General features: G+C 37.5%; 1 long non-coding RNA gene across 1 annotated transcript; it reads left to right on the top strand.

Annotated features, from left to right (window-relative positions):
- The first annotated feature begins 47,851 nt into the window (after positions 1-47,851).
- On the top strand, positions 47,852-59,234 carry LOC123334441. The gene is made up of 2 exons (XR_006552295.1): positions 47,852-48,255; positions 58,776-59,234. It is a non-coding gene; the product is annotated as an uncharacterized LOC123334441 (long non-coding RNA).
- The last annotated feature ends 12,855 nt before the right edge of the window (positions 59,235-72,089 follow it).

Raw genomic sequence — 72,089 nt, 5'->3', positions numbered from 1 at the left:
TCACTTCATGGGAAATAGATGGGGAAACAGTGTCAGACTTTATTTTTCTAGGCTCCAAAATCACTGCAGATGGTGATTGCAGCCATGAAATTAAAAGACACTTACTCCTTGGAAGGGAAGTTATGACCAACCTAGATAGCATATTCAAAAGCAGAGACATTAGTTTGCTAACAAAGGTCCGTCTAGTCAGGGCTATGGTTTTTCCAGTGGTCATGTATGGATGTGACAGTTGGACTGTGAAGAAAGCTGAGCACCGAAGAATTGATGCTTTTGAACTGTGGTGTTGGAGAAGACTCTTGAGAGTCCCTTGGACTGCAAGGAGATCCAACCAGTCCATTGTAAAGGATATCAGTCCTGGATGTTCATTGGAAGAAATGATGCTGAAGCTGAAACTCCAATACTTTGGTCACCTGATGGGAAGAGCTGACTCATTGGAAAAGACCCTGATGCTGGGAAAGACTGAGGGCAAGAGAAGGGGATGACAGATGATGAGATGGTTGGATGGCATCACTGACTCAATGGACATGGGTTTGGGTGGACTCCGGGAGTTGGTGATGGACAGGGAGGCCTGGCATGCTGCAGTTCATGGGGTCGCAAAGAGTTGGACACAACTGAGCAACTGAACTGAACTGTGCTTTCTGGGGAAGCTGAAACTATACAAACTAATCTACAGACCAGGTTTGCCATATATTTGGCAGCACTCCTACAAACAGGCTGCTTTTATGATAACTGTTACCATCTCAGATATTGACAAATAAATACACATATTTCTGTCACTTAAGCAAAACTGTATAATCAGGTCTTTCAAATAGTATCTTCAGTTTGTATTCTGATATAAATTAGTTATGCTTGATCATGATCAAAACATTTTCTAAAAATGAAAAGTTGGTTGGGTTACTGGGTTGCAAATTTAATGCTGATGCTGAATGGCTGTGATTGTGAGCATGTTCCTTGATCTCCTTGTGCCTCAGCATCCTCATCTATAAAATGGCAATGTTTGTAGTAACTGTCTGATATGACTGTAAAACATTAAAGATTTAGATCTTTCATACAACAAATGCTTGTGCATTGCATATACCTTTTTGTATGGCTTATTCTAAAACTTTAAGAAAGATATTTTAGTTTGAGTTCTCCAAGAAAAAAAAAAAAGCATAATTAGGATTACAGTGCAAGGAGTTTCTTCGACAGTTAATTCCAAGTTAACTGAGACAGGGAAGAAATGGAAGTCAGAGTGACTCTGTTAATGAGTATGTTACCAATGTGGGCACCTGGGACTCAGCCTAGCTGGGGACGACCTGTACAAAAAGGAGAAAGAAATGTTATTATTAAATGATTTACAGAAAAATAATCTTATTTACATTAGCTACCATTATTCAATGGAGACAAATCTAGACAAAATCTAGAAAAATTTTAACAGTATCTTATAAATTTCATCAGATGAAGAGTACATGATGAGCTAGATAAGTCACTGAATATACCAATGAGTTTATACCAGCATCAAAATATAATTTCAGTATTGAATCTTTTTACACTCCTCTTACCTTAAAAGTGACCTTAGATTCTGAACTGAATTCTCAAAAAATTTGATATGGGGAAGAACTTTTCCAGGGTTAAAATTTTATTTATATATGGTCTCTCATTTTTGGGGCCTCCAAAATCACTGCAGATGGTGACTGCAGCCATGAAATTAAAAGAAGCTTACTCCTTGGAAGGAAAGTTATGACCAACCTAGATAGCATATTCAAAAGCAGAGACATTACTTTGCCAACAAAGGTCCGTCTAGTCACGGCTATGGTTTTTCCAGTGGCCATGTATGGATGTGAAAGTTGGACTGTGAAGAAATCTGAGCACTGAAGAATTGATGCTTTTGAACTGTGGTGTTGGAGAAGACTCTTGAGAGTCCCTTGGACTTCGAGGGACTCCAACAAGTCCAACTGTGACCAGTCCATTCTAAAGTATATCAGTCCTGGGTGTTTTTGGAAGGAATGATGCTAAAGCTGAAACTCTGATACTTTGACCACCTCGTGCGAAGAGTTGATTCATTGGAAAAGACCCTGATGCTGGGAGGGATTGGGGGCAGGAGGAGAAGGGGATGACAGAGGATGAGATGGCTGGATGACATCATCGACTCGATGGACATGAGTCTGGGTGAACTCCAGGAGTTGATGATGGACAGGGAGGCCTGGCGTGCTGCAATTCATGGTGTCGCAAAGAGTCGGACACGACTGAGTGACTGAACTGAACTGAACTGAACTGATAGTCTCTCAGTGTCCCTTCCATCTTTCACCCCTTTAATAACAGCACCCCTAGAGATGGGCACATTTCCCAATGCTCTGTGCAGTGGATACTGCCACATTACTAAGTTTGGGCTAAAAGGATGTGAAGATAAATGATGTACATAACATCTCCTTAAAGAGGGAGCACTCTGGACTGGAATCTCCTTTTCTCTTTCTCTCTGGCTCAGAGGTCATGATGGTATGCACAGGTGCCTTATAACCAGATATAGAAGCAATATGATGAGAAGTGCAGAATCACCCAGCAGAGAGCATCTATGGATTTCCAGCCTGAACTGAACCACCTGCCCTTCTGGAAATAAACATAGATTCTGTCTAAGACACTGAATTTTTTAGGTCTCTATTGGAACATTTTAGCCTATTCCTTATTAATACAGCATGATGCCTATAATTTCTTATAGAAGAGAAAATCATTAATTAGCACCTATAAGAAATATCATCCCTTCTATAATAAAGAAAGCAATAATTGATATACCTATCCTATGCCTGGCCCCAAGGGAGATGATGGAGCTGGTATAGGAATAAAAAGATAAGCATGATTCTTGCTCTCATGGAGCTTTAATTCTGCACTAAAACAGGCATTTTTAAAATCTGAATAATTAAATAACTATAAGATCCATTGTTATAAAATGAAAGCAAAAATTATCATGGTAGTAAACAATTAGGGAATAAATCTTAATCCTCTTTCACATTCTTCAGGTTTCCACTAAATTATCAGTTTATCAGAGGTTTATATGTATCACATCCCACTAGGCTTCATTTTACTTAACTCATTACTTCGATAAAAATATCCTTGTTTTCTTCCACTAAAATTCTCTTTTACATAAACAGTTCAAGTGAGTTTGTTTGGGGAACCAAATGGTCCGTAAGTAAATGAGGAAGATAAACTTTGAAAATGCATATAAGTGTTGTATTTGATTCAAATAATAGCTTTCATTTTTATATAGCATCTATTTCTTCACAAAACATATGAATTTATTTTTATTTTAAAATGAGATTCTGGAATACCATTTCAAGCTTGAACAATTCCAGTGGAAAGAATCCAAAGTGGCATTCCAGCATATTTCTTCACAAAAATACAATTGTTCAGCACATTGTGACTTCTAAAGCTCTTTCATGTACTCTAGAGGAAAAAGGAAAATTGCATCATACTGTAGAAAATAGAACTCTTTCCCAAGTATTTATGTTCAAGAGTATATGCACAGTCACAGCTCATACATTTTCCAGTTAATTGCTCAGGTGCTCACTTGGCCAATCACAGAAGTCCAAAATTTTCCAGCTGTATTATAAAGCCAAAAATTTCATGTGCCGTCCCGACATCTTTGGACATCACAGGGTCCCAACGGCCTCACTGTGTGTTCTGCTGCTCTGAACAGATATGTCATCCACCCAGAAGGAAAGCCCAGTTCCTTTATCATTTGGACCAGCTGTACCTCACTTGGTCCTCAACACAACAGTGACTCTTCTGCCAGCCTCAGAATTTATTCAAATGAGCCAATTGCCTCTTTCTGCACACACTGAGGGGCACCTCATCTCCTTGTTACTACAAAACCTGCCTCACGCAGCTGCTCTTTGTTCACTCTAGTCTTATGTGGCCCTGCAGGGCATGCAGCATTCTCCCCTGGGTTAAGAATTGTTGTTGTTGTTCAGTCATGTTCAGTCATGACTTTTTGCATCCCCATGGACTATAGCACACCAGGCCTCCCTGTCCCTCACCATCTCCTGGAGTTTGCCCAAGTTCATGTCCATTGCATCAGTGATGTCATCCAGCCATCTCATCCTCTGACGCCCTCTTTTCCTTCTGCCCTCAATCTTTCCCAGCATCAGGTACTTTTCCAACAAGTTGGCTGTTTGCATCTGTCTCCTGAAGCTTTAGCTTCAGTATTTTGGGTTGAGAGCACATGAGTCTAATAAATTGCTCTCTATTCCATCTGTCCAGTGTCAGGTACTATGTGTTTGTCATCGTGTGTAATTTAAGGTGCAGGGTCCCTCCCTCATCAACAGGGTGAACAGGAGGTGATTAGAACACCCACTGAGACCTCCCTTGCAAAAATAACCAGAAGCCTCAGGGACTGAGTCCAAAACCCCAGCAGACAGAGGACTCAAGTCTGATCAGTTCACTAGTACCCTTGTTTCATCTTGTCACACCCTCCCACTGCTATTGAGGAACAGATGCAAATCTTTGGTATCTTGAATGAAGCATTTCTCCTCCCTGCTGATATTGTAGTGGTCCCCACCTTGGGGAGCAAAATGGCAGCTTTGTTTATTCTTGATCACTTTCTTATACATTGTCTCCCAGAGCCTTTTAAAGTTAGCTACATTTTAAAGCATCTTTAGCTTTAGCAATAGCCTATTCCATAAACAGTTTTACACAATATCTGAGTTCTTTTCATGAGTTTAGTCTTCCCCATTCCTCAAGGTCATTTAATTTCAGGACTTTATCCTCCCTACTACAGTTCATAATCTTTACTATTTTATGTTATCCCAAATAACTCTCTAATTTAGACTTTAATAGTTTTGAAGTTGGGATATTGGAACTTTCCTTCCCCAAATGCCCTGAATTCATTATGAAAATTTATTAACTCTCTATTTAGTGGCTTAGTAAAGAATCCACCTGCCAAGCAGGAGATGTAGGTCTGCTCCTTGGTTGGGAAGATCCCCTGGAGAAGGAAATGGTGAGCCACTCCAGTATTCTTGCCTGGGAAATCCCATTGACATAGGAGCCTGGTGTGGTACCAAAAGAGTAGCACAGCTTAGAAACTAAACAAAAACAACTATTTACTGGCTAACTTCATATCTCAATCAAGAAGTTTTGCTAAACTTTCACTTTTAGGAAATCTCTGACTCAAAGAGGTCTCAGTTACATTACATTTGTGTAGCTAAAAGTTTGCACCATCTCACTTCCACCAAGACATGGAACCAACTTAAGTGTTCATCAGAGATGAATGGATGAAGAAGATATGGTATGTATATATACAAAGGAATATTACTAAACTAAGGAAACAGTGCCATTTGCAGCAACATGGATGGACAGAGGAAACAAACATAGTTATTAAAGGGGAAGAGGGGCAGATAAATTGGGAAGATCACATGAATAGATATATATTACCATATATATTAAAAATAAACAACAAGGATTTACTGTATAGCACAAGTAACTATATTTAATATCTTATAATAAACTATAATGGAAGAGAACTTTAAAAAAGAATATAGATATATACACATATATTTATAACAAATCACTTTGCTCTACACCTGAAACTAGCACAATGTTGTAAGCCAAATATATTCAATTAAAAAAAGAATCTGGAATTTCATTCACTGGACTAAAGCAACAAGAGAAACAGATCTACCTCATTACACACAGATAGAAGGAAGGAGTCCTGTGTGGTGATAAAGACATCAGTCTCTAGAAGATTTATGACTGTTACTAATAAGTGCATCATCAACTCAATGGACATGAGTTTGAGCAAACTTCAGGAGATGGTGAAGGACAAGGATGCCTGGTGTGCTGCAGTTCATGGGGTCGCACGACTGACCACCTGAACAACAACAACAAATTAATAAGTGCCGAACAAAGTCCAGAATACCAGTATCATTTGTTTTCTTTCTAATCTAAGTTGTCTTTTTTTTTTTCCATTTTCAGTTAGAAATGGAAAAGTTGTAGATAACAGGGGAACTTTCCTATTGATGGGTTGAACTTCTCTAACTAATCATATTTTAATTAAAAACTTGATTAGGTCCCTCTCAGTTGTTCCCTTCTGTTTCTCCATACTTATTTCCTTCATAGCTCAGTCAGTACAGAATCTGCCAGCAATGCAGGAGACCCAGGTTCGATACCTGTGTCAGGACCTCTGACTTTCTTATGATGTCTCTCTTACCTATTATCTTGTATTACTCTCTATTTGTACTCTATCATTTAACTATGTGACTTTGGTCAAGTTACTTGATATCTCTGAAACTCAATTCCTTCATCCATGTGATGGGGATTAGGAAAAACCTTTCTCTTATGTTTTCTCTGGCTTTCAGAGATGCAACACAGTAAGTACCCATATAGTACTGGCCCTTAATGAGGGGATTTAAATTTAAATGTTTATCTCCAGTAGTATATTCTTTCTTTTCATTTACAGCCCCTTAGCATACAATTGGAAAAGGCAATGGCAACCCACTCCAATACTCTTGCCTGGAAAATCCCATGGGCAGAAGAGCCTGGTAGGCTGCAGTCCATGGGGTCGCTAAGAGTCAGACATGACTGAGCGACTTCACTTTCACTTTTCACTTTCATGCATTGGAGAAGGAAATGGCAACCCACTCCAGTGTTCTTACCTGGAGAATCCCAGGGACGGGGGAGCCTGGTGGGCTGCTGTCTATGAGGTCACACAGAGTCGGACACGACTGAAGCGATTTAGCAGCAGCAGCATATGATTATAATAAATACTTACATAGAAACAAGAACAACAAGAACAATTTTGAGGACATTATAATTGCATTGAGGACATTTGATTGCATTATAATCATGGATTTTATTGTGTCTCCTTATGTATGTAAATGTAGACACGCAGACATACACACAAAGTCTGACATGCATGCAAGCCTAAAAACGGAGTATTGTGTTGAGATACCTTTAATTTGAGAAGTGAAGAGACTGCCCAAGATTTTCATTTTAAGACCTCTAACTTCTTTGGCAGATGGGGTAGGATAATTCTAAGGAGGTTGCCCATTTCCAAGGTCACATTGTTATAACTGATACAGTATAAAGCAGAAAACTGACCTTCTGATAGCCAGGCCATATTCTATTTTGTTTACTACCTGTTACATGGCCTTGGGCAGAGAGTTGGGCACCGCTTAGCAACTAAACAGCAACAGCAACAGGATGGCCATAATCAAAAAGACACAAAATAACAGGAAAAGGTGGGTGTGAAAATAAGCTGGAATCTTTATACATTGCTTGCTGGCAGTTTAGTCGTTCAGTCATGTCCAAGTCTTGCGACACCATGGACTGTAGACCGCCAGGCTCCTCTGTCCATGGGATTTCTCAGGCAAGAATACTGGAGTGGGTTGCTATTTCCTTCTCCAGGGATCTTCTCAACCCAGGGAGCGAATTCTTTACCAACTCAGCCACCACATGTAATATTGTGCAGACACTTTGGAAAACAGTTTGGCATTTCCTACAAAACACAAAGACAGAGTTACTACGTGACTCAACAACTCTACTTTGAAGTACATATGCAAGAGAAAATCATTTTAATGCAAAAACCTTGTGCACAAATGTTCAAAGCAGCATTTCTCACAAAGGCAAAAAGTAAAACCAACTGAAGTGTCCATCAGCTTATGAATGAGTAAACAAAATATTATCTGCCATGAAAGAAATGATGTACTGATAAATGCTACAACATTGATGAAACTTGGAAGACTGTGCTAAATGAAACAGGACAGTCATATATGGTATGTTTGCAATTATATTAAATGTCTATAATAGGCAAATCTGTAGGAGTAGAATGTAGATTAATGATTGTTTATGGCTAGAGAAGAAGGAAGGAGGAGAGGGTGGCAACAGAGAGTGACAGCTAATGAGTGTGGGGTTTCTTTTGTGAGTGATGAAAATGCTTTAAACTTAGATTATACTGATGATTGCACAACTCTGAATATACTAAAATCCATTAAATTGTACACTTTGGTGAATTTTATGGCATGTAAATTGTATTTCAGTAAACATGTCTGAAAATAGAATAAAATGTAATATGAGGAGAAGAAAAGCCTTAGGGTAAACAAGTTTTTTTTTTTTTTTCCAAAAGTGAAGTCTTTTTACACTAATGATGCAAAGAAACAAATTAATCAGAAACAAAAACATATGTATCTTTGGCAAAGAAAATAATTATTGGTCTGCCACCTTACAAGAAATGTTAAGTGTTAGCCCAAATGAAGTCCATTTTTATAAAAAATCTCTATAGATTTTTCCAGGCTAACAGCAACTTTGAGGGGTCAACCTCATGAAAGGGGAAATATTCTGAAGAGATTGGATTTTAGAGCATAAAATTGAATCCAGAGAATCCTAAACCTTTTTGAAGCATTTGAATCTGTGGAGACTTACCCCAAAGCACAGCAGTCTTCTCATTACATTATGTGCAGGTATTAGAAATGGTCTATTTTTACAACCAAAAAAAAAAATGCCTTGCAAAATTCAAGGTGATTTTTTTCTTTCATCCTGTGATGAGCCACCTTACCTGCAGGTTATAATTATTTCTATCGTGTTCCAGTGCCTAATTATTTATATAGTATATTAGTAGTAGTACACATAGTCAGAAACAAGCCTTGTTAAAGCAGCACTTTTTAAGAAGCTTTCAATCTATATGTCTATCTACATATCTGCATTACTTTGAGGAGAGATAGTAGTTTAGCAGAAGAGAACACTCCACCAATTAAGAATTGCTGGCTTATAACACCATTTTCTCTTACTTTTTCCTGCAATTTTCAACTTTAATCCATCACAAGTCACTTAAAAATCCTGATCCATATTTTCCTCAGGCAAAACAAAACAACAACAAAGCTCAGAAATTTGAGGACTAAACCTGTAACCGCTTATGTTCTTAGTTTTTCTTTAATGTAGGTAGCAAACTACAACTTTTTCATTGACCTTAGTTATACTTCGTTGTCAATTCCTGTGCCTTCACGTATTTGTTGTAGCACTGGATATGTTGGCGGTACAGATCTCTGGTATCTTGAGTACAATCTTCTTTTCAGTGCTATAATTAACCTCTGTGAACACAAAATATTAATATAAGTCTGTTACACATAACAGCCTTGGATGTGTGGCATTTTAGGGGAGGAAGATTTAAAGGCTTTCATGCATTAAACAATGTAGGGCAAGAGGACAGCAACCAAGGGCTAGGAATTAAGAGTGAGGAATAAGAATGGAATCTGCATGAGGAATCTGGAGCTTGGGGTGATAGAAAAGCCTTCTCCTAGAAAATATTTGGAAATATGTGCACTATAGTATATGAGTATCTAATGAATCACCCAGAAGGCTGGATAATTTGGAAACATTTTGGCAAATTCCACATCAAATTATTAGCATTGTTATATATTTGAAGTGGGAATTAGGTGGGGTGGGGATGGGGATAGAGGACAAGAGATAATATTTTTCTAAATATTATGTATAATATTTCTATATGTTTTACCTTTTTACAAGCTTTGTGCGTTTTGAAATCATCTCCTCTAGCAAGTGTTCCCAGCTTGTTCTATCAAAGGTAGAATCAGTCTCTTCTCCATGACCTTTTCAAAGGCAGGGACCGTGTTTAGCAAGCACTGTACACATGTAAGTCACTTAATACATATTTGTTGAATGGCCATTTTCTTTAACACCATTATTTCATAGATTTGATAGATGAGGAGTAAGAACTTAAATGATTGATGCAGGATGACTTTCTCAAACTGTGACCTCTGGACCATTAATATCAATATATACTTGAAACTTGTCAGAAATGCTATTCTTGAGCCCTACTCCGCACCTGAGGGCTTCCCTTGTGGCTTAGCTGGTAAAGAATGTGCCTAAAATGCGGGAGACCTGAGCTCGATCCCTGGGTTGGGAAGATCCCCTGGAGAAGGGAACCCACTCCAGTATTCTGGCCTGGAGAATTCCATGGACTGCATAAACCATGGGGTCTCAAACAGCTGGAGACAACTGAGTGACTTTCACTTTCACTTTTCGCTCCACACCTGGAGATCCCAAAACTCTGGAAGTGGGCCCCAGAGATCCATGTTTTAATAAGCCCTTCCGTTGATTCTGATGTGCTTTCAATGTGAGAACCACTGCCCAAAGGTAACATGGCTGGTATGAAACAGTCAAAAAACAGATCCTCAAATTATTTAAATAAGCTTATATTGAATTATAATGTAAGTAAAAATACATTCAATGTTAAAATAAATCTTTCTAACTTATTTTTCTCTATGGAACAAAACAAATCTATTTTTGTACTTGTATTATTTAATTTTACCTCTCTGGATACATAAATTCTTTCTTTGTCATAATGCTAAATATAAAATGAAATGACCAACTCGAAAATACGAAGTTTGCTCATTGACAAATAAGGCTTCTCATTTTCATAAGCAAATCGCTTCACACTAAACATATATAATTTTACTGAATCTGTCACTGGTGAATTTGAAGTTCTTTCTCTGTCATGAAAGAATTCAAAGACAGGTTAAGAAAGTAAAGTCAAAGTTAGGGTTAGGGTTAGGGTTAAGCAAGGATACATTCTCAGAGGGAGAGTGGGCAGGCAGTTTGGGAACTGCCTAGCTGGGTCTCTTTGGCAAGGCAGTTAAGAGGGGCATACAAACGAAGGGGGAAGGAGGAGTTTGGGGGTCGATTTCTATGGTTTTCATCTCAGCAGCTTTTTCCTGAGGGTAGGAGGGATTTCTGTCCCCAGCTAGCTTAGATCAGAAGTGTCTTGGATTTGGTGCATGATTAGTACTTATCTGTAAGGCTGACCTCAAGGATTGCCTGCCGGGTTCCTCTGTCTGTGGGATTTTCCAGACAAGAATACTGGAGTGGGTTGCCATTTCCTTCTCCATGGGATCTTCCCAACCCAAGGATCAAACCTGTCTCCTGCATTGACAGGCGGATTCTTTACCCCTGAGCCAGCAAGGAAGCCCAATCTTACTATAATGAGAGCACAATGAGCAAAAGGTTACGTTTGGACACAGGAGATTCCTGCCTTTCCTCACCTTTCTTTGTCTGCTACTCAGTTATCCAAAATGCATGGTCTCCTGTTAATGTGAAGGTTCCTGCTTTCCTTTGTCTGCCTATGGGCCCCGCTGTTTACAACATGTATGATTTCCGGCCACCTGGTCCCTGCCCCCATATCTCTGCTCATACCTAGCTACCTGCCTGCTATAACAAATCCAGTTATATTTTAATTATGTTAGCATGAAAATAGATGTTGTAATCATTTCAGGAAAATCAATATTTTATTTTCTATGCTTTAAGTTTTTGGGGTCACAAATGAAAATTTTGAATATTGGGGAGAGAGATCTTTTCTACAATTATGATCCCTACTACAGAGTAATATCACTGGCTCAATGGACATGAGTTTGAGCAAACTTTGGGAGACAGTGAAGGACAGGGAAGCCTGGAGTGCTGCAGTCCATGGAGTGGACTTGACTGAAAGAGTCGGACATGATTTAGTGACTGAACACACAACAGTGTAAAGAGAATATTCAACCATAGTTTCTTGTCATACACAATGCCTTCAGTATTTGCAAACTGAAATGCTTGTTTATATGGTTTCAAAAGTTTTTCTTAACTCAAGGGAGAAGTCGCTGTATTACGAATAACAATCTCATGCCGCATCAGTAGGAAAGAAGTCATGGGTGACGGTCCTGTGTAGAGAAGGTATATAAGAAATGATATCCCAGAGGTTGCCATGGCTGTGAACAGTTTTAAGAAAAGCAACTGAGTCTGTATCAGCTAACTCCCCGATACAAAGGAAAACTCAAGCTCATAAATTCAGGTTTAGAACATAAATGAAGTGAAAGTGAAAGTGTTAGTCACTCAGTCATGTATGACTCTTTGCAACCCCATGGACTGTAAGCCTGCCAGGCTCCTCTGTCCATGGAATTCTCCAGATAAGAATACTGGAATGGGTTGCCATTCCCTTCTCCCGGGGAACTTCCTGATCCAGGGATTGAACCTGGGTCTCCTGGATTGCAGGCAGATTCTTACCATCTGAGCCACCACAGAAGCGCATAAACAGTGTATGATAAATAGGTCTCCAGCCATTTTACCTCACTCTTTACTCCTTGACTCACATTTTTTAAGGATTTATTTACTTCTTATATTATTTAATATAAAAGAATTTAATTTGACATAACATATGAAACACCAGGAGAAAGGAAGAAATAGATTGGCATTAAAATATTCCTAACTGCAAGTCTTTCCAAATCTAGAACAATGAGATTTGATTAAAAATTCACCTGCAGTAGACACTCCAAAGTTCTTTCCCAAATGAAGGAGCAAATCTCACAATTTTCATGGTTTTAACTCTGATATTCACCAAGGGAAACCACAGGCATCAGCTATGATACATCCCCTACTTTCTTTGTACTTGTCATTCTACTGGAATCATACTTCTGCCTTATCAAAGAGACTTTCCCTTTACTTTGAGCTTTCCCTTAGCAGTACTAAATTATTACTGAGAAATACATGATGCTTATTGCACAAATGAAGAAAACAAGCTTTGTAAACATAGTCATACACCTGGCCTCACAACATTGATTTCAGATCCAGAAATAAGAGCTAGTTTTTTTTTCTTTGTTGTTGGTTGGATTTTTGTTGTTGTTTTATCTTCACTTTTCCCCTTCATTCTAATTCTACTTCCTTGAATAAGTTTGCCTATTGCCTCCTGGCTGAAAGCTAAAATTTCCTGTTTGGCTAAAGCCTAATAGTATTTATTCAATATCTCCCCTTCACCTTGATTTTTAACTTTAGGAAACATGTGCTATAATATACATTTTAATTTATATAGATGATTTAAATTTTTTCGGAACATTATTCTCACATTCAATGTCACCAGGGTATACAGAAAAAGTATATGATATTTATTGTACTTTAATTTCAAGAAATAATGAGTGATCATGTGGAAAGAGCCTTGACATTGAAATCAGGTGACCTGCAATTTATTTTCTTGGACTGAGATTTCATTTCTTCATTTGTAAAGATGGAAATGATATTAACTACTGGGCAGAACTGAAATGTGTTGACTCTCCAATAGCTACCATGTAGGAGAAATTCAAGAAAGAGCATTAGAATGTGAAGCACACAGAATATACCGCTGCTGCTGCTGCTAAGTCGCTTCAGTCGTGTCCGACTCTGTGCGACCCCATAGACAGCAGCCCACCAGGCTCTGCCGTCCCTGGGATTCTCCATGCAAAAACACTGGAGTGGGTTGCCATTGCCTTCTCCATTGTGTGAAAGTGAAAAGTGAAAGTGAAGTCACTCAGTCGCGTCCGACTCCTAGCGACCCCATGGACTGCAGCCTACCAGGCTCCTCCGTCCATGAGATTTTCCAGGCAAGAGTACTGGAGTGGGGTGCCATTGCCTTCTCCGACAGAATATACTAAATGTACTCAAAGTTCAAATCAAGAGACTGTAAATTTTGGTTCTATTCCACTGCCACTTATAGTAGTCAAACAATGTTTATTCCAACAATATATAAAGACTTAAATACAGTTTCTTATATTTAACTGAGAAATCTTAATAATTTCATTCAGAAACTAAACTTACTAAAAAGAAGCACAGTGATGTTATAGCATGCAAACCATGTACTATCAGGATAGTTATCTCTTTGGTAATGGGGGGATTATATTTATTTTTTAACAGATATTTATTTAATACAAACAGTATAAGGAGTAATGAGTGTAATAGACAGAAGTTCTATAGAAAACCTATGTTAGAGTAGTAGGAAATGAGCAATAAACAAGTGTGAATGGATCAGATAGTTCACCCAGGCATTAAGTGAAACAAGCAAAGGAAGGATTGCTGAAGAGGTAACATTTTAAACTGAGACTAATTAACATAAGGATCAAGCCATGTGAAAAATCTCAAGCAGACTTTCCAAACAGGACAACAACTTGTTCAAAGCCCAAAGGCAGGAATTTAGCACTTAGATGAATACAAAGAAGTCCAAGTTTTGACTTGAACAACCCTTGGACTGCAAGAATATCCAACCAATCTGTCCTAAAGGAAATCAGTTCTGAATATTCATTGGAAGGACTGATGTTGAAGCTGAAACTCCAATACTTTGGCTACCTCATGCGAAGAGCTGACTTATTTGAAAAGACCCTGATGCTGGGAAAGATTGAAGGTGGGAGGAGAAGGGGATGATAGAGGATGAGATGATCGGATGTCGTCACTGACTCAATGGAAATGAGATTGAGTAAACTCCAGGAGTTGGTGATGGACAGGGAGGCCTGGTGTGCTGCAGTCCATGGAGTAGCAAAGAGTAGGACACGACTGAGCCAACTAAACCGAACTGAAGGGAGAGAGGACTATGAGGACTGAATAGGAGCCTAGTGGAAAGCACACAGTGGAGTGGAAAGCCTCCTGTGGTGGCAAGTTCTATCAAAGGTAAAGCAGGAAGTCATTCCAGGGTATTGGGCAAAAATGAGATGACCTACTGCAATCAATTTTATCTGCTTTGACAGTAAAAGGTGGTGGAATCATGCATTTTCTCTTTTTCCTCCTGAAGACCTTTACTGGGTCAGCTGTTACAGGTATTCAAAGGTCTTCCAAATTTTCTGCTTTATTTCAGAACATTAAATAGCTCCTATAACGATTGAAACTTTTCCTAGATGTTTGTAATGGGTACTTGTTTTCTCATGCTTGTTAATTCTGGAATACTAAGTCCAGGCAACTTAAAATTTTTTTTTTTGGAATGAGTTTTCACACTAAGTTGATTTTTACTGCAACTTGTTCTTAGCAAAACATTAGTGAAATCCCCATATAGCATTAGAATTAGACAGAATCACAGTTTTGTGATTTTGTGTTAATGTATACTGAATATAAGTTCTATTGAAGAAAAATAAGTTAAGATTTTAGTTGACAGAAGAGCACATACTTAAAAGACTGTAAGCAGGCAAAATGACAAAATACATATTCTTTGAATTTAGGTTAGTTATATTTTACTCATCAGTATATATTTTAATCAGAAAAAAAATAGAGCAAAGCAAATAAATTTAGTAAATTGAATTTTATCATTGTTATAGAATATTTAATAACCAATTTTAAATAATGAAAGCCTTCTAAAAGACGCTAGTGGACAGACAAGATCAGACAGCATTTGTTTTAGACTCATGGCTAAACTAGTAAATAAATGAAGTGAAAGTGTGGAAATCTTGTTACATTGCTTTAGCGTACAACCACCTGGCTTCCGGGAGAGGGAGAAAGTGGTATCATACATCTTGCATAATATTCCCTCTCGGGTAAGATTAGTTGATAACACAAGAGAATTTTCCCTGGCTTTACCTGACAGATACTTGATTCATCTTCCAGCAAGAGCAATTTTTCTACCATATTCAGCAATAGTAGCTTCTGAAGGGCTTTCTTATCTCATTTCTTACTCATCAATCTCAAAGACATGTTAGAAACAGCAAAATGTAAATCTCTTTATAACTAAATTAATCCAATTCTTTTCATTTGTCTTTCACCAGAGACAGCCTTATTGTCAGCTGAGCATATGTAACAAATGCTTGTCACTTCTGAGTGCTCAACAAGCAACATCTAAAAGAGATCATTTCTTTTGACATATGTACGTTCACACAAGAAACTACCTTTTTCTCTAATGATTTACTTGTTATGTATTTTTTTAAAGTTACATCTACTCATAATTTATGGAGGAGGACTATCATAGCCACTTTATGTAATTATGGTTCTGATAAGGCACGTCTTCTTGAGTTTTTTAATTTAGCATTTTGTCAAAATGATGAAAAGAAAGCATAACTCTATTCTCACTGGTTTTCCATAAATTATTCTTGTTAACATGCAAATTTTAACCTATCTTCTATACTAACCTAAGTCCTGCACAGCAAAGTTTAATTGAAGAGACATGCTTCATTAAAAAAGACTAATTTTTCCAACATAGTGTTTTATCCTATATATTTTTACCATTTGGTATGTAGAATTTTTTTTACCAAACAATCATCTATAGAAGAATTTCCAGTGTATGGTAACAATTTATAATATATGCTTTGAAGAAACCAAGTTTTATGAAAGAAAAACCCAAACATTACTAGTACATAGATTTTGTTCTTTCATTTTATTTCAAAGCAGTTTAAGATGTTTTATATGAATAAATTTTTAACATTTATAATTATTTAACATTTGATAAACAAAAAAATTAGCCTCACTCACTGTTTTATCATAGAGCCTATAAATGAGAGCTCATCTTTCCTCAACATACCTTAAATTTTCTCAGCTTGTCATTTAAATATTTCTGTTAATTATCAGTTTTTTTTATGATGCACACATCATGAAGTTTGAAGGATCTATAAAGATATGAAGAGAACTTACAATTTCCTCTAGAAATGATAGTTTTAAATTACTAGCCCACTCTGTTCCATAAACAATTTCAGGTGTCTTTAAAAGAAACAATACAGTTAAAGAAGATAAATTTAATTAAGTGAGAACAATGAGCAGATGTAAGACAAAGTAAAAGATAAAAATCAACCTATAAATGAGACTAATCAAAATTACATACTGTGAAGTTCTATACATTTGTCATACGCTAGCCACAATTGTGCCTCTAAGGCTGTTTAACAGAAAACATAAGGAGGAAAATCTAGTAAATTATATCAATATATTTCAATCTCTCCTTAAGATAAACACACCAAGCCAACTGTACATGAAAATCACTCTTATTCCTGATACTAATCTCAAAAAAAAAGAATGTCTCTTAAGGTTCTCAAAATGGAAAGCCTGTGTAATGAAGTGAACAAGACCTTCAAAGCTTCAGGCAACACTTCCTTCCAATTGTTTAACTTTGAAAATCTTTGGAAAAATAGAATATGGCAGGGAGTTTGATTCTGTATCCACTCATGAGTCTTTACACCATAGCTCTTCTATGTTAGTGGTTAAGTGCAAAATCTTAACTAATGATGGAGACAACTGGATGAAAACTGAGAATGGGAAGGACCTGAGGAGCCCAGGGTATGTCCTGAATAGAAAGCTATCCTAAGTAGACTTTTCTGTTCTATTCCCGTTAAAGTGAAACCAGGTTAATAATTCCTGAAGCTAGTGGTTTCTTACAAAATATCTTTGAACCCACTCTAACAGATAATGGGGCTATTTTTAAGAAAGCTTTCACTCTCTTGATTTTAGGAACTAGTATCTTTATAATAATAACAATAGTAATAATAATATATTAAATAATGTTTATAATAATCATTTTCACTGTAAAACTTATAATGACTATTTAGTGTGGGCTTACTGAATGTTACCAAGGTCTTAAGCTCTTAAAGAACACTGAATCATGGATTGATATAATCATTATGCAATTTTACAGGTAAGAAATGAAGTTAGGAAACTAGCCTAAGGTCAAGTGGTTAGCATAGAGTAGAACCAACAACTGAGCCCAGGATTTCTGGCTCTAATGTCTAGACTCCTTACTGCTACAAAGTTTGCTTAATGAATTGCTTCATGATTGCTTCATGAATCAAAAGGGGTTGGGGTAGAATGTTCTTTGTAACAATTTGTATATTTTATAGCATTGGTATAACTTTTTATACCTTTTATAAAGGTCTATATAGTCAAAGCTGTGGCTTTTCCAGTAGTCATGTATGACTATGAGAGCTGGACCATAAGGAAGGTTGAGCACAGAAGAATTGATGCTTTCAAATTGTGGTTCTGGAGAAGACTCTTGAGAGTCCCTTGGACTGCAAGGAGATCAAACCAGTCAATCCTAAAGGAAATCAACTCTGACTATTCATTGGAATCACTGATGTGGAAGCTGAAGCTCCAATTCTTTGGCCACCTGATGCAAAGAAATGGAATCATTGGAAAAGACACTAATGCTGGGAAAGATTGACTGCAAAAGAGAAAAGGGTGACAGATGATGAGATTGTTAGATAGCATTGCTGACTAAATGGACATGACTGTAACCAAATTCCAAGAGAGAGTGGAGGACAGAGGAGCCTGGCGTACTGCAGTCCATGTGGTCACAGTGTCGGACATGACTTAGCAACTGAACAATGAACAACACAACTTTTTAAAAAGACTTCAAAGATACTTGACTCTGGAGCAGGAAATAATATGGAATTATTTTTATATGTCTGAGAAAAGCTACTCTACAGAGTAGACTACTTTGGAAAAAATATCAAATATTATTGGTAATCATGCTAAGGAAACAGAACTTATCTAACAAACTCTGAAAAAAGTGACCTTGTCTGTTATACATTTATGAAATAGACAAGAGAATATATTAGCTGTTTATATTAGCTATTTACACATATATATAAAATGTTATCATTAAATTCAAATTATAATACCTAGAATTTTTCAGAAAGAATGATATAAAGCTAAAATTGGCATTATACCCATGCAAATTTGAATATAGTATTGAAATATAATAGAACAATGTCAAAGTCCAGTGTATTTAAGGTTAGCACCTATAGTGTGTTGAATAGAAGCCCCCCCCAAAGATATGTCCACCTGGAATCTGTGATTATGACCCTTATTTAGGAAAAGGGTCTTTGCAGATGTGGTTTAAGTATCTTGAAATGAGATCATCCTTGATTATCCAGGTGGGTCTTTAATCCAATGACAAGAATCCTTATAAAAAGAGAAAATAGACTGAGGGAGATAGAAATCCACATCAGATGGAAACAAAGACTAGAGCTGTGTGCCACCAAACCAGGGAATGTCAGGAGCCATCAAAAATCACAGGAGACAAGGAAGGATCATCTCCTAGATTCTTCAAAGGGAGTCAAACCTTTCTGAACCTTGACTTAGTGTTTCTGTCTTCTCAAACTATGAGAGAATAACCTTCTGCTGTTTTAAGCCGTCAAGTTTATGGTCTTTTGTTATGGTAGCCCTGTAGCAAGGTATTAGTTTACCTGTCTACATAGATATTTTAATATGCAGATAAAAGTGTAATTTCAAAAGGCAGTTGAACCTCAATGAAGTTAAATAACATCCATCATAAATATACAGTGCTTTCTAAATAGCAGTATTAAAATAGTAAAAATAATAATTTGTGTTCACATAAACACAGACTGACAGAAATATTCATCACTTCATTTAATAGAAACTTTAAAACTGAAAGTAACAAAGATACTATGAAGTCCACTTGCAAGTTCACTTACAAGGAATAAAAATTTTGAAAAGTAATAGCTTAATAATGTGTATATTCTTATCTGTCTGAAAACTCTAAATACTGTTCTGATGGATGCAAGGAGATAGCAGAAATCCTTAGAAATGGAGAAGGTGATTCTGTACAGAAAATTTCCTCACCTTTGCTGAAATATAATTAAGAAGCCCTAATTTACTGGATCACAGACAGACAGTTTCTAAATAGCTCAGTTCTTTCATACTACTTTTCCATCTTGCCTTTGAGTTTTGTTTTGTTTTGTTTTTTTCTTCCTGTTAATTTTGCTGCCACCATCACATTGATCCTCAAGTGAATATTGTTTTTAAGATTTCTTTTTTCACCCTCTGGTCCAAAGGCAGGCAGCAGCTTTTCCCTTTGCAGGAAAAGCATTTTTAGACTTAAAAAATATGTGTAAATATATATGCATATATATATATATATACACACACACACACACACACACACATATAGATAGTGTATATAGAGATGCATATAGATTGGGCTTTCAGAAACGTATGCAATATATAATATATACATACACTAGATGTGTATAGAGTCATAAAAAGGAAATAGAAAAAGGGTAGACACAGAAAAAACAGCTGTTCATTCTGTACAGTGGCCTAGTTCTACCATTAATTGGCATTCTCTCCTGAGTGACCCTGACAAATTCCACATGATAATTCAGGAGCCGTCAACTGCCCACTTGTACAGCACTGATGGATTGGTTCCCAGTCTTACCACCATATGTGAAATGGCATTCTGATTCACACTCAAACCCCAGTTTCCCACACACTAGACACACTCATAAGTATCAAATATAAGAGTTCTCGAGCCTGGATGCTATCCTAATGCTTCCTCATCAGTTTCATGTGAGGTCTGAGGCTTTTTCCAAGCTGAATGACATAATGAATGTTCCTACCTTTCAAACAGCCTCAACCTTTTGAGTAGACTAATGGCCTTGCCCCTCAACCTCTGAGAACAACTAATTCTGGTCCCCAAATATTTCTCACGTAGCATTCCCTGCTCCTTTTGTTTTGGGTGAAGACAATAGACAAGCTCTGCCAGGTAAATTGTGAGTGGAAGTCTCTTGATCAGCACTGCCCAAGGAAGAATGGCCCAAAGTGAAGACTGCTCAGAATACAGCACCTAGCAAACCTCTGATGGATGTTTATTGTGAATGAGAAATAAATCTTTACTCTTTTATACCCCTAAGATTTTGAGTTTAGTTCTTGCCTTAGTGGATGCCTTGCTCATCCACCTTACAGATTCAGTTTCCATCAAAGGTCCTTCAAGTTTTATAGAGAAATGTATGTACTTATCCATTCATTATGAATCACACAAAATTTGGTAAAATACGTAGATCAATAATTTGTAAAATACATTCCATGAAAATAAAATTCTGTTCAAATATTCATTAACTCATTAGGGCTCTATGAATTCCCAAATTCTACCATACAATCGGACCTACCCATTGAGTTTCCCAACCGTGTTTTACCATGGAACCTTTTTTCCACGGACACTTAGAAACACTAGAGAGCACAATGATGAGAAGCTTATGTCACCTCTGGCAGGGAGAGAATTATTCCATCACATACAAAATCTTCAAATGCACCAGGATTTTCTTTCTTACATTGGAAACTGTGCATAACAGTGTTTCTATCACTATTCTTTAGACCATAAATACAATTATATATATCCTATGGAATGTGTATGTATTTCACAACTTTAAAATGTTAAGTAAACTCATTAGTGGAATTAGGGAAATCTCAAACCCAAGAAAGAAATTTGAGAGCTACATTTCTCTCTTCACAGGAAAAAAGACTTAATGATGGGTATAAAATATCTCCTAAATAAACTAACAGGAGTGAAAGTGCTTTTAAAATTATAAATGATAGGATGGATTATTATCTCATAATTTAAAGAAAAAACGTGTTAAATGTGTCAATGATTCCAAAGCATCTAAAGTAGCCTATGAGTAGAATTTATAGGTTACGTATAATTATTAAATTATTTACAATTTTAGAATATGTGATTTAAAATTTCTGTGATTCTTCTGAAACTGTCAGTTGTGATATTCAGTGTTTTCAGAAAAGGTTGTGGTTTTTACTTGAAAGCTATTTTTGCAGAGGCAAAAAGTGTTAGTCTCATGCCCTCAGGACATTTCACTTCTGTCAGATACAACTTAAGCCTTAAGTCATGAAAAATGCACTTGGATTTATAGAAAATATGCTACTTCTTCATTGTTAAATATGTTATATAAAATATTCCATTCAGTGAGTTCTTTATTGATATCTTCATAATCATGATTTCCCCATCTTTATATGGTCTTAAGTGTGCCCCTACTTTATCAACATAAATGCACCTGTTTTTTTACTATAAATGTTTCAGACATATTTTCTGATTTGTCCTGCACACTGTCATCCTAGCCTATATAATTTCATAAAATCTATAGCAGAACCACACTGATTCCACATCATTTCTCATCTGCCCATATTTCTCAAAATGCACAGCTCTTAAGAGATCAGAAAAACCATCTCAAAGCTTGTTTAGTTCCTAAATCTGTCCACTGATATTTCCAAAGGGCATGCTTCTTCACGCTGTATATTTAGTTCCTCTCTCAGTAAAAAAGGAGATTCTAGGGTTGCCGGACAGGATGCACATCAGGTAAATCTCTGTGTACAGGTAGTCAGAACTGCATGGGGAGTATGTTTTCTCCTTCTGACCTTAGCTCTTTCCTTTGGAAGACATGGAGTTTTCTCTAAAACTCATGATTTACCTAGCATACTAAAATCATCCTGAAACTTTGGCATTGTCTATCCTCTTCTACCATACTTTATGCAAGTAATATGCATTATAAGGAATAAAGATAAAATAGAATTATAGTCCAAAAGTGTGTATGTAATGTCTTTTAAAGGAACAAAATTTAAGTTTGTACTTGTAAAGACTTGAAACTTGTTAATGCACACATAATATGCTAGATATGAATGTATTTGTAGTTTAATGAGGTGTTACTGAACAAGTACTTTTGTTCAATTGTCAGCATCAGATTTTAAGGGATAGAAAAGCATTTTTCAGTAAACAATCTCTCTGCAGGCTTCTTTTACTAATATTAAACTATTTTGAGCACAGGACTTCTTATAAAATAAAATTTGCTCAAGATACTATCACTGTAGAAGAAAATAGGAAATGCTGGAGAATATTGTTCTCATTTATAGATCTCTTGCTTCAGCAAGTGTGTTGTGAACTTTATATTTATCACAAAGAGAAAACAAAAATATATATAACTCTCAAACAAATCATATTTGGATAAGGTAACCTATTCAAAGCCAATTAGTTAACACCCAACCTGCTGTGTGCAAAGAAGTTTGGTAAGATAAAGTTTAAGATCTCTCTACTACAATCAGGAGTAAGGCAAGGATGCCCACTTTTTTCACTGCCATTTAACACTGTTTCGGAGTCATTAGTCAAATGGAATTAGACAAAGAAATCAAAGCATAAGAATTAAGTAAATTTATTTCTATTACCTGATAATTTGACATTAGTTATCATAAGAATCAATAATGAAAAAGTGAAGTAATAGAATATAATATTAATTTTCAAAAATAAATAGCCTCTTTTTGAAACTGTAATTTGGAAGATATAAGAGAAAATTGTATATAAAATAGCAAATAAAGAGAAAATGTCTACATATAAAATTTAACAAGAACTGCTTAACACAAACCAGTCCATCCTAAAGGAAATCAGCCCTAATCCAACCAGTTCATCCTAAAGGAAATCAGTCCTGAATATTCATTGGAAGGACTGATGTTGAAGCTGAAACTCCAATATTTTGGCTACCTGATGCAAAGAGCTGACTCATTTGAAAAGACCCTGATGCTGGGAAAGATTGAAGGTGGGAGGAGAAGGGGACAACAGAGGATTAGATGGTTGGATGGCATCACCGACTCAATGGGCATGAGTTTGAGTAAACTCCGGGAGTTGGTGATGGACAGGGAGGCCTGGCATGCTGCAGGTCCATGTGCTTGTAAAGAGTCAGACATGACTGAGCAACTGAACTGAACCAAACTGAACTTAACACAAATGTGAGGCAGTTTTTGAAAACTTCTGAAAGATACTAATATGGATTTGAACAAATGAAAGCTATTTCTTTTACTTGGATAGGACAACTCAAGTTAATAAGATGTTCTTTCCCCTAGATAATACATAGGTTTAGTGTGAATCCAAAACAAATACCAAATACAAACAAGTAATTGTTGGTATTTTTGAGCTAAAAATATTTACTCTAAAGTTATTATGGAAAAGTAAATATGAAAAGAAACATAGGAAAACACTTGGAAAAATCAATGAGGAGAATGACCAGATATAAAACATACTATAAAAACTCTTATCTTAAAAGTGTAATACTAGTCCGTGACCAATGAAGCAGATTAGAAAGACCAGAGTAAGACCCCTAAATTTATGAGAACTTAGAATTTTATAAAGGTAGCTTCTAAATCACTTAGTAATATAAAAAAAGCTGCTCAGTCATGTCTGCATCTTTGTGACCCCACGGACTATAGCCCACCAAGCTCCTCTGTCCATGGAATTCTCTCAAACAAGAGGACTAGAGTGGTAGCCATTCCTTTCTCCAGGTGATCTTCCCAACCAAGGAATGAGCCCAGGTACCCTGATTTGAAGGCAGACTCTTTACAGATCTGAGCCACCAGGGAAGCCCAGATCATTTAAGAAATGTCTGTGTTAGTCGATCAATCATGTTCGACAATGTATGGCCCCATGGACGATAGCCTGCCAGGCTCCTCTCTCCATGGGATTTCCCAGGCAATAATACTTTAGTGGGTTGCCATTTCCTTCTCCAGGAGATCTTCCTGACCCAGGGATCAAATCCAGGTCTCCTACACTCTAGGCTGATACTTAACCATCTGAGCCACCAGCTTGAGAAATGTTTATATTTAACTAAATGTGGTGGAACCATTTCTGAAGTAAGCTTATTTAGAAAGAAGGATAAGAAATTGTTACAACTAGATCTTTTCCCAGGAAATTTTTTACTAAAATAAGTGGTAGAGTGTGAGAAAAAAGTTGAATTTTGATGTGGTTTCAAAATTTTTTAGCATGCTTGAACACTGATTAGAATAATAGACAGGAAGAAACATATCAGTAAGAAAAGAGAAGGAAGAATTTTAGGAATGGGATTTTGGGTAGGTGAGAAACATGTAAATCTGGATTTTGAAGGTTATATTATAGGAAGGCAGGTAGCATATATGGATTTAGATGAAGTATGTTAGTATATTTTGGTGGTGGAATTTTTTTTAAAATCTATTACAGATTATATCAGGAAAAGCTAGCAGAAAAATTAATGGAATATTAGCTAGCCCAAGATGTAATATAATTATCTAAGACAATAACTGGTAAACAACACCAATTCTCATAACAAAAAAGTTATAAGAAAAAATAGACATGAAAGAACCTGTACCTGTTGAAATGGTAAATTATTCCACTTGTGCACAGAGAAAAAAAAATTGAGAATGAGAATAGTTATGTTAAAACATTAATTAAGATAAAACAGATTTCTTACCAGAAGGGAAATTAATCTGTTAAGTGAAAATAAGTATCAAATACCATCCACTGACACCACTAATATAACTTCAAGATTTTACTAGTGGTCCTAATTGGTACAAAAAATAAGGAAAAGAAATCAAGGATGATAAAAAGAAGAATCACAGTTGCCCATCCTCACAGTTTATCTGATTACCTACACACACACACACACACAAATTCATAAAATTCTATAAATTATTAAAGCAAATAAACAAATTAGATGATTGTTATTATAATATCAAAATAAGAAATTCAATAGTATTTTTATACAATAACAAGAACCAAAAAATATTTTTAAAGTAAAATATTCCATTCACTATGTAGCAAAATTTATTTCCCCTTATGTAGAAAAGATGTCAAAATAAATGCCGGAGAACTTTATGAAGAAAATTATATAAATGTTTTTAAAAGTATGGTTGACAAGTTTCTTTGCTTAACTAAAATGTAATTCTATACTTATTCCTATTTAACTAAATTTTTTCAGAGTTTCCTGAAAGTCTGGGGAGTTTCTTTGAAAGATTTTCCTGTTATAATTAGGAAGGCCATGGTACAAAAGGAAAGTGCTCTATTCCACGCCACTCCTGGCTTCCTGCCTTCTAATGCATCAGATGTGCTGTGTTACACTTTAGACTAATCTTTTGACATGAAAGGAAAGTTAAGAGAATCACAGAGATGCTAAACTAGAGATATGATATCGAGTTCCAAAATACATGTCAACAATGACCTGCATCCAGATTTCTTATTATGTAAGAAAAATTATTTCCTCTTTCTTAAGTCATGACTACTTGGATACTCTATTGACTGAGATCTGAAATCATTCCTTGATGTGAAGGGTATTAAAGGATGCTTAGGTAAATGATGAATACCATGTTCATAGAAAAATCCCTATAAGGTTAGCAAAATTAAATGTCTGATAACATCCAGGGCATTGAGCAATCTGTTGCTATATAGCAAATTATCCCCAAGCTCAGTGGCTTAAAACAACAATCATTAGTTACCCATAATACTGGATGAGCAATTTGGGCTAGCCTCATCTTGGCAGTTCTTCTGTTGGTCTTCCTTGGAATGACTCATGCGGTTATAGTCATCTGATGGCTTCAAGGGGCTGGATGATTGAAGGTGGCCTTACTCAGAGGTCTGGCTCTTGTGTATAGTTATCTCTTTTCTTCTTCACACATTCTTTCTCTAGTAAGATAGAGTAGGATTCTTCACATAATACTACATATACTCCAAAGAAGGGACAACAGAGTCTGCAAAGTCCCTCAAAGTCCTTCAAAGTCTAGGCTTTGGAATTCATGTAATGTAATTTCCACCATATATTATTTTGGCCAAAACCTATGACAGGGCAAGCCCAAATTCAGTGAGTGGGAAGTAGACTCTACTTCTTGAAGGGAATAGCTACAAATTACTGTGGTCATGTTTTTAATCTCTATCCAAATCATGGCAAGAATATGTGTAAATAGGTAGAGAGTACTGGTGATGGTGTAAAAGTCTGATAGACTTCAAGCAGACTTTGTCAATATCAATCAGAATTAAATATGCACATATCATCCAAACTAGCGCTTTTGCTTCTATACATGTAAAGAAAATCTTGCATATGTATACAGGAAAGCAAGTGTAAGGGTCTAGATGACAGAATTGTCTATATGTGGAAAAATTGGAAACAGTTTAATGTTCAACTGAACACACTGAGTATATTCAGTAACCTGGAGAGGGAAATGGCAAGTCACGCCAGCATTCTTGCCTGAAGAATCCCATGGACAGAGGAACCTGCCAGGCTACAGTCCGTGGGCTTACAAAGAGTCAGATGTGACTGAGTGACTAACAACAAGTGCTAGTTGAAATGAATGAGCTACAGCTACATATGTATTAATTTTGAAATTATGATGTCAAATTAAAAAGCAAGTTACAAAAGGCTATTGTAGTATGGTAAGAAACAGATTTAAGAAGCAATATGATGCTATGTTTTTTTGTTATGGAGGTATATGTAATTAAGGGTACATGAAAAATCATTAGGAAAGATGCAAATCAACCTCAGGATAGTGTTTATCTCTGGGACCAGGAGGGTAATTGTGGTTTCAATTGTATCTGTAATATTTTATTTTGTAACATTTATCAAAAGCAATTTGGGCAAATATTAATATTCATAAAATCTGCTTTGCTTGTACACTGGTGTCTGTTCTATTACCTATAGTTCTTGCCTGCTTGAAATCTTTCATGGTTAAGAGAATTTTAAATAAAATTAATCCATATTGTTTTCATAGAATATCTTAGAAATATATAAACATAATTAGTAAAAGCAGGTACTTTTGAGGATGGGAATCAGAGAGCTAAGAGATATGTAAGGTAAAGAAGACCTGGAGCTTTTATACCTTTGATGACCTTTAAATGTTTATAAAATGCCATGTGTTACCTTTAAAAATATATTATTCCTCCATAATGATCATGTCATGCTTGAAAATGTGAGATAAATCATACAACCTCTTGGTTATTCTTCAGTTTGAATAAGTTGAATGATCCTCATTACATATTCTTTGAGAGACCTCTGTCTGTCACCCTCATTTGATGAAAAACTTTCACTTGATTCCTCTTTCCATTTAAGGGACACTTTTTTGACCTTCTCTGAAGCTGCTGGAAATTTTCTATTCTCATAAGAGCCCGACAAGGCCACATTCATTCTGCCCTTTTGCTCTCATTGTCATTTAAAGGTCAGGTTGTGTCAAACCCATGCTCATTTGTTCTACCATATGTTATTTGAAATCATGCAAGCCTGAAAATCCCAAAGCCCAGAATATAAAGTGACAGTTAAAAGTGTGAAGAAAAAAAATTATAATTTTTATGAAACTCATTTTTGAAAATATATTCAATTCAGCATCAAATTAAAAATGAAAATTTGATATGCTTATTATCAGATTGTTAATTTTGGTACATTTCAAGGCAGATAGACTCATTCATTTATGCATTTAGCAAATACTGTAGAGAGTCTCCTCTATGACAAGCAGTGTTCTAGGTATCAGGGATATAATAATGGATGAAACTAAGTCCTTTCCCTCATGTATCTTACACTGTTGGGGAGAAACAGACAACAGTCAAACCATATACATGTCAGACTGTGACAGAAATGTGGAGTAAAACAAATCAGGATGAGGAAGATAAGAAGAGTGGAGAGATGGAAGATGCTACTCTTTGATAGAATGTCAATTTTATTGTCACAGAATGTCTACTTTATTTACTGATATTTAAACGGGGATCTAGGAAAGTGACAAGAGCTTTCTGTGGAGTGTTTCAGGCAGAAGGAACAGCCTGTACAAAGGCCTAGGGTAGAAATATGCTTGTGTACCTAAGGAATCACCTGACTGCCATGTAGAGAGTGAAGGAAAAATGTAGAGGAAAGATCAAAGAGTAGTACAAGTTCACAAAGGGACTCATAAGATATTTTTAAAAGGCCATTGTAAATACTTAGCTATTATATTGAATAAGGATTTCTGAGCATAGGAATAGAATCTAGAGAAGAAAGGGTAGAAGCAGGAAGACTAGTGAGGAAGCAATTGATGATTGATGATGTGAAGGAAAGAGAGAATTCATATCTTTAAGAAACTGGATGAATGTTAGTGTCCTTGAATTTGATAAGGAAAAAAAGGAAAAGTTTGGGAGGAAAGATGGTGCCATCTCTTGGACATGTTGAGTTAGAGGTGCCCGTGAACTGTGCTTGGCAGTGCTCAGGAAGGAGCTCAATGTTCATGAAATTTCTGGTGGCGTCAAACTTTTCTATCACTATTTTCAGTATCAGATTCAGCATCTAGGTGCACATGAGGAGTAATCAGATAAATGCAACCATGTTTTGTGTTTTCCAGTCCAGTAAAACAGTTTAATAGGGCAAGAATCTTAAGGGCACTGAAAAATGAAGGATATAAATGAAACTACATAGAATATATGATCTACTGAAAAGGAAACCAAGACTGGTGATTGCAGGTAGATAGGGATAAACAAGAGACTTATGTGTAAACATGTCAATGAGGCTGATGAGTTGATGCTGGAAATAATTGGGAAGGAGGGTATGAAGGAGACTATCATCTGAAACTATGCTTATAATTCCTGCTAAATGCATGCTTAAGTATTAAAGTCCTACAAGCAGGTAGCCATTATAAAGTGGAAAGATAAGATCATTTTAAGTAAGGAGATTAAAGAATAAGAGACTAGGATACTGGATATATCTTATCCCGGATGATAGTAGACTTGGCAGGAAAAGAAGGACTATAAGCCAGAAACATATTTTCAGTGAGTAAAGAATGAGCAGCCAATTAATGGATGGAAACTTGGAAAGAAGTTAAGGCTGATGCCAAAAGAACAAATTATTTACTTGAAAGTGAGGAAGCAAAGATTTAGATTAACTGTGGACAGCTATAAAGACAGCAGCTACAACTCAAGATGGTCTCCAGAAGAATAATCTTTTCAGCAGAAAGTCACATGTAGCGTTATCTTCAGAGGAGAGTCAAGTTCCAAAGGGCGCAACAGAAAGATGGTACTAAAGAGGAACAATGAAAGCTTAAGAAAAAATATTATTTTCAGGTAAAAGGGGACAGGAGAAAGAGTAGACAGTCTGAGACAATCTGTTTTGATTTTGAACAAGGATAACAGAGATTTGGCATATTATATTCAATTTACTTCAAGGTTGTAAGGGAAAATCTTAGAACTTGAGAGCTTTCTATAAGACTGGTATCTTTAGGCAAAATCAGAGAATACATTTTGGAGAAAAAACAAGAAGCAATACAAAATTCCCTGAGATAAGACTCCTTTCTCTATGATTTTCTTAGCTGTGTCTTTATCCTAGGGCCCCACGAAACGGCCATTGGTCTCTTCCCCTCTCCTGTCCATTTAGGAAGTAGGGAATCCTCTGTCATTGCTTATATCTTGTCCTTAACTAGCTCAAATAGTCATTGTCTCCCCAGGGACTAGAATAGTGAACCTTTACATGTCCTAGTTAGGCTGTTCACAATTAGGCCAGAGTTTTCCAGCTGCCATGAATTGGGGAAAAGCAAGGGCACAGAAAAGTAAAGTGTCACTTGGGCATCCTCTGAGCAGGATGGAATGGATGAGCTGAATCATTTAGTTGTAGAGCAGCAGTAATTACAGACATTTGTAACTGTGTATAACGATGAGGGTTTCCATCATGTCATATCAACAGTCAGCTCTTGAAAAAGAGAGCAAATTACTGCATGATCATTGGCATCTTGTTGATATGCAGCAGGGGGTTAATGTTCAGGCTCCCTTTCGTATGTTGAGAACATCTGTAGAAAAGGCAGCTGGAAGAACGGCAGACCACAGAGGAGCGCAATAAAGTTTTAGTTTCAACCCAAGCAGAATTAGAGATGTCAACCAAATGTTTGCTATTAATCTATATTGCCTGATTTGCATCTTACTATACCACATGTCAGTGTTTCTCCTGATTGGTGCTGTCTTATCATGATATTTACAGTACATAGCAGGAAACTCAGCAACAGGCAGAAGATAACAATGGAGACATTTCGTGGACAGAGACTTTAGAAAGGGCTGAAAGGTAAGCAAAAAAGTGGAGACAAATGTTGACACAAGGCATTTAACTAGGAAGGATTCCAGCTTATTATCCTGCACTAAATTTGAAGAACTAATATTAAAATGTGGGAAATAAGTGGTTTGATGAAGAATTTAAATACTAACAACAACAAAAAAGAACAATGAGGTTCTCATTCTATTCAGAGAGAAGACATTGTGCTGGAGCAGACACAAAGGACCACAGTGTTAAGCATGACTGTGATTCTGCTCATTAAGCACATGCGAATTAAAACACAGATGCATTTAAAGAATTGATTTGGTTTCCTCTGTGAGAACTCTTCTTCTTCATGCAAATTGGAAACTTCAGAAGGATAAGGAGTAAATATTACATCAAAATGTCCATTCAAGTCAGTCTCACTGTCTCCAGTAAACATGGGGTGAATGGCATGAAACTAAGATGATCTTCATGTTCCTGAAAGTGCTCACATCTCAAAGGTGGTGAATAAATGATGTATTTCTTCAAAATGACCTTGGATCCTATGCTAATTATTCTTCACTGATACAGTGTTGTCAGATCATGAGGTGGACCCTAAAATTGATTTTCTCAGATCTGAAATGCATTACATATATTTGGAGAAGGCAATGGCAACCCACTCCAGTACTCTTGCCTGGAAAATCCCATGGGCGGAGGAGCCTGGTAGGCTGCAGTCCATGGGGTCACTAAGAGTCAGACACGACTGGGCGACTCCACTTTCACCTTTCACTTTCATGCATTGGAGAAGGAAATGGCAACCCACTCCAGTGTTGCAGGGGAGCCTGGTGGGCTGCCGTCTATGGGGTCGCACCGAGTTGGACACGACTGAAGCGACTTAGCAGCAGCAGCAGCAGTAGCATAATAAAACCATTTATGAAACAGGTAATACACTCCAGAAACAATGGTGTGTACTTTATAGAGTTCACTATAACAGGTTGGATTTTATGAGTCTTACATCAGAGAAGAAAAAAGAACGACAATAATAAGTTAAGGGACATTAGGTAAGTAAAAGGGAGAGAAGAAAGTTTGAATTCAGTTCTGCTAGGACCAAATGCATATACTTTTTATTAAACAATCATCCTCTACTGAATATCAAAAATATAAAGCAAAATGTTTTCAAAGTATTTGGTCTACTTAGCACAGCTTTGTCATTATGGGAGGTGAGAGCACTGTCATATGTGTATAATTATTTATAGATTTTCACAGTACAATGTGTATATAGACTGGTTTATCACTAAATAACATGTGTTAAAAAATTTTTATCTCTAAGTAAAGTAGGAATATAATTACAAAACCATGGCAAATTTGGATTTCCTCTAATGCTAGGGAACATTAACTTCAAGCTAATCATTAAATGGAATCTGTGTGGAAAGGCAATTTCCCTGTCATCTGTAAGCTACTGATATTCTCACCAGCATCACTGTATTTAAAACAAGTCAAGGCAGAATTTGCTAATCTCTTCAATAATGAGGCCAATTATAAGATTCACTTACCAATTACATACTCCATCCATGAGGTGGGGCATATTGGGGATAATTTCATGGTCAGAAATAATTATTAAATGGAAAATACCCTTTTTTTGGCTATTCCATTCTGGGAGTCTTTGGGGGTTTTACATTTACATGAGGTATATTTTTAAAAGTACGTGACATAGGAATATTTTTAACCATTTAGTATAAAGAAGGAAAACAGCTATTGACAAGTGAGGCTAAGCACCCACCATATGGATTCTAACATTTTAATTATTCTGTTCTTTTTCATTTTAAAGCAACTCTTAGTGGTAATAATTTTTCAACTAATTAAAGACCAGATGCTACTTAACAAGCTAGACACCCAAATAGGAATCTGAAACCTGCTAAACAACCTTTACTGCCAGCCAGCTAGCTGAATCACCTCCTGTCACTGGCATGAAATTGATTATTTTTTGTTTTGTTAAATGCATGTTGTTGTCACACAAACTGGATCTCCAGCATGTTTTTCTTTCAGAAGAGTTGAACAATCTGACAGCCCTTTCAATCTCATTTTTTGGATGAGGTTGAGACCTGTAAAAAGGTCCTTCATCTATCTTTGTAAATATAATTATGGCAAAGCTGTGGGGAATTGTATTTTGCTAAAAGAAGAAAACTTGAAATGCAGAATGTAACTACACACAACAGCTCGATATTACTTAGTGAATGACAATGAGACAATGGTGCTATGTAAAATCATTTTCATATGCTCAGGAAAAATATTATCCCCCCAGATAGTTACATTTCTACATAGAATATGAAGGTTAATTTTAACATTAATGATTTTTTTGCTTAAGAATATTTAAATAATGAAATGATGGTGCCAAGATACATTTTCTTTTTATATTTTCATAGAGAAATAAACTTTCAAAATGTAGTTCTTTAAATATTCACCATGGTTTTCCCTCTATGAGAGTTCACAATGGGTTATCTTACAAAGCAAACAAAATCTCCCAAACTGCTGGAGGAAATAACATATTTAGTATTGATGCATTCAAAATTTTCTAGATGGAATATAATACTCAAAATGTGTTTTTTGACTATTTTAAACAGTTTCTGGTCAAAACTGAGTAAATAAATCAAATTGAAATCCAGAGATGATTAATCATGCATGACAAGTTGACTTTTCCTTGATTCATAAAAAGAATTCAGAACAATCTCTCAGAATTGTCCAATGGCTGGCAAATCCCCACCTGTCAGACACCTTAGAAATTGGCAGAGGGGAAGTCTACATGTCACATTTCTAGTTGAACTGAATAATTCTTAATAGCCTAGAAGAGCTTATACCATTGACAGAAGTGTCAGATGCTACTACGGAAGAGATATAACCATTTCCCACTGCTTTCTTTGCTGTGGTGGTTTTCTGTAGCCATATTCCTGTGCTCCAAGCACAGTGGGTACTCAATAAACACTGTTTACTGACTGCCATTGCATCTGCTTTGAATGACAGTGAGTGCCTCCAGAGATCCCCTGGCAGCTCTACAAAAGGTAAGGACATCTACTAGGTAACCTGGGGATGAAGTGTTAAAGCCCTCAGCAAGAGACTGGCTCTGACTCTACAAGCTTGGAGTTGGGTTGGAAAAGATATGAGAGGATGGCAATGTAGAACATATTCTGACTCTTTCTTGTGTGCAGGATGTAAGCAGTGTTTAGGATGTAAATTATGGCTGAGTCTTCACCAGGGTGCCTCCCAGGACAGATGCTGTGGCCGGAAGGCAATTTCTTGAGCTGAAAATTTATCTTCTCAATGCTGACTATTGCTTACACTAGAAACCGAAATTGCCTTTGTCAGGTGTGCCAGTAGGGAAAGCAACAGTAACTGAAAGTCTTTTATTCCACAATTCTTCATGTCTCTATAATGCTATCATAGCAAGTTCCTAGAAGGCAGGTCAGATCCTGTCACAATTACACTTAAACACATTAATGACTTTCTCCACTGCCTGTGAGATCACATTCAGGGTCCTTAGCTTGGCAGATGAATCCTATGTGAACTGGCCCTTGCCTCTTTCTTTTAAATTTCTTGTCTGACTCAGATTTCCTTGGATAATAACAAATAACCTATCTGGCATTTACAATTTGCTAAATGTTCTTTTATGTACTTTATATATGAACTTTCTTAATTATCATTTTTTAAAAAGTTTTGGGGCCTTGCTTCCTGGCATGTGAGATCTTAGTTCCCCTACCAGGGACTGAACCTGCGCCCCCTGCACTGGAAGCATGGAGTCTTAACCACTGGCTGCTGAGGAAGTTCCTAAACTCTCTTAATTCTCAAATAACCCTATGAGATCGGTACTATTATCATTTTTCAACCTTTTAAAGATGAAGAAACTAAGGCACAAAGAGGGGAGGTGATTTGCCCAAGGTTATGTTTCTTGCAGAAGTGAGATTCTAACCCAAATCCACACAATTCCATGCTCTTGGCCACCACACTATTCCAGTAAATGCTCAGGAAAACCTCTATCCTGAATGCCTTTCTTCTTCATGGCTGACTGGGCTCCACCTTTAAGACTCAGTTAAGGAATTTCTTTCCTTATAAAGCTGTCTCTGTTATTTCAAATAGAGTTGCCTTCTCTCTCTCTTTCTCTCTCTTTTTAAAATTGATTCTAGACCTTGGTGATGGAGAAGGCAATGGCACCCCACTCCAGTACTCTTGCATGGAAAAATCCCATGGGTGGAGGAGCCTGGTGGGCTACAGTTGGACACAACTGAGTGACTTCACTTTCACTTTTCACTTTCATGCATTGGAGAAGGAAATGGCAACCCACTCCAGTGTTCTTGCCTGGAGAATCCCAGGGACGGGGGAGCCTGGTGGGCTGCCGTCTATGGGGTCGCATAGAGTTGGACACGACAGAAGTGACTTAGCAGCAGCAGCAGACCTTGGTGAAATCTAGCAATAATCACAGCTACAACTGCCACCTCCACAACAATATCAGTAATAATTACTATATATCTATGTCTTATTTTGGCACTTACTATGTGTCTAGCATTGTTGTATACCAACTTCAGTTTCCACCAGAGCACCGCAGAAAATCATGACACAGAGACGTTAAGTGACTTGCCCAAGGACAGGCAGATAACAAGTTACAGAACTAGGATCCAAATTCAGATCTGCCTATGCCAAAAGTGGGACCACTTGTGAAAAAATTAAGATGGCTACAGCAGTGTTAAACTAAGTGTTGTTGTTCCATCACTAAGTCGTGTCCAACTCTGCGACCCCATGAACTGCAGCACACCAGGCTTCCCTGTCCTTCACTGTTGACCAAGTGTGGGCTCTTTTAAACATGAGTACCTGTGTGAATGCAATGAAGGCATAGCCATTAAGCCATTCAAGGAGGAGCCAGTGGAAATGCCACTAAATAAATACTCATTAAATTCCTGGGTATGTTACTGACTTTAGGACTGAAGTACACAAATGGATATGCTAATGTTGAACAAGTCTTGCATTTCCAGAATATATTTCACTAGTCTGTGATGCATTTATTTTTAAGGTGGTACTGGCTTTTACTTGCTAGTATTTTATCTATAATTTTACATTTATATTTTTTCCTGCGCTCATTAATGATATAAAACATTAAAGTTATATTTGTTTCATTAAAAGCATTCAAAAATCTTTTCCCTCTGGAAATATTAATGTTTGTATATCCTTATGATTACAATAATCGAGTCTCCATGATGTGCTAAGAATTTTTCTGTGAAAGGATATACATATGGGGCTATTTTGAGTAGTGTGTCTTTAGAAGCATTATTTCCTTCATGAAAATAGCTTGGTTTAACCATTCTATCTTCACTCTAATCAAATTTGGACAATTTTATTTTCACTGTATATTTTTCCCTTTATCTAGGTTTCTAAATATAATTTATATGGATTTATATAGAGTAATCTCATGGGTTTTTATTTCTATTTCAATTGTTCTTTCCCTTTATCATTTTCAACTTATAAATTTGAACTCTTTCCTTTTCTGTTTTTATTAGGTTACTTAGTGCTTTGTCTATTTATTTTCAGAGAATCAGCCTTTTTTTTTTTTTTTCCAATTTTTGCCCTGTTTTCTTTCACTAATCATTTTTTTTAATAATTGCTTTTATTTCATTTTTCTCTTCCTAGCTTTTAAGTTTGGATTTAGTTGATGCTTTATATCCTTAATTCTCTTCATTTTTAGACATTGAAAAGTTTTTATTTCTACTTTCTCTTTTCTTCTGCAGTTGCATAACAAATTTCCCGATAGATATGTTATTATTTTCTTATTATTAATTCTAGTTTTATTGTATAGTGATCAAAGAATATTGTTCACATTATTTCTACTTTAAGGGTTTTAACGAAGCATTCATTGATACTTAATTTATAATTGATTTTTTGTGAAAACTAAATGAGTTCTTGAGAAGGCATATTCTGTGCTGTTGTTGTAATTGTTGTTTAAGTCCCTAAGTCATGTCTGACTCTTTTGCAACCTCATGGACTCTAGCCCACCAGCATCCTCTATCCATAGGATTTCCCAGGCAAGAATACCGGAGTGGGTTGCCATTTCCTTTTCCAGGGGATCTTCCCAACCCAGGTATCAAACTCGTGTCTTCTGCATTGACAGGCAGATTCTTCACCACTGAGCCATCTGGGAAGCCCACGTTCTTTACTATAAACATGTAAAGTTTCAGGGATAAATATATAACAAAACATATCAATAAAAAGTTACCATAAAAATTATAGTATTTAGATCTATTTATGTAGCCTCTCTTGAATTAAGCACAGTGTGTAAAAGGTGTCAAAGGTTAAAGTATTTTATTATGTATGAGTTTCTGTTTATTTCTCCTTGTATTACCTGTAGCTTCTTCTTTAAGAAATTGTTGCATCATCTGCTGCATACTCATAATTATTAATATCAACATTATATACTTTGTTCTGTAATATTCTAATCATTGTCATGCTTAATGTTCTTTGGCATGAATTCCACATCATCAGTATTCAGATTAGAACTCCTAGTGTCTACTTTATTTCAGTGTGTGATGTAAGATTTTCCCATATATATTTGTCCACCCTTCTAATTTTAGTCTTATTGAATAACTTTATTTTAGTGTGTCTCTTATCTAAAACTGAATTGACTTTTGGTCAGTAAGGAAGTTTGAAATGATCTTTCTTTTAATAGGTGAGCTAAGCACACTTGTGCTTATTAATATGGTTGATACATTTCTTCTTAACTGAGTCTAGTATTTTATATATACTGAAGCACAAGCTGGAATCAAGATTCCAGATATGCAATCTCAGATATGCAGACGACACCACCCTTATGGCAGAAAATGAAGAAGAACTAAAGAGCCTCTTGACGAAAGTGAAAGAGGAGAGTGAAAAAGTTGGCTTAAAGCTCAACATTCAGAAAATGAAGATCATGGCATCCAGTCCCATCACTTCATGACAAATAGATGGGGAAACAGTAGGAAAAGTGGCTGACTTTATGTTTCTGGGCTCCAAAATGACTGCAGATGGTGATCACAGCCATGAAATTAAAAGACACTTACTCCTTGGAAGGAAAGTTATGACCAACCTAGACAGCATATTAAAAAGCAGAGACATTACTTTGTCAACAAAGGTCCATGTAGTCAAGGCTATGGTTTTTTCAATGGTCATGTATGGATGTGAGAGTTGGACTGTGAAGAAAGCTGAGTGCTGCAGAATTGATGCTTTTGAACTGTGGTGTTGGAGAAAACTCTTGAGAGTCCCTTGGACTGTGAGGAGATCCAACCGGTCCATCCTAAAGGAGATCAGTCCTGGGTATTCATTGGAAGGACTGTTGTTGAAGCTGAAACTCCAGTACTTTGGCCACCTCATGCGAAGAGTTGACTCATTGGAAAAGACACCAATGCTGGAAAAGATTGAGGGCAGGAGGAGAAGGGGACAACATAGGATGAGATGGTTGGATGGCATCATCGACTTGATGGACATGGGTTTGGGTGGACTCCGGGAGTTGGTGATGGACAGGGAGGCCTGATGTGCTGTGGTTCGTGGGGTCACAAAGAGTCAGACACAACTGAGCAACTGAACTGAACTCCTTTCTGAATGTGTTCTATTTTTTCCTTTTCTATTTCTTTTGTTATTTATGAAGGTTTGGGGTTTTCTTCCAAAGATTACCTTTTTAATAACACCTTTAGTGATGTCCTCAGTCCACATTTCCTCACTTAGGTTTCTATTACAGATATTCTGAGGTTTGCCTGATGGCTCAGTGCTTAAGAACCCACTTGCCAATGCAGGAGATGCAGGTTCAATCCCTGGGTCAGGAAGATGCCCAGGAGAAGGAAATGGCAACCCACTCCTGTATTCTTGCCTGAAAAATCCCATGGGCAGAGGGGCATGGTGGGCTACAGTCCATGGGGTCACAAAGAGTCGGATACGACTGAGTGACTAAGCACACACATATGTCACTTTTATGAAAGACCTATATTTGTTCCTGTTTTCACTAATCTAAAGTAATCTAAAGAGGATTTGCATTTTTAGGAAAAAAGATAAAAAGTGAAACTAGCACTCAGCATTTGCTTTGCAGCTGATTGTAGAGGCAGTGCACACCTGGAGCAGGGAGAAAGGCACAGCAAGCTCCTTCCCTGGGAGCTGCACGCAGCATCTCAGCATCAAGCCATCATCACTTTGAACTGTATCCATGAGCATCTGTGCTTGATCTCAATTTATTTTGTGCATCTGTTACCAAGGCGGGTCCTGAGGTAATTGCTTCTTGCTTTGTGACTTTTCAGCCTATTAAAGGTTTCTTAGGAATGCTCTGCTTTAGCTGGTGGCAAAACCTGTATTTTATCTACCAGTTCATAGCAATACCAACTGACTCCACCTCTTTTTAAAATGACAATTGCTGAGCTTATTCTAATTCCTTCTTCACCTTCTCTTTTTCCTTTTCATAACATTATTACTTAATGTCATGGCAGATGACATTCTTCTACCCTTGATTGTCTAAGTTACACGATTAAATATTAAATGGTCATTCTAAATTTTTTTCTTGGGGATGGTCTTGATTCCTGTCTCCTGTACAATGTCACTAACCTCCATCCATAGTTCATCAGGCACTATGTCTATCAGATTTAGTCCCTTCAATCTATTTCTCACTTCCACTGTATAGTCATAAGGGATTTGATTTAGTTCATACCTGAATGACCTAGTGGTTTTCTCCACTTTCTTCAATTTCAGTCTGAATTCAGCAATAAGGAGTTCATGATCTGAGCCACAGTTGGCTCCCAGTCTTGTTTTTGTTGACTGTATAGAGCTTTTCCATCTTTGGCTCCAAAGAATATAATCAATCTGATTTCAGTGTCGATCATCTGGTGATGTCCATGTGTAGAGTCTCCTCTTGTGTTGTTGGAGGAGGGTGATTGCTATGACCAGTATATTATCTTGGCAGAACTCTATTAGCCTGCTTCATTCCGTACTCCAAGGCCAAATTTGCCTGTTACTCCAGGTGTTTCTTGACTTCCTACTTTTGCATTCCAGTCCCCTATAATGAAAAGGAGATCTTTTTTGGGTGTTAGTTCTAGAAGGTCTTGTACATCTTCATAGAACTGTTCAACTTCAGCTTCTTCAGTGTTACTAGTCAGGGCTAGACTTGATTACCATGATATTGAATGGTTTGCCTTGGAAACGAACAGAGATCATTCTGCCATTTTTGAGATAGCATCCAAGTACTGCATTTCGGACTCTTTTGTTGACTATGATGGCTACTCCATTTGTTCTAAGGGATTCTTGCCCACCGTAGTAGATATAATGGTCATCTGAGTTAAATTCACCCATTCCAATCCATCCTAGTTCACTGATTCCAAGAATGTCAATGTTCACTCTTGTCATCTCCTGTTTGACCACTTCCAATTTGCCTTGATTCATGGACCTAACTGGAGAAGGAAATGGCAACACACTCCAGTATTCTTGCCTGGAAAATCCCAAGGACAGAGGATCCTGGTAGGCTACAGTTCCTGGTGTCGTGAAGAGTCAGACACGACTGAATGACTTCACTTTCATTTTTCACTTTCATGCACTAAAGAAGGAAATGGCAACCCACTACAGTGTTCTTGCCTGGACAATCCCAGGGAAGAAGGAACCTGGTGGGCTGCTGTCTATGGGGTCACACAGAGTCGGACATGACTGAAGTGACTTAGCAGCAGCAGCATGGACCTAACATTCCAGGTTCCTATGCAATATTGCTCTTTACAGCATTGAACCTTACTTCTATCACCAGTCCCATCCACAACAGGGTGTTGTTTTTGTTTTGGCTCCATCCTTTCATTCTTTCTGGAGTTATTTCTCCACTGATCTCCAGTAGCATGTTGGGCACCTACCGACCTGGGGAGTTCATCTTTCTGTGTCCTATCTTTTTGCCTTTTCATACAGTTCATGGGGTTCTTAAGGCAAGAATACTGAAGTGGTTTGCCATTCCCTTCTCCAGTGGACTACATTCTGTCATGTACCATGACATGACCGTCTGTCTTGGGTGGCCCTGCACGGCATGGCTTAGTTTCATTGAGTTAGACAAGGCTGTGGCTGTCTGAGGAGGCCTTACAAATAGCTGTGAAAAGAAGCGAAACAAAAAGCAAAGGAGAAAAGGAAAGATACACCCATTTGAATGCAGAGTTCCAAAGAATATCAATGAGAGATAAGAAAGCCTTCCTCGGTGATCAATGCAAGGAAATAGAGGAAAACAACAGAATGGGAAAGACTAAAAATATCTTCAAGAAAATTAGAGATACAAAGGGAACATTTCATGCAAAGATGGGCTCGATAAAGGACAGAAATGGTACAGAACTAACAGAAGCAGAAGATATTAAGAAGAGGTGGCAAGAATACACAGAAGAACTGTACAAAAAAGATCTTCATGACCCAGATGATCACGATGGTGTGATCACTCACCTAGAGCAAGACATCCTGCAATGTGAAGTCAAGTGGGCCTTAGGAAGCATTACTACGAATAAAGCTAGTGGAGGCAATGGAATATCAGTTGAACTATTTCAAATCCTAAAAGACGATGCTGTGAAAGTGCTGCACTCAATATGCCAGCAAATTTGGAAAACTCAGCAGTGGCCACAGGACTGGAAAAAGTCAGTTTTCATTCCAATCCCAAAGAAAGGCAATGCCAAAGAATGCTCAAACTACCACACAATTGCACTCATCTCACACGCTAGTAAAGTAATGCTCAAAATTCTCCAAGCCAGGCTTCAGCAATATGTGAACCGTGAAATTCCAGATGTTCAAGCTGGTTTTAGAAAAGGCAGGGGAACCAGAGATCAAATTGCCAACATCCTCTGGATCATCAAAAAAGCAAGAGAGTTCCAGAAAAACATCTATTTCTGCTTTATTGACTATGCCAAAGTCTTTGACTGTGTAGATCACAATAAACTGTGGAAAATTTTGAAAGAGATGGGAATACCAGACCACCTAACCTGCCTCTTGAGAAACCTGTATGCAGGTCAGGAAGCAACAGTTAGAACTGGACATAGGACAACAGACTGGTTCCAAATAGGAAAAGGAGTACGTCAAGGCTGTATATTGTCACCCTGCTTATTTAACTTCTATGCAGAGTACATCATGAGAAACGCTGGACTGGAAGAAACACAAGCTGGAATCAAGATTGCCAGGAAAAATATCAATAACCTCAGATATGCAGATGACACCACCCTTATGGCAGAAAGTGAAGAAGAACTAAAGAGCCTCTTGATGAGAGTGAAAGTGGAGAGTGAAAAAGTTGGCTTAAAGCTCAACATTCAGAAAATGATCATGGCATCTGGTCCCATCACTTCATAGCAAATAGATGGGGAAACAGTGGAAACAGTGGCTGACTTTATTTTTCTGGGCTCCAAAATGACTGCAGATGGTGATCACAGCCATTAAATTAAAAGACACTTACTCCTTGGAAGGAAAGTTATGACCAACCTAGACAGCATGTTAAAAAGCAGAGACATCACTTTATCAAAAAAGGTCTTTGTAGTCAAGACTATGGTTTTTCCGGTGTTCATGTATGGATGTGAGAGTTGGACTAAAAAGAAAGCTGAGTACCAAAGAATTGATGCTTTTGAACTGTGGTATTGGAGAAGACTCTTGAGAGTTCCTTGGACTGCAAAGAGATGCAACATGTCCATCCTAAAGGAGATCAGTCCTGGGTGTTCATTGGAAGGACTGATGTTGAAGCTTAAACTCAAATACTTTTGCCAGCTGACGTGAAGAGCTGACTCATTGGAAAAGACCCTGATGCTGGGAGGGATTGGGGGCAGCAGGAGAAGGGTACGACATAGGATGAGATGGTTGGATGCCATCACCAACTCAATGGACATGGGTTTGGGTCGACTCCAGGAGTTGGCGATTGATAGGGAGGCCTGGTGTGCTGTGGTTCATGGGGTCGCAATGAGTCGGACATGACTGAGTGACTGAACTGAACTGAACTGAAATTGTTTTGGCAAAAATGTCATAGTAATGTCTTGATTGTATGACATTCAAATTTTTGTGTATTACTCAGGGCTTTTGGATATAATATTCCCTGAATTTTGGCTGTTTTTATAACCTGATAAATCTGTTTTTATAACCATAATAATTGAAGGACAGTTTGGTTGAACATAAAATCCTTGGCTTACATATTTCTATCCTTAAGCAGTTTTTAATGATATTGTAAGGTTGTCTTTATTTTTCTGTTATTGTCAAAAAATCAGATGTCAAGTGATTTTTCTATTTAAGTGAGTTGTTTTTTTGTGTGTTTACTTTTGTATTTTATTGATGCCCTGGGGAGTTTGTTATCTTTAAAATCACTTCTTTTACTATGTCTTTAGAGATGACAAACTGAACTAATCTTTCCAGATATACCAGTATCATTTTAATACATAATTGTAAGGCTTTTATTTTTATGGCATTTTCTTGGAAAATAGTTTTAATTCTGTGGCACTGTTTGGTGTTTCTGCATAGAATTTACAGAGGCATATGTTTGACATTTTTACTTCTTTAAAAATTACTACTCTTATAATACTTTGTATTTTCATTTTTTTTATGTGCTCATAAATATCTTCATGCCTCTACTAGAATTCTTTTATTATATATTCAGTTGATCAGCTTCTAATTTAGTCTTAATTGGTAAGATTTTTTTTCCCAATACTTTCTTATGTCCAGTGCACTCTTGTTTGACATCTCCCATTTTTTAAACTATTTCTTTTTTTCTTTGACCTCTGCCAGATGGGAACTTTCCACCCTGAGCCCTCCATGGAAGTTCTGTGCCCAGTTCCTGCCTTTTCCCCCAGCAAACCCTACCTCTGAAGCAGTCATCACATTCCTCTGTTTCTGATCCAAATCCTGAACTTAAAATTTTAACCTGGACCCAAATTCCACTTGAGCAATAAATAAGGGAATTGATGAGTCCTTCTGTCTCTGAAGTTCAATGGGATGAAAAGTGTGTGTAAATTTGGACTCAAGAAGCCTCTAGTTCTGCAGTGTGACCAGGACTTTGATGGGACACAAAAATGCAAAATGAGGCCAAAGGGCAGGGAGGGCTTCCCAGTGACATGGAATCTGTCATCCCTCTCACTTGCCTGTCCCCAACATTCTTGCTGCATGAAGGGTCATTAACCATCAGAGACCACTTGTGGATAAAGAAATTAATGGGTTGGAATTCTCAGGCTGTGTGAGGGAGCAGAGTCCTAATACCTAATGTTCCTGGACCTCAGTTCATTCTTTGTGAGGCCATAGCTAATGCTTCTTACTTCAACACTCACTTTTGGATAATGTAAATACATGGCATATAATGTAAACTGTTTTACATATGCAATTATATTACGTCTTAAACTTGTTTTTCCACATTTCCTGGACCACGTTTATAAACAGTATTTTATTTCTCTTTTGCAGAAATTCCAATTTCACAAATCTTTTCTATTGAACAGCTTTTATTGTTATTTACATACACACACAACCTTATTTTTTCACTTTTCTAACAATGACTAAAATACAGTAAAATAAGTATTGTTGTGGTCCCTCGCACAATATTGCTCACCCATGGAGAATATAAGTTTCGTGAGGACTCAGTTGGATGATGGACTACTAGAGGGTCCCTATTATCTCATCCATGGGATACAAATGGACATTTGTGGCTGAGAGAAAGGTTGGTGTATAAAAATTACTTGTATTTTAAATCTCAGGCTGAAGGTGACAGCTAGGACCCACAGGGGTGGGAAATCCAAACCAACCTTCACCAACAGGCACATCTAGACAGGAGTGAGCATCACCATTCTAGGCTTAGAGGCCCTTCCCCAACCCACCCCACCTCCGAGGGCAATGTCCTCTTCAGTAAACACCTGCAAGGAAATTTGATCAAGAACCAAGGACAGTATAAGCAGGGTTGTCCCGAGGATGCTATTGTTATTGTCCTTTTGAAAGATGCTTAGTGCCCAAACTAATTTGAATACAGAGAGAAAAAGTGAAGTCGCTCAGTTGTGTCTGACTCTTTGCGACCCCATGGACTGTAGCATACCAGGCTTCTACTTTCATAGGCTTTTCCAGGCAAGAATACTGGAGTGGGTTGCCATTTCCTTCTCCAGGGGATCTTCCTGATCCAGTGATCTAACCCAGGTCTCCCACGTTGCAGGCAGACGCTTTACCTTCTGAGCCACCAGGGAAGCCTGAAAATATAGAGAGAAGAAAGTCCAGCTAATTCCATAGTTTTTTGTTTTTTGTTTTTTTTTTTTACTTTACAATATTGTATTGGTTTTGCCATACATCAACATGAATCTACCACGGGTGTACACATGTTCCGCATCCTGAAACCCCCTCCCACCTCCCTCCCCGTACCATCCCAGAGGTTTCAGTACTTCCTGTTCAACTGGAAGCTCTCAGTGTTTAAAGTTTTTTTGTTTGTTTAAAAAAAGAAAATTCAGAAATCAGGAGTGTGCATTTGCAGAGATGAGACAATCTCTTATTTTGTAGTTAGGGATGTGTGGGTTAGTCCCTCAGGCATGTCTGACTCTTTGCAACCCCAAAGACTGTAGCCTGACAGGCTCCTCTGTCCATGGGATTCTCCAGGCAAGAATACTGGAGAGTAGCTTGCCCTTCACCTTCTCCAGAGGATCTTCCTGACCCAGGGATCGAACACCTGGTCTCCTGCATTAGCAGGCAGATTCTTTACCATTTGAGCTACAGGGATAGGGGAACCAGAATCCTTTAGAATCACTGCCTTAGCTGAAGTCAAGCACAGCCTCTCCTAGTTATCCAACCGAATCCTAGTTTAGGTATAGCTGAAGGGATTCAGCAGATGCAACAAAGTCCCAATCCTTAAATTAAAGGCAGTGAGGTCCAGGATTAGCCCGACTCAAATACATTTAAGAATTAAGTCATCTCCCCACCTTTTCAGGGGAAGATCTTGACTCACCCTTGTACCAGGACTCTTTGAATGGGTGGAACACGGGTCATTTATGGTGTTTGGTGATTGTGAATGCTGACAGTAGTACTACTAAGTACAATACATACAGCTCCCTCTACACCCTAAGTGAGAAGGGCCTGCAGTACCCCAGAGAGAGGTTGAGACTGTTGTGCATGCTCAGTTGTGTCGGGCTCCTCTGTCCATGGGATTTCCCAGGCAAGAATACTGGAGTGGGTTTCCATTTCCTTCTCTAGTGGATCTTCCCAACCCAGAAATCTAGCCCACATCTCCTGTGATTCCTGCATTGGCAGGCGAATTCTTTACTACTGTGCCACCTGGGAAGCCCTATCTGCAGATACAAGTCTTCTAATGCCAGGGCTCAGCAGAAACCGCCCCCCTGGATTTCACTCACACCATGCTTTCTGACTTCTTCTCAAATCTCTTTTCAGGTGGCAACTATTTCCATCCAGAGACACCACTATCCCTCCATCTGAAACCTCAATCACTTTACCTGCGTCCCTCTCTGTTCCTTCAAATTCACTTTACTTCCAAAATTGTCACTGTGTGAACTTCCCTAAGTTGTATTTCATGTTGCTATTGGAAATTTTTTAAATTGGTCATTTTCCATCAGCTTACAAGTTTCCTCCCATAGCCTTGAAAGTACAAGCTTCTCTAAATCATGATGAAGTACACTTCCCTTTATAAGACTCCTATAACCATTAAGGAGAAAAATCATAGGCCAGGGTGGGAACCTTTGCTGCTTGTTTACAGAGATGCCTCTCTTGAAATCTTACCTGATATGCTCCCCATCCCCCTTTCTGATCCTCTTCAGCCTGGGAGGACTCGGTTTCTCTGCACAGTGGCAATCAATGTGTGCTTTTGTCTCCATGACCATGTCTTTCTGCCCCTTTCTTACTACTTCAGCTTCTCACAAGATGAATTAGATAGAACTTGCTATCGATTCAAGCACTTTTCATTTGCTCAATCTTCCATATTTCATGATACTTTATCTCTCTTAAAATTTCCTTTGGTCACACAGAAATCTGAAAAGATACCCTTTTATCTTGGAAAATAAAAATTTTCCCAGTCACTTCACTGGCAGAACAGAAACTCACTGTCTGGAGTAGTCAGCCCTGTTTTTGACCCAGAAAGACCCTCCAGCACTCAGGAACACCCACGATCATCTCCTTCCATTACCTTCAACCACTTTCCCTCCGCTATCCTCTCTGGTTGCCCTTCTTGTTTCAAAAATTCATCCAAGAAAGTTCATAGATTCATGTTTTACAGTGACATATTGAAATGGTTGCCCCTAAGCCAGAAAAGTTTTCCTGGGGTTTAAAATTCAATACCCATATTTTCTGATTCTGAGAAACATAAGCAGTCCTAAAATTGCTTGAAATCCTTTTCTTTAAAGCCACATGCTCCATCTTAAGTTTCAAATCTCAGGAAGTCTTTCCTAGATGTGGCTGTCGTCTTCTATCCCAGGCCCCAGAGATTCTCTAAAACAGTGGTCCCCAACGATTTTGGTATCAGGGACTGGCTTCCTGTGGAAGACAATTTTTCCACAGATGTGGGTAAGGGAGATGGTTTTGGAATGATTCAAAGGCATTACATTTATTGTCTACTTTATATTATTACTACAGCAGCTCCATCTCATATCAGGCATTAAGTCTCAGAGGTTGGGGACCTGTGCTCTAAGAAATACCATCTTTAAAAAAAATGTTTTATTTTGTATTGGGGTATAGCCAGTTAACACTGTTGTGATTAATTCCAGGTTAGTTTCAGGTGAACAGTGAAGGGATTCAGCCATACACATACATTAATTAATTCTCCTAAACTCCTCTACCATCCAGGCTGCCACATAGCATTGAGCAGAGTTCCATGTGCTTTACAGTAGGTGGTTGCTGTTTATCCATTTTATATAAACACCAAGGACCTACTGTATATATACTATTGATAGCATAAATATAGCAGTGTGCACATGTCCATCCCAAACTCCCTAACTATGGCTTTCCCCATCCTTCTCCTGATAAGTTCGTAGACACACCATCAATTTTGTTATGGGATGAAACAAAGGCCCCCAGCCATTAGACCCCCTTTTTTAATTTTTATTTTTTATATGAAACTGTAACATTTACACGAGACTTGGAAAATACAGAACAAGGTTATATATAGTTTTACTATATAGGAACTTCTCTATGTTCATTAGAACAACCTGAAATCTTCAAGAACTCCCATGCTGGGGCTTCAAATTTTATTTTGTGAGAATCTCTGGAAAGGAACTCTCATAGGAATAGTTAAATCCTCTCGGGGTAGTTCTAACCTGCAGCCTGGGTGCAATTCATAGTTTCTGAAGTCCCTGCCTCCCTGAAGCAAAAGGAGGTGGGAATAGACCCAGGAGGCCCCTGCACTCAGGTGAAGCTCCTGGCAAAGTGCACCTGATGCTTCTCTAAAGCAGCAGATTTCATCCCAGGCTGGGATTTCATCCCACATGAGAATCACCAAGGGAGCTTTCCACAAATGCCTGGGACCCAGCACAAAATAATTAAGCCTGAATCACCGGGGGATTGGCCTTCGAAATGCCTTCCAGCTGATTCCACTGTAGAATCAGGTTTGAGAAGCTGTTTTACAGCAGAATTCATTTGCAGACTGACTCTTTCGCTGAGTTTACAGACTAGTTCATTTAACCTGTAAGTTATATTGAATTGTACATGTTAGTCAAAGTCGAAGGCAGAATAACAAGGAAATACATTTCCTCAGGAAATACTTCTGGGGGATATCTTGTCTGGAAAGAACCTCCATGCAGTGAGTGCCTACCTCAGAATGCAAGAGGACTACCAGCCCGCTTGACGAACTGTGCTCCTGGGTGATCGAGGACCAATCACATTCAAGACGTTAAATAGTGGCCACGCCTCCCACGGGCTTAAAAGCCACCAGAAGCCTCTGGCGCTGCGAGGAGCAAAACACCTTTCTGCACCCTGGAAGCTCCTGGCTCTTGCACTCCAGCAGGGCAGAGGAAATGCCAGCTCTCTCCAGGCCCTGTACAGAAAATACTCAAGAATAGAAGCGAAGGTAAGTTGAGAGGGAACCTGTTGCCTATGTATTTGTGGAAGGATAGCTGGGACAAGGCAATGGCACCCCACTCCAGTACTCTTGCCTGGAAAATCCCATGGGCGGAGGAGCCTGGTGGGCTGCAGTCCATGGGGTCGCTAAGAGCCGGACACGACGGAGAGACTTCACTCTCACTTTTCACTTTGATGCATTGGAGAAGGAAATGGCAACCTACTCCAGTGTTCTTGCCTGGAGAATCCCAGGGTTGGGGGAGCCTGGTGGGCTGCTGTCTATGGGGTCGCACAGAGTCAGACATGACTGATAACCCAGCAGCAGCTGAGTTATTTTATTTCGTTTTATTTCATAAGTATTTTTGGACCCATTAAAATTTGTGTCCTGTACACTTCTCTGTTCTTTACAAATAGTAAATATTGTAATACTTAGGGTAAGCCTGTTGGAAGGTGTTGTTACTACACTAATTTTCCAGAGAAGGAAACTGAGGCACAGCATGGCAGCTACCCTAAACAGGGATTCATGGTTTTAACTTTAGAGCTAAGGGGGGAAACAAGAATCTGGTACTGTGGTTCCTGAGCCCATGACTTTAAAACTGTTCTCTGCTGCCTCTCAACTACTCGATGGTGTATTACCTTGCAGATTTCTGGTTTTAATGGGATTATGTGGCCGCTTTGACATTTTATGTTAATTATTGCATTAATCTCTGAAAGTTTCATTTAGGTTGTTTGTGCCTTCCTAGGACTTATGTTCCTGTGTCACCTCCATGCTTGGCCATAGGAGGTCCACTTCTCATACCTCTTTTAAAGTCTTCCGGTACCGATTTTTCCATTTGTGTCATTTTGGGGTCTATTGATTGATTTATTTGCTAGTGATGAATTGTATTTCTCTGTGTCAGTGCATACCTGGTAACTCAAGCTAGACCAGTAATTTGCATTTCACATTGTTGGGTACTGGATATTTTTGTTTCTATAAATAATGTTGGGCTTTGTTCTGGCTTGCCAAAAGTTATTTAGAATCATAGTGATGCTTTGAAGGAGTCTTTGGTAGTTGCTACCTTTGGTTGATGGATAATGGTCCCACTACTGAGGTCATACTCTTCTGAGCACTGTATTTGAATCAACCTTGGATATGGTTTTTTTACATTCTTGCTTTAGAGTACCAGGTTCTTCCTGGCCCTGAGCGACCCCAGGGAACTGTTTATATTTTACATGTTTGAATATCTGTTTCAAGGTGTTTTCATCTGCATAATGATTGACTTTGAAGGTGAAATTTGAATTTTCACCCAAAACATAATTTAATCTCAATTTATAAATTCTTATGTTTCTTTTGTATGTATGTTTTCTGCCATTATCTGTTTACGATATTGTATTTTTATGTACAACCCTTTCCCCAATAAATATGTACCATATTCATATGTATATGAATAAAAATGCACTTTATACCAATAAAAGGCCTTGTACCCTAAAGCCTAGTTATCAGCCTAAAACCCCTCACTGTGCTTATAACTGGACTGGGGAACTAGGATGTTTTTTTTTTTCCTTTCAGAAGAAATAGTCATTAAATGTTTGAAAACTTGTCCAAGGTCACATAGTTAACATAATTAGTACCTGATTCAGGTTTCTTAACTGATATGCTAAATCAGCTCTCACACTTAATAAATAGGAATCTGACATGAAGAAAACTGTTTCTCTAGCCTGTCCTCATTATTAGAGGTGTAAAATCAGATTTTTATGCTGATAATTAATATTTTTCAAAAAAAATTAAAAAATTATTCTTAGATTTGTTAATACATATTTTATCCAAGACTAGTTCAAAAGGATAGAGGGATTGAACTTAGGTCCAAATACAGCAAGGAAAAGTGAATGACAAGAATATCAAGGGTGGAGGATGAGGAAACTGATCATGTTTCAAGGGTGGATAATTCTCACCTAAACTGAACTCAACAGAATTCTTCCTAAAGGCAGGCCAATGTCATGGTTTAGTCAAGAGAGCTCAGAGGAGCCTAACTAAAGTTTGGTCATGGAGACAAATAAGTAGAAAGTTATCCATGTTTATGAATTAGAAAAATTAATATTGTTAAAATGTCCATAATGCCCAAAGCTATATATAGGCTCAGCACAATCCCTGTCAAAATTTTAATGGCATTTTTCACAGAAATAGAAGAAGCAATCCTAAAACTTGTATGCAACAGCAAAAGACCCCAAATAGCCAAAGCAATCTTGAGAGAGAACAAGACTGTAGGCATCACACTTCCTAAGCTCAGACTACACTACAAAACTATAAAAGTGTTGAACTGATATAAAAATGGGCACTTAAGCCATGAAGCAGAATCAGGAACCCAGAAATAAGCCTTTACATATATGGTCAACTAATCCTTTACAAGGAAGCCAAGAGTATTTCATGAATAAACTGTAGTTTCTGCAATAAAGGATGTTTGAAAACTGAATAACCACATGCAGAAGAATGAAATGGATTCATCTATCTTAAACCATTCACAAAAATTAATTCAATGAATTAAAGACCTAAAAATGAGAACTAGAACTATAAAATTCCTGGGAGAAAACATAGGGAAAATTGTCCTTGACAATAGTAATATTTTCTTGGATATATAACATCAAAAGCAAAAATCAATATGTAGAGTTATGTCAAACTAAAAAAACAAACAAAACTTCTGTGCAGCAAAACAAATCATCATCAAAACGAAAAGGCAGCCTGTATAATGGGAGAAACTGTAAGTCATATATCTGATCATAGTTAATATCTGAAATATATAAAGTCATATAATTAAATAGCAGAAACAAAACAAACAGAACCACACACACACACAATCTAATTTAAAAATGGAGAGAGGAACTGAATTTTCCCAAAGAAGGCATACAAATGACCAACTGGTGTATTAAAAGGTACAACATCACTGATCATCAGGGAAATGTAAATCAAGATGACAATATCACCTCATATCTGTTAGAACTGTATCCTCAAAAAGACATGAGAAAACAAGCATTGGTGAGGATGTGGAGAAAAAGAACCATTGTGCACTGTTGGTGGGAATGTAAGTTGGTACAGTAACTATGGAAAATGATATGGAAATTCCTTTAAAAAATCAGAAATACAACTACTGGATGATTGACAGTCTAATTCAGGGTGTATAGCTGAAGGATATGAATACAGAATCTCAAAGAGATATCTGCCCTCCCATGTTCACTGAAGCGTTGTTGACAGTAAGCAAAATATAGAAACAACCTACAGGTCCATCTTGGTGGCATTAGTGGTACAGAACCTGCCTTCCAATGCAGGAGACATAGGACATACAGGTTCGACCCCTGCCATGACCTGGAGGAGGGCATGGCAATCTACTCCAGTATTCTTGCCTGGAGAAACCATGGACAGAGGAGCCTTGCAAGGTATAGCCCATGGGATCGCAAAGAGTTGGATACGACTGAAGTGACTTAACACAAATGTCCTTCAATGAATCAATAAAGATGTTGTGCATATATATTACACAAACACAATGGAATTATTCAGCTGTGAGATGAAAGGAATCCCTAACCATTTGCAAAAACGTGAATGAAACTTGAGAGTATTATGTTGAGTGAAATAAGTTAGAGAAAGACAAATACTGTATGATCTCACTTATATGTGGAATATAAAAAAGCCAAACTCAGAAACAAAAGTAGCATGGTAGTCACCAGAGGCTAGGGTGTCAGGGAAATTGGGAGTTGTTAGTCAAATGGTGTGAACTTTCAGTTATAAATGGAATAAGTTCTGGGGATCTAATGTATGACATGGCAATTATAGTTAATGTTGTATTATATATTTGAAAGTTGCTGAGAGTAGATCTTAAAAGTTCTCACCACAAAGAAAGAAATGTAATTATTTGACATGAGAGAGGCATTAGTTAATATTATGATGGTAATCATTTTGCAGTATAGAAGTGTATTAAATCAATATGTTATATACACTTTAAATTTACCCAATTTTGTATGTAGTTTATCTCTCAATAAATCTGAAAATAATAAAGTTTGGTCAAAGAGGGAGTCTTGTCAAAACCATCAAAAAACGTAGTTTCTACTCTTTTAAGACAGTGTTACTTTTTCATTACTCCTAGAAGATGACCAAAGAAATTGTGTGCAGAAACAAGATGCCATAGGTAAATGAGATTTTAATGAATACATGTTATAAGCAAAAATACAACAGTTATAATCATCATGATGAAAAATTGAACTCATCAAAGGATTTAAATAATATAAGAATAAGTTTATTATAAAGAGTTTAATTTCTCTTAAAATTATCAAGAAATTGTAACATTAGCATTATTATTTGACATTTTATGTCATTTTCATTTTTATATGAAAAGTTAATTTTGTTAGGAGAGCCAATGCACATAATTGCATTTTACTTTGATAAATTCAAATTTGGATCTTTTAATGCGATCTTTTTAAAACAAAGCTGTAGCAAAACCTCACTGCATTTTACCAAGAAACCTTGTCCGTATATGTAGTTAACTAAGGGTATAAGTCTATTTCAACTACTGAAAGCTATAGTTATATATTTATGCAGAAGGAGAATATACATGTAAAGAACATTATATCACTTTGAAAAGTTTTAATATGCTACCTTTTTTCATGAGTTTGTACATTTAGTTGAAGTTCACTAAAATGTTGGCAAATAATTGATATTGTTCACTGATTTTATAAATTTCTTTAATCTCTTATGCCCACTTTAAAAATTATTATTGCACATCTTTTATGTCTCTAGATATATCACCAAAGATATGCCTTTTGATATATTTTATAAAGCAATTTTTTAGATTTAATCTTTCATGTTGTATATTTTTGTCATTAATTTATTCTCCTACTTTATTACATATTATAATTTCTTTGGGCTTATTTTGTTACTTTTCAAGTTTCAGATAGACATGACACATTTTTTTCATCCTTTTCTCATTCCTTTACATTTTTTAAAAAATTGTGTAATTCCTCAATATCACTAAATATTTGGAAAATGCAAATTAAAGAAAATACCACCTCACACTCATTAGGATGGCTTTAATTAGAAGTCAGACAGCAACAGTTGTTGGCGAGGCTGTAAAGAAACTGGAAACCTCAGTCATTGGTAAATGAATAATGAAGATGTCTTATACAACTGAACACTGTTCAACAAAAGGAAGGAACTACTGCTACATGAAATATTTATGCATCTCATTACCCTAAGTGAAAGACACCAAGTCAAAATAATTATGTATTGTATAATTCCATTTATCTTAAGGGTCTTCTTGTTCAGTCACTGAGTCATGTCTGACTCTTAGCAACCCCATGAACTGCAGCATGCCAGGCTTCTATGTCCATCACTATCTCCCTGAGTTTGAACAAACTCATATCCTTTGAATCAGTGATACCATCCAACCATCTAATCCTCTGTTGCCTGCTTCTCCTCTTGCCCTCAATTTTTCTCAGCATCAGGGTCTTTACTGAGTCAGCTCTTCACATCAGGTGGCCGAAGTACTGAAGCTTCAGCATCAGTCCTTTCAGTGAATATTCAGCATTGATTTCCTTTAGGATTGACTGGTTAGGATTGATCTCCTTGCTGTCCAAGAGACTGTCATGAGTCTTCTCCTGTACATAGTTTGAAAGCATCAGTTCTTTGGTGCTCAGCCTTCTTTATGGTCCAACTTTCACATCTGTACATGATTACTGGAAAAACTATAGCTTTGACTATAGGGACCTTTGTTGGCAAAGTGATGTCTCTGCTTTTTAAAACACTGTCTAGGTTTAACATAGCTATACTTCCAAGGAGCAAGCATTTTAATTTCATAGCTGCAGTCACCATCCACATTTATATCGGAGTCCAAGAAAATGAAATCTGACACTGTTTCCACACTTTTCTCATCTATGTGCTTTGAAGTGATGGGACTGGATACCAAGATCTTTGTTTTTGAATGTTGAGTTTTAAGCCAGCTTTTTCACTCTCCTCTTTCACTTTTATCAAGAGGCTATTTAGTTCCTTTTCACTTTCTGCCATTAGGTGTCATCTGCATATCTGAGGTTATAAATATTTTTCCCTGCAATCTTGGTTCCAGTGTAAGCTTCATCCAGCCCAGCATTTCACATAATGGACTCTGCATGGAAGTTAAATAAACAGGGTACTCCTTTCCCAGGTTTGAACCAGTCCATTGTTCCATGTCCATTTCTAAATGTTGCTTCTTGTCCTGCCTACAGGTTTTGCAGGAGGCAGGTAAGGTGGTCTGGTATTCCCATCTCTTAAAGAAAATTCCACAGTTTGTTGTGATCCACACAGTCAAAGGTTTTAGTGTAGTCAATGAAGCAGAAGTAGATGTTTTTCTGGGATTCTCTACCTTTTTCTATGATCCAGTGTATGTTGGCAATTTGATCTCTGGTTTCTCTGCCATTTCTAAATCCAGCTTGTACACCTGGAAGTTCTCAGTTCACATATGGCTGAAGCCTAGCTTGAAGGATTTTGAGCAAAATCTTGCTGGCTTGTGAAATGAGTGCAATCGTACAGTAATTTGAACATTCTTTGACATTACCTTTCTTTGAGATTGGAATGAAAACTGACCTTTTCCAGTCCTGTGACCACTGAGTTTTCCAATGTTGCTGGCATAATAAGTGCATCACTTTAACAGCATCATGTTTTAAGATTTGAAATAGCTGCTGTTGGCCAGTGGAGCTTATCAGCCACCCAGGAGCCAATGGTACCCTTGCTTTTCCTCTGCTGCTGGCCACCCTGGGGCTGGCCAATCTGCTGTTGCTGACACCTCTGCACTTGGAACTGGGAGTGCTGGTCACTAACCTGCTCCCACCTCCATCCCTTCTGTGATCTTTGTTAAGCCACTTCCCAGTCCATCAAGGCCTCTTCAGGCAGCCATGGCCAGACAGCCTAGAGTGTGAAGTCAAGTGGACCTTAGGAAGTATGACTGTGAACAAACTGGTGGAGGTGATGATGCTGTGCGTCTAGAAGAGGCAAATCTATAGTAACAGAAAGCAGACTATTTTTTGTCTTGGCTCTGGGGGTGGGAACAGGAATTGACTAACTAAAAACAGTCTTAGGGATCATTTTGGGTGACAAAATGTTCTAAAAGTGGTTTGTGATGCTCACTGTACTTAAAATTGGTGATTGCTATATTGTATAAATTATACCTTAGTAATACTGCCTTTTAACAACAAAAGAAGTAATTTTCTCTAACTATAACTTTTCTAAATACCTAAGGATATAAATTTCCCTTGAAGTACTGTGTTAGCTGAATTCTATGTATTCTGATATATTTTGTTGTTGTTGTTCAGTCGCTAAGTCATGTCTGACTGTTTGTGATTCCATGGACTTCAGAACATACCACGTTTCCCTATCTTTCACTATCTCTGGAGTTTACTCATGTCCTGATGTATAGTTTTTTAATTACTCATTGGCTTCAAATGTCTTTTACATTTTTATTATGATTTTTACTTTTTTAATTATTTAAGAATGTATTTGAATTTCTAAACATTTATAGCAGTTTTTAGCTATTTTTTAAAATGAACTTATTTTTGATTGCATTATCAGACACAGTGATTACTTTCTAATATGTTGAGGCTTTGATCAATTATTAACTGATTCACATGTGCATGAAAAAAGTATGTAATTGCTAACCTTAATAGAGAAGTCAATATGCTTATGCTATGTAAAGGGCATCCCTGGTAGCTCCCATGGTAAAGAATCTGCCCGCAGTGCAAGAGACCTGAGTTCAGTCCCTGAGTTGGGAAGATCTCCTGGAGGAGGGAATGGCTACCCACTCCAGTATTCTTGCCTGGCGAATTTCATGGACAGAGGAGCCTGGTGGTCATAGTCTTTGGTGTCGCAAAGAGTCGGACATGACTGAGCAACTAACACTTTAACGTTTTCATACTAAGTAAAACTTGCTAGTTGTTCAGCTTTATATATTCCTTCTGTTTTTATTATTATTATTATTATACTTGCATTGTAATAATTTAAAGAGATTTATTGAACTCTCCCTTAAAATGGAGAATGTATCAATTTCTCCCTATAGTTCTATTAATTTGACATCTTAAAGCTTGAGGTTAGTTTATTAGAGGCAAGCATATTTAGAATTGGTATGACTTTTCATAAATAGAATGTATTTTTATTATATACTTACACTCCCCCAATAATGCATTTTTTAAAATTTATCTGATGTCAGTATAGGTATTCGCTTCATCTTTTCACACTAGTTAACTTTCAGTCTCTGTATACATGTTTGCTTTATGTAATTTTATTATAAACAATATATATGAATTTTAAATATTTTTATAATGTGATCATTTGTCTCTATATGACAATTTTAATTCACTTAACATTTTAAAATCAAGAAAAAGTTTATTTAAAAATCTAAACAAATCTATAACTGCTAAGGAATGGATAGTTTAAAATCATCACAATCCCCGGAAAACCACAACTTAACCCAAATGATTATACAAGTGAGTTTGTTACCTAGCTGAATTTGAGTCCTCTACCCTGTCTACAGTAAAGTCAATTTACTAACACCAGGTGTGATGAAGGAAAATGCAGAGTTTATTGTAGCTGCCAAGTAGGAGGGAAGGAGTGTGGGCAGCTAAAACAACAACAAAACACCCAGACTATCTACTATAACCAGTGCACTGGAATTGTGGTATTGGAGAAACTGCCTGGGCAGACAGACAGAGACCTTCCAAGATTTCACTTTTGTCTTTCCATATTAGCTTTGCCTGCCTGGTGATTTTGGCAGGGATAAGGACCTATACTTCAGGGATGTAATCACACTGCAAGAGGTTAGATATAAACGTACTCTAGCTGTACTTCTATCCCTGAAGGAAAACTATCTCCTACAACATAAAATTATGATCCTAATGTTGATTGGTGAACACAAAATGAGGGCAGAGAATTGGTTCAGGACTTCAATATTTAATTGCATCAGGTTTCTAATCTTTACATCTCTTATCAGAATGGAGAGATACCTGCTGCCAAACCAAGCATGGTGAATCTTTTATCAATGTGCTTGCTCTCTCCCCAAGATAGAGCTAGGAGGAGGAACTGCTGCCATTGATTGCCTAATGGTCTTTCTGTTCTATGTTTTATGCTAATTAATCCCTGTTTCTAATAAATAATTCTTTTTTGGATTCATTAATACCTTCTTTAATCTTGTTCTGCCCAGGAGGTCAACTTCTCTCTTCAAGGTGACTTTGAATCTCATCTTTTGTGGTAGATTTTATAGTGCTTAGAGAACAGTCGTCTTTCTCTGTTTTCCAAATTCTGAGAGAGCCCCTCACTATTACGCACATGAATTTATGCACCCAAATAATTAATCTTATAAAAATTTAGCCACAGACATATGTAAGATCTTTTGTGTTCTTTTCTGCCTTCTCCCTTTGTGCCATTTGTTGGGAACTCTAGCAGATTCTGGACAGTTTGAATATGAGATTTAACCAATTAACATTAGCCCTTAGAGTATCAATCTTCCTAGCATATTTTAGAGGAGAGCTAATATCTCTGATTGGCTGTCTCTGTCTACACAATTTTGCAGTGAAGGCAAGAGATCTCGTCTATCCAACTTTCATTTGCTTCATATCTTTTCAAAGTGAAAATCCCTCAATCATGTCTGACTCTTTGCGAAGCTATGGACTGTAGCCCCCCAGGCTCCTCTGTCCGTGGGATTCTCCAGGCAAGAATACTGGAGTGGGTTACCATTCCTTTCTCCAGAGGATCTTCCCAACCCAGGGATCAAACCCTCATCTCCTGCATTGCAGGCAGATTCTTTACTGTCTGAGACACCAGGAAAGGCAGTCAAAAGCATTTGACTCCCTCAAAAGACAGGGATCAGGGAATAATGAAGGTGAGCATAACAATTTAAAAGCCTTGTGTTTTCCATAAATATCCAAAAAGAAACACTTTTGAATATTTTTTCTCAGTGAAGTAACATCCATATTTCTGAAATTCTTTCATAATCTCAAAGACCCTGACAGTTTGCCTTGACCTTACATATTGGCTAAAATGTAACTTTGGTGGCTCAGGCAACAGTTGTCTATATTTTAATGTTTCTACAGAGTTTCTCAATGGAGCTATATAAGTAGATGCAAAAGAGGTAATCTCTTTTATACAGCCACTTTGGAGATATGAATACAAATTGGAGAGGAAGGTGAAGATGAGAAGCAATACCATAAGGAAAATGTGCATCTTTGTAAAAGCTAATTGTGATGATAATTACTTTCTGCTTTGGAAGCAAATGGGTGATGTTGGCTCTTACTGTGGAATTTGTTCAAAGAAATAAAATAGATTGGGCTATTCAACAGTGACTGAATTGTTCATTATGTTAAGAATGGAAAGCAATCTTGTAAAATGTCATCTTTTGCATTTATTTTAATTTTCCAAGAACATTTATGCCAACTAAATGTAAAATTTCTCCAGTGTCACTCCTACCTCATTAAAGGGGAAAAATAATATCGCTAAATGCCTTTGATAAATAGCCATATTATTTAAATAATTATCACTGTCTTTTTCAGCAGAGATACAGACAAGGAAAAATCAGAGATACAGACTAGGAAGGAGTAATAGAAATATTCATATTATCTGTCAAGGATAGGAAGATCAAGAGGCTGAAGTGACTCACTGAGGAATTCAACCTTGGCTCTGCACAGAAGTGCTTGCAGAACTCTGCCTCTCTCTAGAAGCATCTTGCACCTTCCATCCATTAGTCACTAACCCACATGCTCCAATGCACACTCAGAAAAGTGACTAAAATAATGACAAAGATTATTAAAAATAAATAAAATAAACTACTTTTTGTTCTGGAATTACTAGCCCCATACTCTTTGTATAAGTCTGCACATTTCTTCCAGATTTTGAACAGCTGTTTCTAGTCATCTCATTAAATAATATGCTTCCTATGGTTTCCTCAGCCTTAATATGAATGCTGGGTTGGTGCCTGTGTGACTGGGCTGTTAATGCTTTAGCTTTAGCTGTCTTTCTCAGCTTGGGCTTCTGGAAGTTAACCTCTTTAGATCTGTGCAAAACTGGCCTGTATAGCTTTTACCTGTATCTGTTTGTGTGTCCTAACTGGTTTGAATATTTGGAAGTAACCCCTGGCTTGAATGCTGAGCCTGAAATTCCTGAAAAAATTCTGCTCATATTTTCAGGCTGGCCTCATACCTATAATCTTTTTTTTTTTTTTAATGAGATATAATTGTGTACCATTGTGTTAGTTTCAGGTGAACAATGTAATTGTTACGCAGTGAGAAGAGGAAAAAGGAGTCAAAATAGTGGTGGGTAAAAGACAAAGAAAGGAAAAAGCCCATGAAAATAGATCAAAGGAAGGTCTGACGACTGGAATGAGAACCTCAGGTGTAACAAACAGCCCTCCTGGCTAATCCAATTTACATAGGGCAGGCTCGGGGAGGAGAAAAAAAAACATATAAAGAGAGGAGCCAAAATTGAGCCCCTCTCTTCTTTTGGGTTGGCATCATCGACTCAATGGACATGAGTTTGAGTAAACTGCGGGACTTGGTGATAGACAGGGAGGCCTGGTGTGCTGCAGTCCATGGGGTCCCAAAGAGTTGGGCATTCAGTTGAGTGACTGAACTGGACTGAACTGCCCTCACACCTCAAGGATGTATTTTCCTTTGCTCGTCAAATAAAACTGAGCTGTAACCAAGCTGTAACACTGGCCCGCTGTTTCAGATTTTTGCAGTGGCTAGACAGAACCAAGGAAATTATATACTCCCCTGACATAATCATTTGACACATGTGTCTATTTCAAAATAAAAAGCCCCAATAAGTCCCATTAACATCCTATACCTTGTGAAGTTATAAAATATTTTTGTGTGATGAGAACTTCAAGATCCATTCTCCTAGATACTTTCAACTATGTGATATAGCATTGTTAAAAATACTCACCATGCTGTACATGACATCCCTTTAACCCTCTTTACCCATTTCATCTACCCTTCACCCTCTGCCTCAGACAACTATTGTGTTCAATTTACCATAAGCTAGTGGGAATTTTTGTTATTCTTTTTTTTGTTTTGTTTTGTTTTTAGATTATACATACAAGTGGGATCATATGGTATTTATCTTTTTGTGAATTTTTTACTTAGCATAATGTTCTCAAGGTCCATTCATGTTGTTGCAAATGGAAAATTTTCTTTCTTTTTTTTTTGGCTAAATAGTATTGTTATGATATATATGTATGTATAACATATATATAATTTTCTTATCCATTTATCCATCAACAAACTTTTAGGTTGTTTTTATGTCTTAGTGATTGTAATAATGCTTTGAGCATGAGGGTGCCTCTGTTGGTTCAAATTTGTGTCTTTTGTCTTTGTTTTCATCAGATTAATACGCAGAAGTGTGGAATTGCTGAATCACATGGTAGTTCTACCTGTAATTTTTTTAAGGAAACTCCATGGATAAACCAATTTACATTTGCACCAAGAGGATGCAGTTGTTCTCTTTTTCTCCACATCCTCAGCAACACTTATTTCTTGTCTTTTTGAAAACAGTAGCCAGTCTCACAAGTATGAGGTGACATTCTGTTATGGTCTTGACTTATATTTCAATGATGGTTGGTGATGAGGAGCATCTTTTCACATACTATAAGCCATTTTTATGTCTTCTTTGAAAATGATGTGTTTTCAGACCTTTTGCTCATTTCTTAATCAGATTGCTTGTGGTTTTTTGCTATTGAGTTGTATGAGTTATTTATATAATTTGATAGTCATCCCTTATCAGATAAATAATTTGTAAAGATTTTGTTTCCTTCTCTGGATTGCCTTTTCATTTTGTTGATTATCTCCGTTGTCGGGCAAAAGCGTTTAATTAGGCTTAGTCCCATTTCTTTATTTTTCCTTTTGGTATCAAATCCAAAAAATAATCACCAAGACTAATGTCAACAAGCATACCACCTGTGTTTTCTTGTAGGATTTTTATGGTTTCAGGTCTTACATTCAGGTCTTTAATCCAGTTTATTTTTGTGTATGATGTAAGACAGTGATCCAGTTTCATTCATTTGCATAGGGTATATAGTTTTCCCAATCATATATATTGAAAATACTTTCATTTCCTCGCTATATATTCTTGGTTCCTTAGTAAATTAATTGTTCGAATATATGTAGGTTTATTTCGGAACTCAATACCTTATTCCATTGATCTGTGTATCTGTTTGTATGCCAAATCATGCTGTTTTTGTTCATATTGCTTTGTAATATAGTTTGAAATCAGTGAGCATCATGCCTTCAGGTTGGTTCTTTATTCTAAAGGTGTCTTTGGCAAATTGGGATTTTTATGGTTCATACATATTTTTGGATGATTTATTCTATATCTGTAAAAAATGACATTGAAATTTTAGGAGGGATTACAGTGAATCTGTAGATTGCTTTGGGTAGTATAAAAAATTTTAAGAATATTCTTCTGATCCATGAGCATGGAATATCTTTTCATTTATTTGTGTATTCCATTGCTTTCATTAATATCTTACAGTATTCACTGTATAAATAATTTTCCTCTTTGGTTAAATTTATGTCAAGGTATTTTATTATTTTTGATATAATTGTGAATGGATTTGTTTACTTAATTTCTATTTCAGATAGTTTATTATCAACATAGAGAAGTTACACAGAATTTTGAATATTTTGTATCCTACAATTTTACTGAATTTGTTGTTCTAACAATTTTTGGTGGTGTCTTTAGGGTTTTCTGTATATATAATATCAGATGATCTGCAAATACTGACACTTTTCTTTACAATTTGGGTGTCATTTATTTTTCTTGACTAAATATTCTCACTAGGACTTCCAATGTGCTTAAGTTGCTCAGTCATTTCCAACTCTTTGCTACCCCATGAACTAGCCCACCAGGCCCCTTTGTCCTTGGGGATTTTCCAGGTAAGAATACTGGAGTGGGTTGCCATGCCCCCCTCTAGGGATCTTCCCAACCCAGGGATGGAACCCAGGTCTCCCGCACTGCAGGTGGATTCTTTATTGTCTGAGCCACCAGGGAAGTCCAATAATATTGGAGAGGGTAGACAATCCCTTCTCCAGGAGAACTTCCTGACCAAGGAATTGAGCCAAGGTCTCCTGCATTGCAGGTGGATTCTTTACCAGCTGAGCTACCCAGGAAGCCCAGGACTTCTAACATACTAGGACTCCCAATAGTATACCTTTAAAAACTAGCAACAGTGGACATATGTGTCTTATTCCTGATCTTAGATGAAAAGCTTTCACCATCTCACTGTTGACTATGATATTAGCTGTGTGCTTGTCATGTATGGCTTTATCATGTTGAAATATATTCCCTCTATACCAAATTTTGAAAGTTTTTACTATAAATGGAGGACAGATTCTTTCAAATGCTTTTTCTGCATGTATTGAGATGATCATATGGTTTTTACCCTTCATTTTATTAATTTGGTATATTAAACTGAGTGATTTGTGGTATTGAACTATCCTTGCAACCCTGGAATAAATTCCACTTGTTTATAACGTATGATTCTTTTAACTTATTGTTAAAATTAATTTGCTAATAATTTGTAGCATCTGTGTTCATTAGGGATATTGACCTGTAATTTTCTTTTCTTGTGGCATCCTTGTCTGGTTTAAGATCATGGTAACATTGGCCTGAAAATGAGTTTGTAAGTTTTTCCTCCTAGTTTTTCTTTCTTTCTTTTTTTTTTTAAAAGAGCTTGAAATGTTTAATAGAATTCACCAGCAAAGCCACTTTGGCTGGAAGTTCATTTGGTGGGGAGATTTTTGTTTATTTATTCCACCTGCTTACTAGAAATCATTGTCTTCAGAGATTCTGTTTCTTCATAGTTCAGTCTTGGTAGATTATACATTACTAGGAATTTTTTTCTAGGTTGTCTAATTTGTTGGGACATAAATGATCATAGTAGTCCCACATGCATGCATGTTAAGTTGCTTCAGTCGGGTCCAACTTTTTGTGACCATACGGACCGTAGACGTCCAGATTCCTCTGTCCATGGGATTCTCCATAAAAGGATACTGGAGTGGGTAACCATGCCCTTCCCAAGGGAATCTCTGCCACCCATGGATAAAACCAGGACCTCTTACATCTCCTGCATTGTCAGGCAGGTTCTTTTAACACCAGTGCCCCCGGGGAATCCCTCAATTCAGTTCAGTTTCAGTTCAGTCACTCAGTCGTATCCGACTCTTTGCGACCCCATGAATTGCAGCACACCAGGCCTCCCTGTCCATCACCATCTCCCAGAGTTCACCCAAACTCAAGTCCATCGAGTCAGTGATGCCATCCAGCCATCTCATCCTCTGTCATCCCCTCTTCCTCCTGCCCCCAATCCCTCCCAGCATCAGAGTCTTTTCCAATGAGTCAACTCTTTGCATGAGGTGGCCAAAGTACTGGAGTTTCAGCTTTAGCATCATTCCTTCCAAAGAAATCCCAGGGCTGATATCCTTTAGAACGGACTGGTTGGATCTCCTTGCAGTCCAAAGAACTCTCAAGAGTCTTCTCCAACACCACAGTTCAAAAGCATAAATTCTTCATTGCTCAGCTTTCTTCAGAGTCCAACTCGCACATCCATACATGACCACTGGAAAAGCCATAGCCTTGACTAGATGGACCTTTGTTGGCAAAGTAATGTCTCTGCTTTTCAATATGCTATCTAGGTTTGTCATAACTTTTCTTCCAAGGAGTAAGCATCTTTTAATTTCATGGCTGTGGTCACCATCTGCAGTAATTTTGGAGCCCAAAAAATTAAGTCTGACACTGTTTCCACAGTTTCCCCATCTATTTCCCATGAAGTGATGGGAACAGGTGCCATGATCTTCGTTTTCTGAATGTTGAGCTTTAAGTCAACTTTTTCACTCTCTCCTTTCACTTTCATCAAGAGGCTTTTTAGTTCCTCTTCACTTTCTGCCATATGGGTGTTGTCATCTGCATATCTGAGATTATTGATATTTCTCCTGGAAATCTTGATTCCAGCTTGTCCTTCTTCCCGCCCAGCATTTCTCATGATGTACTCTGCATAGAAGTTAAATAAGCAGGGTGACAATATACAGCCTTGATGTACTCCTTTTCCTATTTGGAACCAGTCTGTTGTTCCATGTCCAATTCTAACTGTTGCTTCCTGACCTGCATACAGATTTCTCAAGAGGCAGGTCAGGTGGTCTGGTATTCCCATCTCGTTCAGAATTTTCCACAGTTTATTGTGATCCACACAGTCAAAGACTTTGGCATAGTCAATAAAGCAGAAATACCTGTGTTTCTGGAACTCTCTTGCTTTTTCCATGATCCAGCAGATGTTGGCAATTGGATCTCTGGTTCCCCTGCCTTTTCTAAAACCAGCTTGAACATCTGGAAGTTCATGGTTCACATATTGATGAAGCCTGGCTTGAAGAATTTTGAGCATTACTTTACTAGCATGTGAGATGAGTGCAATTGTGCGGTAGTTTGAGCATTCTTTGGCATTGCCTTTCTTTGGGATTGGAATGAAAACTGCCCTTTTCCAGTCCTGTGGCCACTGCTGAGTTTTCCAAATTTGCTGGCATATTGAATGCAGCACTTTCATAACATCATCTTTCAGGATTTGAAATGGCTCAACTGGAATTCCATCACCTTCACTAGCTTTCTTCGTAGTGATGCTTCCTAAGGCCCACTTGACTTCACATTCCAGGATGTCTGGCTCCAGGTGAGTGATCATACCGTCGTGATTATCTGGGTCATGAAGATCTTTTTTGTACAGTTCTTCTGTGTATTCTTGCCACCTCCTCTTAATATCTTCTGCTTCTGTTAGGTCCATACCATTTCTGTCCTTTATCGAGCCCATCTTTGCATGAAATGTTCCCTTTGTATCTCTAATTTTCTTGAAGAGATCTCTAGTCTTTCCCATTCTGTTGTTTTCCTCTATTTCTTTACATTGATCACTGAGGAAGGCATCCCATAATCCCTTATATTTCTGTGGTTTCAGTTATAATATCTCCTCCTTAATTTCTGACATTATTTGTATGCTCTTTTTTTTTTCTTAATGAGTCTGGTTAAGTTTGTGAATTTTGTCTTCAGAGAATTAGCTCTTGGATTCATTGATTTTCTCTATTGTCTTTTAAGTCTCTGTTTCATTTATTTCCATACTTTCTTCAAATTAAGTCTGAATTTGGCAATAAGGAATTCATGATCTGAGCCACAGTCAGCTCCCAGTCTTTCTTTTATTGTCTGTATAGAGGTCCTCCATCTTTGGCTGCAAAGAATATAATTAGTCTGATTTTAGTGTTGACCATCTTGTAATGTCCGTGTGTAGAGTCTTCTCTTGTGTTGTTGGAAGAGGGTTTTTGCTATGACAAGTGTGTTTTCTTGGCAAACCCTGCTTCATTTTGTACTCCAGGGCCAAATTTGCCTCTTACTCCAGGTATCTCTTGACTTCCTACTTTTGCATTCGAGTCCCCTATGATGAAAAGGACACCTTTTTTTGGGTGTTAGTTCTAGAAGGTCTTGTAGGGCTTCATAGAACCATTCAATTTCATCTTTTTCAGCATTACTGGTTGGGGTATAGACTTGGATTACTGTGATATTGAATGGTTTGCCTTTGAAATGAACAGAGATCATTCTGTCATTTTTGAGACTGCATCCAAGTACTGCATTTCAGACTCTTTAGTTGACTATAAGGACTATTCCATTTTTTTCAAGGTATTCTTGCCCACAGTAGTAGATATAATGGTCATCTGAATTAAATTTCACCCATTCCAGTCCAGTTTAGTTCACTGATTCCTAAAATGTCAATGTTCACTCTTGCCATCTCCTGTTTGACCACTTCTAATTTACCTTGATTCATGGACCTAACGTTCCAAGTTCCTATGTAATATTGCTCTGTATATCATCAGACTTTACTTCCATCACATCCACAACTAGGCATTGTTTCCACTTTGGCTCTGTCTCTTCATTGTTTCTGGAGTTATTTCTCTACTTTTTTGCAGTAGCATACTGGGCACCTACCAACCTGGGAAGTTCAACTTTCAGTGTCCTATCTTTTTGCCTTTTCATACTGTTACATGGGGTTCTCAAGGCAAGAATACTGAAGTGGTTTGCCATTCCCTTCTCCAGTGCATCACGTTTTGTCAGAACTTTCCACCATGGCCCGTCCATCTTGGGTGGCCCTACATGACATGGCTCATAGTTTCATTGTTTAGACAAGACTGTGGTCCATGTTATCAGTTTGGTTAGCTTTCTGTGATTGTGGTTTTCATTCTTTCTGCCCTCTACAGATAAGGATAAGAGGCTTATGGAAGTTTCCTGATGGAAGAGAGGGACTGCAGGGAAACTGGGTATTGTTCTGATGGGCAGGGCCATGCTCAGTAAATCTTGAATCCAAGTTTCTGTTGATGGATGGGGCTGTGTTCCCTTCCTGTTGTTTGACCTGAGGCCAAACTATGGTGGAGGTAATGAAGATAACTGCGACCTCCTTCAAAAGGTCCTGTGCACACACTGCTGCACTCAGTGCCCCTGACTCTGCAGCAGATCTCTGCCGATCCACGCCTCTGCCAGAGACTCCTGGATATTCATAAGCAAGTCTAGGCCTCACATCTCTTGTGAGGTCACTTTTCCTTTCTTCTGGGTCCTGCTACACACAAGGTTTTGTTTGTGCCCTCCAAGAGTCTGTTTCCCCAGTCCTGTATAAGTTCTGTAATCAAATCCCACTGGCCTCCAAAGTCAAATTCTCTGGGGGTTCTCAGTCCCTTTGCCAGATCCTCAGGTTGGGAAATCTGTTGTGGGTCCTAGCAATTTCTTAACAATGTGAGGATTTCTTTGGTATATTTGTTCTGCACTTGTTGGGTCAGCTATGGGGCAGCTCTATGGTAGGGTTAATGGTGACCTCCTTCAAGAGGGCTTAAGTCACAGGCTGTGACCCATTAATGAGACCATTCAGGTATGACCTGAATCAAATCCTTTATGATTATACAGTGAAAGTGACATATGAATTCAAGGGATTAGATCTGATAGACATTGCCCTGAAGAACGATGGATGGAGGTTCATGACATTGTACAGGAGGCAGTGATCAAGACCATCCCCAAGAAAAAAAAATGCAAGAAGACAAAATGGTTGTCTAAGGAGGCCTTACAAATAGCTGTTAAAAGAGGAGAAGCTAAAGGCAAAGGAGAAAAGGGAAAGATACACTCATTTGAATGGAGAGTTCCAAAGAATAGCAAGAAGAGGTAAGAAAGCCTTCCTCAGTGATCAGTGCAAGGAAATAGAGGAAAACAATACAATGGAAAGACTAGAGATCTCTTCAAGAAAATTAGAGCTACCAAGGGAACATTTCATGCAAAGATGGGCTCAATAAAGGACAGAAATGGTATGGACCTAACAGAAGCAGAAGATATTAAGAAGAGGTGGCAAGAATACACAGAAGAACTGTACAAAAAAGATCTTCATGACCTAGATAATCATGATGGTTTGATCACTCACCTGGAGCCAGACATCCTGGAATGTGAAGTCAAGTGGGCCTTAGGAAGCATCACTACGAAGAAAGCTAGTGGAGGTGATGGAATTCCAGTTGAGCTATTTCAAATCCTAAAATATGATGCTATGAAAGTGCTGCATTCAATATGCCAGCGACCTTGGAAAACTCAGCAGTGCCCACAGGACTGGAAAAGTCAGTTTTCATTCCAATATCAAAGAAGGGCAATGCCAAAGAATGTTAAAACTACCGCACAATTGCACTCATCTCACATGCTAGCAAAGTAATGCTCAAAATTCTCCAAGCCAGGCTTCATCAATATGTGAACTGTGAACTTCCAGATGTTCAAGCTGGTTTTAGAAAAGGCAGAGGAACCAGAGATCCAATTGCCAACATCCACTGGATCAACAAAAAAGCAAGAGAAGTCCAAGAAAACATCTACTTCTGCTTTACTGATTACGCCAAAGTCTTTGACTGTGTAGATCACAATAAACTGTGGGAAATTCTGAAAGAGATGGGAATACCACACCATCCCACCTGCCTCTTGAGAAATCTGTATGCAGGTCAGGAAGCAACAGTTAGAACTAGACATGAAACAACAGACTGGTTCCAAATTGGGAATGGAATACATGAAGGCTGTATATTGTCACCATGCTTATTTTAATAACTTATATGCAAAGTACATCATACAAAATGCCAGCACAAGCTGGAATCAAGATCAGTAACCTCAGATACTCAGATGATACCACCCTTGTTACAGAAAATGAAGTGGAACTAATGATGAAGTGGAACTTGAATGAAGTGGAACTTGATGAAAGTGAAATAGGACAGTGAAAAAGCTGGCTTAAAACTCAACATTGAAAAAACTTAGATCATGGCATCTGGTCCCATCAGTTCATGGCAAATCGATGGAGAAACAATGGAAACAGTGACAGACTTTATTTTCTTGGGCTTCAAAATCACTGCAAATGGCGACTTCAGCCATGAAATTAAAAGACACTTGGTCCTTGGAAGAAAAGCTATGACCAACCTCGACAGCATATTAAGAAAATGTCTATTTAGTTCTTTGGCCCATTTTTTGATTGGGTCGTTTATTTTTCTGGAATTGAGGTGCAGGAGTTGCTTGTATATTTTTGAGATTAGTTGTTTGTCAGTTGCTTCATTTGCTATTATTTTCTCCCATTCTGAAGGCTGTCTTTTCACCTTGCTTATAGTTTCCTTTGTTGTGCAGAAGCTTTTAAGTTTAATTAGGTCCCATTTGTTTATTTTTGCTTTTATTTCCAATATTCTGGGAGGTGGGTCATAGAGGATCCTGCTGTGATGTATGTTGGAGACTGTTTTGCCTATGTTCTCCTCTAGGAGTTTTATAGTTTCTGGTCTTACGTTTAGATCTTTAATCCATTTTGAGTTTATTTCTGTGTATGGTGTTAGAAAGTGTTCTAGTTTCATTCTTTTACAAGTGGTTGACCAGTTTTCCCAGCATCACTTGTTAAAGAGATTGTCTTTAATCCATTGTATATTCTTGCCTCCTTTGTCAAAGATAAGGTGTCCATAGGTGCGTGGATTTATCTCTGGGCTTTCTGTTTTTTTTTTCCATTGATCTATATTTCTGTATTTGTGCCAGTACCATACTGTCTTGATGACTGTGGCTTTGTAATAGAGCCTGAAGTCAGGCAGATTGATTCCTCCAGTTCCATTCTTCTTTCTCAAGATTGTTTTGACTATTCGAGGTTTTTTGTATTTCCATACAAATTGTGAAATTATTTGTTCTAGCTCTGTGAAGAATACCATTGGTAGCTTCATAGGGATTGCATTGAATCTATAAATTGCTTTGGGTAGTATACTCATTTTCACTATATTGATTCTTCCAATCCATGAACATGGTATATTTCTCCATCTATTAGTGTCCTCTTTGATTTCTTTCACCAGTGTTTTATAGTTTTCTATATATAGGTCTTTAGTTTCTTTAGGTAGATATATTCCTAAGTATTTTATTCTTTCCGTTGCAATGGTGAATGGAATTGTTTCCTTAATTTCTCTTTCTATTTTCTCATTATTAGTGTATAGGAATGCAAGGGATTTCTGTGTGTTGATTTTATATCCTGCAACTTTACTATATTCATTGATTAGTTCTAGTAATTTTCCGGTGGAGACTTTAGGGTTTTCTATGTAGAGGATCATGTCATCTGCAAACAGTGAGAGTTTTACTTCTTCTTTTCCAATTTGGATTCCTTTTATTTCTTTTTCTGCTCTGATTGCTGTGGCCAAAACTTCCAAAACTATGTTGAATAGTAGTGGTGAAAGTGGGCGCCCTTGTCTTGTTCCTGACTTTAGGGGAAATGCTTTCAATTTTTCACCATTGAGGATAATGTTTGCTGTGGGTTTGTCATATATAGCTTTGATTATGTTGAGGTATGTTCCTTCTATTCCTGCTTTCTGGAGAGTTTTTATCATAAATGGATGTTGAATTTTGTCAAAGGCTTTCTCTGCATCTATTGAGATAATCATATGGTTTTTATTTTTCAATTTGTTAATGTGGTGTATTATATTGATTGATTTGTGGATATTGAAGAATCCTTGCATCCCTGGGATAAAGCCCTCTTGGTCATGGTGTATGATCTTTTTAATGTGTTGTTGGATTCTGATTGCTAGAATTTTGTTAAGGATTTTTGCATCTATGTTCATCAGTGATATTGGCCTGTAGTTTTCTTTTTTTGTGGGATCTTTGTCAGGTTTTGGTATTCGGGTGATGGTGGCCTCATAGAATGAGTTTGGAAGTTTACCTTCCTCTGCAATTTCTGGAAAAGTTTGAGTAGGATAGGTGTCAGCTCTTCTCTAAATTTTTTGTAGAATTCAGCTGTGAAGCCGTCTGGACCTGGGCTTTTGTTTGCTGGAAGATTTTTTATTACAGTTTCAATTTCTGTGCTTGTGATGGGTCTGTTAAGATTTTCTATTTCTTCCTGATCGAGTTTTGGAAAGTTGTACTTTTCTAAGAATTTGTCCATTTCTTCCACGTTGTCCATTTTATTGGCATATAATTGTTGATAGTACTCTCCTATGATCCTTTGTATTTCTGTGTTGTCTGTTGTGATCTCTCCATTTTCATTTCTAATTTTATTGATTTGATTTTTCTCCCTTTGTTTCTTGATGAGTCTGGCTAATGGTTTGTCAATTTTATTTATCCTTTCAAAGAACCAGCTTTTGGCTTTGTTGATTTTTGCTATGGTCTCTTTTGTTTCTTTTGCATTTATTTCTGCCCTAATTTTTAAGATTTCTTTCCTTCTACTAACCCTGGGGTTCTTCATTTCTTCCTTTTCTAGTTGCTTTAGGTGTAGAGTTAGGTTATTTATTTGACTTTTTTCTTGTTTCTTGAGGTATGCCTGTATTGCTATGAACTTTCCCCTTAGGACTGCTTTTACAGTGTCCCACTTTAATGTCTTGTTTAAGGAAAATGTCTTGTTTTCCTTATTGATTTCTATCTGAATGATCTGTTGATTTAAGTGGTATGTTAAAGTCACTTTCTATTATTATATTGCTATCTGAAGACTCTTGAGAGTCCCTTGGACTGCAAGGAGATCCAACCAGTCCATTCTGAAGGAGATCAGCCCTGGGATTTCTTTGGAAGGAATGATGCTAAAGCTGAAACTCCAGTACTTTGGCTACCTCATGCAATGAGTTGACTCATTGGAAAAGACTCTGATGCTGGGAGGGATTGGGGGCAGGAGGAGAAGGGGACGACAGAGGATGAGATGGCTGGATGGCATCACTGACTCGATGGATGTGAGTCTGAGTGAACTCCAGGAGTTGGTGATGGATAGGGAGGCCTGGCGTGCTGCAGTTCATGGGGTCGCAAAGAGTCGGACACGACAGAGACTGATCTGATCTGATCTGATCTCTCCCTTTAGGTGTGTTAATATTTGATTTATATATTTGGGTTCTCTTATGTTGGCAACATAAATATGAATAAATGCTATATCCTCTTTTTGAATTGACCCCTATATCATTATGTAATGACCTTTTTTGTCTCTTATAAAATCTTTATTTTGAAGTATATATTGTCTGATACAAGTATAGCTACCAAAGCTTTCTTTTGATTTTTATTTTCATAAACTTCTTTTTTTATGTCTTCACTTAAGTCAGAATGTTTCCTTATATCTGAAGTCAGTGTCTTGTAGGCAGCCTATAGATATGTCTTTTTTTTTTTTTTTTAATCCGTTCAGCCATTGTATGTCTCTCAACTGGAGCATTTAATTCACTTACTATTTAAAGTAATTATTTATTTGTCAGTAATGCCTAACGCAGTCCTTGTTTGGGCGCCATTTGCCAGAGTCCAGGTCCAGCAGCCAGAGAATCAGCCTGAAGGGATGAGCGGTGTCTACAGAGAATGATGTAGCCTCT

Source organism: Bubalus bubalis, chromosome 7 (assembly GCF_019923935.1).
Source record: "Bubalus bubalis isolate 160015118507 breed Murrah chromosome 7, NDDB_SH_1, whole genome shotgun sequence".
NCBI lineage: Eukaryota > Metazoa > Chordata > Mammalia > Artiodactyla > Bovidae > Bubalus > Bubalus bubalis.
This window is presented reverse-complemented; position numbering and strand designations above follow the sequence as displayed.